Genomic DNA, 72089 nt, shown 5'->3' with positions numbered 1-72089 from the left:
AAATTGTCTAAGGATAAAAGAGGTAAAAAAAATTTAATGAAGGAAAGAACTCCTTAAAAGCAGCATTGGTTGAATGGAAAAAGAGTTACAACCCACTGAGGAGAATAATTACTTAAAAATTAGAAGTGGCAAATAGAAGTTAATGACACCTTGAGACATCATAAAAAAGGCAAAAGAATGAAATGCAAAATATTTCATAGGAAAATCAACTGACCTAGAAAAATAGCTCAAGGACCAAAACTTAAAGAATTATTGAGATACCTGAAAGAATCTACTGATCACTTCCTAAAAGAGATATAAAAATGAAAACACCCAGGAATATTATAGCCAAATTCCAGAGCTCCTAGGTCAGGGAGAATATATTACAAGCAAGAATAAAAAGCCCAGGAAAAACTAAGTATAATCCTTCAGGTTAAAAATCACTGTTTAATGAAATAGAGTAGTTTTAACCATTCCTGATGAAAATATCAGAGCTGAATAAAAAAATCTGATATTTGAACACAAGACTCAAGAGAAGCAAAAAAAGGTAAGCATGAAAGAATAATCATAATGGATGCAATAGAGTTAAACTGTTTACATTCTTATGTAGGAAGATGATACTTTTAACGCCTAAGAATTTTATCATTATTAAGAGCATTAAAAGAAGTATATAGAAGAAGAGACAAAGGACACACAGGTCTTTGTTTCTGGGAGAAACTTAAAGTTTCTCAAAGAACTGTACAATTTCTCAAAGGTGATCTATTTCACTCTCTTCTGTTTAATCCCAGACCCAGTTTTCTACTTGGGAGAACCTTTCCAACATGTTTGTGATAAGTAATGTAAGTTGTTCATCCAAATATGTTTGATAACCTGGATAACAGGCATTCTTATTAATTTTTTAGTGTTTTCTTATGTTTACTCAAAACATACTTTTAAAGAGTATATGTCTCTTTGTTTTCTAACTTGTTTTATGGTAAGAATCAGAAGGTCACTGAACAAAATCATGTCTGTTGCTATATCCTTCAAGAAATCTTGCAGAATTTGGACATGCAAATACAAGACATCTTTTTTTTAAAGAAGGCCTTTCATGTGACATTTAAAAAATCAGTGCACATATTGAGATCTCAGGTATATGCTGGAAAATGTTTAACAACTGGCTCTCTTAAAAAATGTATTCAAGACAACTTTATGTTTAATCCACATTTTGAGCATTTTATCCACCTGTTCCTCACGTATAACCAAGCAACAAAATAATAAATCAAGCCCTGACTTGTAGCATTTGCCAATTTATGAAGTGTATATATATTCACACTAAACATTATCAGTTCTTGGAGCGGCTAGTTGGCACAGTAGATAGAGCACCAGCCCTGGAGTCAGGAGTAGCTGAGTTCAAATCCGGCCTCAGACACTTAATAATTACCTAGCTGTGTGGCTTTGGGCAAGCCACTTAACCCCATTGCCTAGCAAAAACTAAAAAATAAACAATTAGTTCTCTCTGCAAACTTTCTGTAATTTTTTTTCTCATTACTTCTCCATCTGTAATTCTGAGATATTACTAATAATCTACTAACATCTTTCACTGTTAGGTTTTACAAATGTTTCCTTCAAATCAAACTTTTTTATCTCATAAACTCATATTTTGTTCAAAAATGTCATATTTCTTACAATTTATAAGTAAGCAAGCTCTACAACACATATTTAACAAAAAAAGCATGAATAGCAAAGTAAATTTTCTTGGTCAGTTCCACACAATTCTTTCCATAGTTGAGGGAAATAAGCTTAAGATTTAGTGATCCAGCTCCCTTGACATGCTGGGAATTTGCTGCACCTAACTACCTCCCAGTAGTTATAATAGGAGTTACCACCCTGAGCACCCCATGCATCAATTGGCAAACAAACCCCTTACAGTTGCTAAGGCACAGTTACCTGCTGTTTCCAATTACTTCTGGCTTGATAAATGCAATGGAAGCAACTTGTTTAGTTCCAATAAGCTCCATGAAAGTGCAGGAAGGAACCTTCAGAACTCTTTCCCTACTGTGGAGAGACTCTCAAAGACATCTGTCATGGCTGGAGGGGGAGAGATCTTGGAGAATTTTGGATGTTAATAAAGACATTGTACAAAGGGACTTGCATTTTGGAGTCTCTGGGTTCCCTCAGAGTGGTTTCTATTTTTATCTCTCATGTTATTTGTAAGAAATCTGAACATAAATATCATGGAATCCCTGACTAGGGATATTCATCTTTCCCAGAACTTCCATACCCTTCAGGGAAGGTATTTTTTTTTTTATGGTCTATTAGAACTGTTTGCAGTGTTTTTTTCAGTCTCATGACTCTTAAGTAGTCTAATAAAACATTTGTATTGCCCCACCTGAGAATGGATTGTCAAGTGGATGCAAATAATCAAAAGAAACAGAATTAGATATAAAAGCATATCAGATAATCTCAAAGAAATATATTTTTCTACAAAATATTGTGCTATTCTCTAAGATAGCAAAATAATTCACAAAATTATAAAAAGTAATTCAGATCAAAGCAAAATTTAAATGGAAAATAAGATCTTAGATTTATAAACCTCTTTCTACTAAGAAAGAAACATTGTGGGTTTGTTCTAAACAAGTTAAAGGAGGCAATTATTCTTTCTCTTCTACTACCAAGAGGATGTTATAATATGAACTGAATAATTGAGGAGGGAGGAAAAAAATAAACGTGCTCAAAATACACATGCAAATACACATTTTTGTATAGAATGGGGATTGGCTAAGATAAATAAGAAAGCATTTATTTAGCACTAGGTATGTGCAAAGTCATGTAGATTAAGTGCTAGTGAGATAATTATAAAAACAAGATGGTCCCTTCACTCAAGGAACTCACATTTTAATAAGGGGAAGTTTTCAGTTGGAGGTCAAATGGAAAGGCTTTTTGGTCCTTAGGGTTCATGCATATGCATAATACATCTTCTCTAATATCATTTCCACTATCAAAAGCATATTTTTCCTGATATTGAACCATTTGACAATGCCAAAATCTTGGTGGTAAATAAATGTTCTTTTCTGGTTCTCCTCCACCTCTCACTTGCCTTAGACTCTACTGTCTAATTAAGTGAGATACCACTATTTAATGGCCTAGAATCAGGCCACTAAACTGTTTAACTCCAGATCCACATTTCCATCTCTGGTTCCCTAATATGGGTTGTCTTCAATTAGAAAAATTAGTTGTCTAAGGGCAGGAAATTGCTTTTTTGTTTCTATTCTTAGTACTTATCACAGTGTTCAGTACCTTCTAAGTGTTTAATATATACTATTTTTCTTCATTTGGTGGCTCCCTAGACAATGGACGTGGTACAACTTGGAAGCAAAGGAGATGATCTGGGATCAGGACAATATATTCTTGGAGTGGAGTAGCAGGTCAGTGATTGGTGATAATGGTAAGGATGCTTGACTCTTTTTCTTTAAGGGGTTCCATATTCCTTCCATGATTACTTTTGGGACAAGACTGATCATTTGTAAATTATGTTATTCTTGGAGTTTGAACACAGGAAATCAGAGAGGAGGTGGGGTTTGAGGGACTGGTGTTTCAATACTTGTATTCTGTGTCTTTTTCACAAAACCTTGCTGCTTCATTAAGCTGGCTAACCTGCTCCATTGATAGAAGTTGATCTGGTGATTTTGGATGTTCAATTGAACCACTAATTATTAAATAGCTGACATTCATGCAGTATTTTTTAATATATTATCTCAGTGACACAGATGAGAGGTAGGTACTGTAGTCTTCATACCTATTTTACAGATTAGGAAGCTGGATCTTAGAAAGATTTAAGTGATCTGCCCACATTCACATAGTTAATAAAGGAGGAATTTGAATCCAGGACCTTTGACTTAGGTCCTAAGACTTTTGCTCTCTTTGCTCTACCATTTCTGGGGATGCATTTCAAAGGACCAACATCTTTTACTGCATGACTGCTCTGGAGGAATTCTAGAAAAATAAGTCTTTTTAAAGAATGAATGAACATCCCCTTAAGTACTTGTCTGAAGATCTCATGAAAGCTTATCCATCATTTGACATTCTGCTGTTCATTAATTTGTTGTAGTTCATGTTACTACCCCTGGAAATGTTGCCACTCTTCTTCTATCCAATGCTTTGGACTCACACTATGAGAATTCCACTCATTCATGAAAAACTGGGGAAAAGTCAGAGGGAATTCTCTATGGCTTGCTATACTCTTTTAATCTGTCTTTCTTCCTCTCTCTTCCCTGTATCTTTCCTTCTCCTGTCTCTGTCTTTTCTCTTTTCTTTCTTCTTTCTCTCTGTCCTCTTTTATTTCTCTCTGTTGCTCTCTTTCTCTCCCTCAAGCATACACATAAATAAGCATAAGACAAACTAAAACATAAGAACAAAAATTCTCCCAGGCAAAAAAGCATCATCACCACCTCCACGATATAGTATTTTTAATGAGTTCTACTCTTGACTTCTTTGGTGGACGGAAGGTCTGCTGTTGATTCTATATTCCTTTGTGTTCCTTAGATATTTCTAGAAAACAAAACTAGGAACAACTTCCAACTTGTTTATCTAGTACTAGTAATAAATCTTTCTTCTTTCATGCAAACTTTTTCAAATTGCAACTAATCTATAAGAGGAACTGAAATGCTTTGTTCAATTGAAATCTGAATGGGAACTCCTACAAGATAAATCTAATTTAAGTTATTCTGTGCTATTTTTTTTTTGTTTAGTTTTTGCTTCTGGTAACTGGTACTCAAGACCTCATAATTCTGGACTTGAGGTTTCTTAACTTCTGTTGAAAAATATTGATACTCTCTCATTTAGCTGAGTATTTATGATATCTGGATAGACTGGAAGATATTTCTCATTGTATTTGACATATCAGCATTTGAGTAATATTCAAATCAAAAAGCAGGAAAGAAATACATTTTATTAAGGGCCTACTATGTGCTAAGCTCTTTATAAATATATTTGTTAGTCCTTATAACAAACCTTGGAGGTAAACCACATTGTGCAAACGAGAAAAGTGAGACAGACAGGTTAAGTGACTTTCTCAGCCACATAACTTCTAAGTGTGAGTCTAGATTTGAACTCAAGTCTTTCCCACTCTAGACCCAACACTCCATACAATGGACCACCTAGCTACCTCTAGAATTATTGACTCTGAGAGTAAGAAGGAATCTAAAGGTGTTTTAGGTGAAATTTATCATTTTGTAGAAGAGAAATTGAGTCAGAAAAAAAAGTAGCCTTCTCAGAGTCACCTGTATAGTTAGTGGTAGGTTTGGTAGGTTTGGAACTAAAACCCCATTCAGACAATTAATCCCTGTCCTGTTAGTTGCTCTAGTACTTGCTGGCCAACCACTGAAAAACATATGAATTCCTGAATTAAATACATAGAAATAAACCTAGTTTATTTTCATAAAGATCTCACCATGGAATCAGCAAAACAACCATAGTTATTAAACAGTAATTATGTTTAAGGAACTATACTCAGCCATATAAAATAAAATGAAGTAGTCCTTGTCCTCAAGAAGCTTTTATTGATGTATTGTTATGACCTTGTAAAGAATATATATGAAATGAATACAAGGTAGGTTTGAAAGGAGGATAACCATGAGAGAGTTCAGTCAAAGGTTTTAGTCGATCCATTGAAGAAAACAGATTCCAAAATACAGAGGTGAGGAGGGAGTTTGGGTTAGGGAGATGTTATAGAAATTTGACATCTGATTAGATATATAGGGAAAGTGAGATAACATCATCAAAGAGGCAAACTTGGATGACTGGAAGGATGGTGGGATGGTGCATTTTCAACATGTTATTTAAGCCCGAGATGGGTTTTTAGACTTGGAATATGGGAACAGAACTAAGCTGCTAATCAAATCCTCTTGCCTTCCCCAGAGATTGAGGTCAGAAAAAAACGAGAGAGGTAATCTCTCTTACATATTGCGGGGAGTCTATTTGTATATTTGTGATGATAATTTTTAAAACAATTATTTTATAAAAGGCTATATTACACCCTATAATATAGAAGTTTGAAATAGAGGTAGGTTTGAAAAGAAAGTTCTGTTTTTGGATATGTACTTTGAGATGCTTACTCTAAGTCCAGTTTGAAATGTCTATTAGGCATTTTGTAATGCAGGAATGGATCTCAGGAGAAATATTTGCAGTGGATAAATGGATCTGGGAGTCATTTGCATAGAGATGATAGCTGAACTCATGGGAACTGATAAGGACACCCCAAGAGAGTATAAAACGGAATGGAAAGAGATATTTCCTCTGTTATAAATGACTACAGCCTTTCTGAGAATTTGTGGGCTCTCTGGGTGAATAGAAGACAATGATAGCAAGGATTACTTCTACCAACTGTCCTGATCTGAAAAAAATTTCTCCTTTCTTCTGGACCTTTATTTTTTTTAAGAATTAGTAATGGTTCATCTCAGAGTAGATGATTTGAGGAAGCCTGAACTGCTTTACCAGAATGGTAATACTTTCTTTTGATTTAGACCCATGACTTCATAGGCATATGGAACTCCCAGTATAAACACCCCTTCCTCCAATAAAGATCAGATTGAAAGACAGGACATCAAGAATTTATGTAAATTTTTCACAGCAGATAATACTAGTTTTCCTGATATCAAATCCATTCCTCTACAACAAACTGCCTTTCTCAGAATATGCAATTATCTTACTTTTGAAAGATTCATCAGAAACAACTATCATTACTTCATTCCACTGAAAAGGAAACTATAAAATTGAGAGACTGAACTGATTAAAAACATGTCAGAGCTATTACTAGAGCTAGAATTTCTATTTAACTGTACCATACTTTAAAAATAAATAAAATAGGCACAGAAATGTTTTTATTCACTTAAAACTGAATAAAAATAATCTTTCCCTACCATCTAGATTTTAGGAGAGAATAGAAAAAGGAAGCTAACTTAAAGTCATGCATAAGAGATGCAAAAGGTGAGAGCAGTTAAGAGCACATTTCCAAGAGATATTTCATTCCAACAGGGGAGTTTACATTTTTCCTGTTTTTTTTCCCTTGATTATTTTCTTCACAAGATTAAAAATGAGCAATTGAAAAGGAAGTTGGAATTAGCATATTGAAGACCCTTTATTATTTATGAGATGGAAATTCAGGTTTCTGGATAACCAAACTCATTAGGACACAGGCAAAGCTATTCCCATCATATTCCTCAGAAGGCAATGCTCCTGCCACAAGTAATCTGTCTAATGATGAATGCTCGGCCTTGTCCCACAGTGTGATGAACTCTCTGTTATCCAACAATGTATTAAGTAGAACTCTATTATTCAACATTTCTAATAGTTAGAATTTGATAAAAAATTATGCCAACAACAACAATAACCCCAAGAGACACATCTAGATGAAATGATGATGGGTTGGTCTTAGAGTATGGTAGGCCAAGTCCTGTCTCATACATATACAGAATATGTGACAAATAGGAAATCACAAATCCTTTTTGTCCAGATAATTCTCTAACACTGTAAATTCCAGACGAGTTGCCTCTTTTGATTACAATTTCCCTACACTAAAGTAATTGTTAGTCTGAATGAATCAACCAACAAATACTAAAGATTCCACTTTCTGAATCACTAGGAAAGATTTAATTAATTTCTACAGTTTCAGTTGTGTAAATTTAATTATGTAATATGACCCCTAATAATAAGCAGCTTATTTCAGTCCTAGATAGTAATATAATGACCCCCCTCAAGTACTAGTAGTTCCCCCTCTATGCTGCTTTAGGTTATTTATGTTAAAAGTTAGAAATGCAATTACAATCACTTCTGAGCCTCTAGTGACAAAATTTAAAAAATTAGGCAGATCTCTCTCTCTCTCTCTCTCTCTCTCTCTCTCTCTCTCTCTCTCTCTCTCTCTTAATTTGTATTTATATTTGTCTCTGGTTAATGTGAATGCCTTAACAAAGAACCAGGAGTTGTATTTCTTGAAAGTGTGGGGAAAAAAGAAAGATAACTCAAGATTAGAACTGTAGAACGGCATTTCTTTTGGTACAGAAGTTTTGAGGACTCTGAGAAAAAGAAACAAGACAAGAAAGAAAGAAGTAGCAAGACCCTACAAAACACAGAGCAGTGGTCCAACCAGGGTAGCCAGTGGCAACAACATCAGCAGTTTTCTTCTTTAATTCCAGCTCTCCAAGGGAGAGGTGCCCTCTTAAAAGACAAGAGAAGAGATGGAACTTATTTTTTTTAATTGAAGGAACTAGCTCTGGGAACTGGAGTACTGAGAGAAAAAGATCAGGACAAAATGGCAGCCCTTATTGTCCCTTGCCTTACTTCTACTGGTATCCATTTCAAAACAGTCTTTTTTATTTTTTTTATTCCATCAAAGACTTCATTTGATGGATTTAATCTTATTTCTCATAAACACTTGATGTTAACTTTGCCCTTATTTTTTGTGATGTGTCTGTTGGCACTTAAAGACTTAAGGACAGTTCTAGGAACTCCAAAGGAAAGGGTTTTATAGCCCCAAATCCCTTCTTAGAGAGTTTTTCTCTCTAGGGCAGAATTGTTTCAATTTCAGACCAATTTTATAATTTGCTTCATGGGCATGAACTTAATAATGACCAAGTTTTATGCTAATTTTTGGCCTCTGTGTTTGACAAAAAATTCAGATTTTCAGAAATGTGTGGATAAAGAAGCAGCAGAATGTGTTAATACACAGATGTCCAATATACAAGTTGGAAAAAGAGCAGACTTTTTCTTGGAACTTCCTTCAGTCTTTGATGGTAGGTATAACAGGGGCACCAACCTGATTCTTCTTTTCTAATGTATGTTGAGCGATAATAACCCTCACTGATCTCTCCTTCTCTGCCACAGTCCAATATTACATTCACTTTCTACTTTCACAATGTTCCTGTGCAGTCAATGGCTCAGACCTTGATGTCCTCATTATTTCTACTCTGTGCATATCTTGCAATCTCCTGATTCTGAGATAATTCTTTATTTTAGACAAGTTCCTCAGGCTGAAACAATGTACCTCATCCACTTGGGAACAGCTCTCCTGTAAATACAGTTCATCCGATTGTTCTCAAGGACTTTTCATATTTAGTTTGAAATTTATGATTGAATTATTTCTTGATTGATAGATTGAGACATGTACTCCTCTGATAAATATTTGAGGGATAAAGGAGGTGGGTTGATCATTTGACCATGACCTTAGCCTTTAAATAGTTTTTTTTTTAAATTGGTGTTTTGTGTTTGTGTGTGTGTGTGTGTGTGTATGTGTGTGTGCATGTATATACACAGTGAATAATTAGAATACGTTCCATAGTTATGTTATATAACAGTCTTTTTGTCTCTTTTTTCAATTATTTCTGAAGAAATTAAAATAAATCTGTATTATCTGTCTCTATGAGGATTCTAAGCAAAAATATATTAATAATATTAGTGGTGGTATAGTAGAGGGAAGGAATTGAAGAAAATAGTATCTCTACATTGTTACATCTGTATAAAGGGGTTTCTGATGCCATTCCATCTATGCTACAAGTAGCTTTTATATAAGACCAAACTAAAAAGAAGTCACTTTCCCTGAATGGATTCCCCCAATGCCCCCAAAAGCTGATGGATTCACTTTTTTTTAGATAAGGCTCAATTCCTGAAAAGTATGTATAAATCACATTTTAGTTAACTGATGTAGATATGCTGTGGACCTTAAATATTTAGGAAAAAATTGTGAATATTTGTTGAATAATTTTTTCTAATAAATTATTTATGCATCTCTTCTAAAATATGTAGATTTATCAGACTACTTTGAGGAGGTGGGAGCAAAAGCAGTATACTGGAACTCTTAAAAATATAAATTGGCAAAAAAGTTATCTCCCAGTCTCACTTTATTGTAGTAAAAAGAAGCTAGAGAGGAAATTCCTTTCTAAAGCAGTTTGGCCTCTTCTTTACAAATTAGTCTTATCAAGAGATGTCTGAGGCATGAGAGGTTAAATGATTTTTCAGGGCCTTGTCATTAGGATATTAGAAGTAGAATCTGAACCCATTTCATCTTGACTGAGGCTAGCTCTGGCCAAAGATTTTCCTTGACTGAAAAACAATTGGTGCATGGAATTTGAAGGTAATCAATATTGGATCCAGGGTATGACATCTGTGATCTCTTCTAACTCAAATGTTTTGTTTTATATGGGAAAGGGAAATGACATACTTCCTTAGGAATCTGTTCCCTACTCTTACTTGCTATTAATATTTGATTTTTTATGTCTAAATTAAAGCCCGTCCTTTGCAATTTTAACATTCTTCTTTGGTCTTAGCTCAGAGATGAGAAGTACCTGGCCACTTCTTCTATTAAAATAACTTTCTATATTTGAAGAGTTATAGAGTATCTTCTGATCCTTCTTTGCATTTAATTATCATATGCAACTGACCATTTCTCTTCTCAATGAGTGTTCCAGGTGATGTACCCATTATTGTTCTACAATATACAAAATTAGAATTATAGAATCTTAGAACTGGAAGGTATATTATACTGATAAAATACCTAAACAGGATTGCTATTTCTTGAATAATCTATCTGTTAAGTGATCATATCATTTTTGATTTGAAGATTGTCTCCGAGAGGAAATGCACTAACCTTCACTCTCTACCCCAAAGCAACTCTTTTCACAGAGAAATTGGCCTAATTAATATGAAGTTCTGTGAATCAACTTTCTCTCTGAGCTGAGTTCTGCCCTTTCAGATGAAGAAGGAAAAAAATCTTATCTCTCTTCCTCATGACAATCTTTCAAATAATAAAAAAGAGCGATCTTGTTCTCCCCAGTGTTTTCTTCTTTGGCCTAAACAACCTCATCTCTCCAACTTATCTTTGTAGGTCATGATCTCAATCAATGCCTTTCAACATCCTGGATACTTCACTTTGCACTCTCACCAGCTTTTCCCTGTGATTTCTAAATGTGGTGTCCAAAATTCAATACAATATCTCAGATGTGACCTAAAAAGGATAGAGTACAGTGGAAATAATACTAACTTCCCTCTGCTATCTAGTCAAATTTTCCCCATTTTTCTTTTGACATTGATTGTTTTAACTAAAGTGTAAGAATTTTCATTTATGGTTATTGTGTTACTTTTTTAAAAAATTATTTTTAACATTCTTCCCCACTCCGTCACCCTTGAGGAAGGCATGCAATATAGCTATCATATATATGAAATCATGCAAAACTTACTGTATTATTAACTATGTCACAAAATATAAAAGCAAGAAAAACAAAGTGAGAAAATTATACTTCAAATTACACAGAGTTCATCTCTCTAGACGTAATTAACATTTTTCATCATAGATCCTTGGAACTATCTTATATTACTGTTAATAGAATAGTTGACTCTTTCTTAGTTGATAATCATTACATTATTACTTTTAATATGCATAATGTTGTCCTAGTACTGGTCATTTTACGCTGCATCACTTCAAATAGGTATTCCCAAATTTTTCTGAAGCCAGCTTCCTTGTGATTTCTGATAGCATAACAGCATTCCATTACTATCATATATAAGATATACAACATCATATACAATGACTTGTTCAGTCATTATCCAATTGTTTGTTTTATAAATTTCTAATTCTTTGCCACCAAAAAATAGCTGCTATAAATATATAATATATAAATAAATATAAAAATAGAAATATAAATATAAATATATTTCTACATGTAAATCCTTTTTCCTTTTTCTTTGGAATAGACATATAAAAATATAGCTCAAAAATATAGGTCAAAGGATAGATAGATAGATAGATAGATAGATAGATAGATAGATAGATAGATAGAGATGTATATAGATATATACAGTTTTATAGCCCTTTGGGCATATTTGATTTCTAGAATGGTTGGACCAGTTCACAATTCCACTAAAAATTCTTAGTATACTTATCTTCCCATATTCTCTCCAGAATGTATCATTTTCTTTTTTTGCCATGTCAGTCAATCTGAGATTTCTTCTGAAAAATGCCTATTTGAATCCTTTGATATCAATTGGGAAATGTCTCTTATTTTTTTAAATTTTAATTTCCCTATATATTTGAAAATGGGACCTTTATCAATGAAATTTGCTGTAAATTTTTTATATTACTTCATTGTTTATGAAATCTTTTTTAACATATTGTTTTCTAGATTGTCTCTTTTTAATTATGTCTATTTTTACATTTTCTCTGTCTAAGATCATGATTGCTATCCTTGTCTTTTTTACTTCAGCTGAAGCATGATAGAATCTGCTCTAACTCCTTATTTTAACTATGTCTTTCTGTTTCAACTGTGTTGTTTATTGTAATCAATATATTGTTGGATTATGGTGTATAATTCATTCTGTTATCCACTCCACAATTATATAGTTAATTGCATATTTCTCTTTACCCTTCTCTTACTATTTTTATTCTGTCTCTCCTCAAACACCTGTTTTGACTCCAACCATGACCTCCCTTAATGTCCTCCCCTTTTATATCACCCTTCCCTTTCTCTTATTCCCAATGTCCTCCCCTTTTATATCACCCTTCCCTTTCTCTTATTCCCATCTCAGTCAATTTTCTTGTTGGGTAAGATTGCTTTCTGTACCCACCTGAGTGTCTTTGTATATTCTTCCTCTTTGAACCAATTAGGATGAGTATGAGATTCATGCTCTGTCCACAATCTCTTATCCTACTCCCCCCGCCATTGCAAAAGTTCTTTGAGGACCTGTTATATGCGATAATTTTCCCTATTCTTCTTTCCCCCTCTTTCTCATTCCTTCCTCTTCCTCACTCTAACTTTTTTTGGAAGAGCATTACAACATAATCAACTCACACCTCGTTTACTAACCCTAACCTTTCCTAGATGCCAAAATAATAACTGAATTCTTAGCAGTTATATGGATCATCTTCCTTTGTAGGAATGAAAACAATTTAATATTAAATTCCCTTTGATTTCCTTAATTTTACTTTTTTTGATTCTCTTGAGTCTTGCATCTGAATGTCAGATTTTCTATCTAGTTCTTGTCTTTTCATTAGGAATGCTTGAAAGCTTTCCATTTTATTAAATAGCTATTTTTCCTTGAAGCATTATATTAAATTTTTTCAGGTAGGTTATTCTTGGTTATAATCCTAATTCATATGCCTCCTTTGGAATACCATAAATGCAAGTCCTTTACTCCTTTAATGTGGAAGTTGCTAAATCTTGTATGATCCTAAATGTGGCTCTATGAGATTTGAATTGTTTCTTTCTGGATGCTTATAATATATTCTCCTTGACCTGGGAGCTCTGGAATATGACTGTAATATTTCTGGGAATTTTCTTTTTAAGTTCTCTTTTAGGATCTGATCAGTGGATCCTTTCCATTTCTATTTTACTCTCTGGTTCTAAGATGTCAGGACAGTTTTCCTTTGTAATTTATTGGAATATGATGTCTAGGTTCTTTTTTGTTTTGATAATGATTTTCAGGTAGTCCAGTAATTTTCATATTATAATCTATCCTTGATAAATTTTTAAGGTCATTTGTTTTTCTCATATGACATTTCTATGCTAATTTTTTTCATTCCATTGCCTTTATTTTGTTATATCCTAATGTCTTGTGGAGTCATTAACTTCCACTTGCCCAATTCTAATTTTTTAAATAATTATTTTCCTCAGTAATCCTTTGTACCTCTTAGGTCTATTTGGTCAAATCTGCTTATTAAGGAGTTTTTGTATTTTTTAAAAATTCTTTGGCCAATTTTAGGGTATTATTTTATTCGGCATTATTTTTTGTGCCTCTCTTACCAAGATTTTTTTTTCACAATTTTCTTGTCTAACTCTTAATTCTTTTTATAATTTTTCCTCTTTCACTCTCATCTGTTTCTTTAATTTTCCCAGAAATTCTTATTGAGTGTGTTTTTTTTTTAATTTTTAATTTTTATTTAAGGCAATGGGGTTCAGTGACTTGCCTAAGGTCACACAGCTTGGCAAATTATTAAGTGTCTGAGGCCAAATTTGAACTCAGGTACTACTGACTCCAGGGCCAGTGCTCTATTCACTGTGCCACCTGGCTGCCCTTAAGTGTGTTTTCAATTCACATTATTGACATCTTTTGAGTTTGTTTCTTGATCTTCCCTGCCAACATAGTAGATTTTTATGACTAGGTTATTTTTGTTGTTGTTGTTGTTGTTTACTCACCTTTCTGGTCTATTTCTTGACTTTGAACTTTATGTTAATGTTCTGCTCTGCTCACCTGAGTTTGGGGAGGCACTATCCCAATATTCAGTTTCTTTTACACTGTTATTTTCAAATCTAGTTCTATAAGTCAGCAAGTTTTCAGTGATTTGGTAATGTTATGCTGGGAGAGGTGTGGTCAATGTTCTCCTGTTCACACTATGATCTTTACCCAGAAAGGAGCCCCCTCCACCACAGAACAAGTACTAACACTCTTCTTGGTTCTAGAATTATGACCAGGTCCCTTTCTCCCCTGTACTAGTGATCCTCTCTTCCTTGAAACTGCATCTAGAGCCCCTGATTCTTTATGACTGACCACAAGCAGTCCTTTCCACCCTGGAACTATGACCCAAAAATACCTTTGGGCAGTGAATTTGTCAGACAGTGCCCAATTCTGCACCCAGTGTCAGCTTAGAGTTCCCTGTAATCTTTATGACCAATTGCAAAATACATTTACTGTCTCTGCCTGGGAGCTCTTGAAGTTGCTGTTGCTGCAGTTGCAGCTGGCTCCAAAGTCCAAGACTGGTGTTGCCAGTGCACATACTCCAGGCTGGTTCCAATCCCAGTGTCACAAACCTTTCCAGCTAATCTCCTAACTCATCTTGGACTGGAAAAATATCTCACCTGGATCTTTTGTTGACTATGCTGCTCCAGAATTCTATTTGACTTGCTATTTTAAAATTTTTTTGAGGGTGAAGTTGGTAGAGTTTTGCTAGATTGTTCCCTCTCCTCTGCCGTCATCACTGTACCCTATTACATTTAATTTTCTTAGATTACCTCCAGCATTCTAGCCTACTGAAATCTGACATGCAATGCATCACTTCCATTTAGAGATGGAGGCATATACAACTGAAAAAAATTGTTTTTATCTTTTTTTTTGTTATGTTGTCATATAAATTACTGATACAAATACTAAACAGGATAGGGCCAAGGAGAGATCCTTGGCATATGTAAAGGAACTTCTTTGGTCTCTATTGGAGTCACTAATGCTGTCTCTAGATGACACAGAACCATTAATGATGATTGTTTGAGGCTGATCATCTAAGCAGTTCTGATTTCACCTAATCGTAGGTGAAAACTGTAGGTGGGCAGTATGGTCCATGGGTCATAAAGAGTTGAATTTGACTGAATTGGTTGAAACAACAAATTATGCCACTCTAAAAAAAAGCTACTTTAACTTTTTTTAGGATTCTAGGATTTAGGATTTTAGGATTCTAAGATTCTAAGATTTTATAAACTTTTTGCTTACTTATCTGTTTACTTACATAGTACATTCTATCATTCTTACATAGTATCTTCTATTATTTACTTACATAGTATATTCTATTTTTCTAAATCCAGATTGTGGAGAACTAGCTTTGGAAAAAAGAATATTCTTAGATATTGACTCATAAATGGAAGGGATCTTAATCCCTTCCATCCAATCCAACCTCTTCAATGAGCAAAGTGTTTTGCAATAGAGTAAAAGGCCTTATTGGAAAAACAAAAAATAGACAAGGATGTTTTTTCTCCTCTCTAGTGTTTAACTAGAACTAAAGCCTAGGAGGAGAAAGAATTGTACTGTTTTTCCTTGTTAAACAAAACTCCTTGTTAAAACAAAAACAAAAGTCAGCATTTGTATTCTCAGAAAGCATCCTAAGGTCAAGATTTGACCTTTGACAAAACTGGAGAAAGTCAGCAATCTGTAATCATATACATATCACTTTACTCAAGCAAGAAAAGATACTGTAATTTGAAGAGATGTCATGATTTTCACACTTGGAGAACAGTTGATTGAACCCAAGATTTGAAATCAGGAAGGCCTAAGTTCAAATCCAATCTCAAATACTTACTAGCTGTGTGACCTGAGGGAAGTCATTTAACCTCTGTTTGTTTCAGTTTCCTCATCTATAAAATGGGGGTGATAATAGCTTAGAAAGAAAAGCAGCATTGTTCTGCTTGTTATTTTGCCAGGGGAATGAGTCTAAAGTTCTCTGGAACAGATGGGGAAGTCCTACCATTGGGGCATGGATTCAGATCCCCACTCTGATATTTTGTGATGAAGCTTGGGAAATAGAGACAACTATTAATCTTAGTTTTGATCAATAGCTAATATTTCTAAGGAGGAAAATGGGAGATAGAGTATCACAAGATATAGCACTGAATAATATTTGAGGTACTAGAGAAAATGTGAACAAGCAAGCTGAGATGCAAGATAAGAACAAGCAATATGAAATGCAAAAACTAGGGAGGATGGAAAAAAGATCAGGTTAGTTGAGGTTCTAGATAGAGTGATACCCCTAAATAGTAAAACCCATTGGGTTTTATATGGTTCTTATCTAGGTCAAGTAGATCCAAGCATTGAGAAGAAAGTAGGGAGCCTGGTTGTGATGGACAGACCAAAGTGAATATTTGAAGAGTGGAGTTACTGTGAAAAACTTGAGGAATTGGTGGCTAGTTGATATTCAGACTTTCAGACTGAAGGAAAAGGGGCTTGGGCTTTTTCTGTTGCTTTGACCTAAGATATGAACCTCTCCTGGCAGTGGCTTTTTCATTTAAAAAGCAGAAAGGCTAATGAAATACCTACTCATGGGTGTTCCCATGGGTACAAACCACAAGTTGCCTAAGAATCTTAAATGTAGCAGCTGTTCAAAAGCCATAGAATAACTTGGGACAAGAATAGAATCCTTTTATAATTTCAAATTTCAGGAAACAATAGGAGAGATGGCATTTTTTTATTTTAGAAAGCTCAAAGTCATATTAGAGGTCATTTGCTTATAATTTTACATATTGCCAGTTCTGCAAGGGAGTTTGGACTCAGACAACCCCTTCATCTCACAGATGAGAACACTAAGTCCCAAGAAGGTTAAGGGCACCTAGTTCAAGGAAGAACTGGGAAGAGAACCCAGGTTCCTGCCTAACCGGTTTTCCATATTCTCCAACTGCCTCCTGTCAAAGACATTACTGGAGTTGGAATGCTACCAAAACAAAGGGGGTCACTTTGCAAATTCTGTGCTATCCCTTGTGATCATAAATAACCTCCACATTAGATTTAGGTTTAATTTCCAAGACATACTTCTGGCAAGAAAGTACTTCTAAAATGGCCTAAATCCAGGGAAAACTCGAAATCATTAACTTCCTGCTGGGTATCCATTGCACTTATAGAACCTACATTTGTATTCTTAGAAAGCATCCTAAGGTCAAGATCCAGCTTCAAGAGTACTAAACTTTTAAAGCCCTTCATAACCTAGCCCCTTCTTAACTTTACTATTTTCCTAACACTTCACTAAAATGCACACATTCTACAACCTGGTTATGTTGTCACCCAGGACAATCCATCTTTTTCATTCTAGGCTATTCTACTGGTTGTTTCCCCTCATCCAAAATTCTCTCCCTCCTCATCTCTAACACTTAACTTTTCTAGGTTTCTCCAAATCTTACCTTCTTTAGGAACTTTTCTCCCTAAATCTATCCCCCCTGCCTCCCACCCAGCTCCTAATGCCTTACCCTTTGGGATTGTGTTGATGTCTTTTGTTTCAGTAGTGTCAGATTCTTCATGATCCTATTTGGCCTTTTCTTGGCAAAGGCAATGGAGCAACTTGCCATTTCCTTTTCCAGCTCATTTTATAGATGAGGCCACTGAGGCAAACATGGTGAAGTAACTTGCCCAGGATCACACAGCTAGTAAGGGTCTGGAACCAGATTTGAACTCAGGAATACAAGTCTTTCTGATTTTAGGATTGGTTCTCTGGTCTTTGGGATTATTTTCCAATTACTACATGTATATATTTTAGATAAACATATTTCCCACTTAGAATGTGAACTTCTTGAGGACAGACTGGCTTTACTTTTGTATGTATGTTTCCAGTAATAAGTACAATGACTGGCACCCAGGAAGTCTTTAATAAATGCTTCTTGACTTACGATTGAAAATGATGATACATAAGCAGATTTGACTCACTTTCCATTGTTTAAAAAGAGGAGCAATTTTCCTCATTACACTCCTCTCATTGTAGATAATGTTGAACTCCCTATTTTTTATTCTTAAAACTAATTTAGTTTGATAACCACCTAGAAGTTTAACACCAAGTGCTGCTATCTGAAGGATCTGGAGAACAAAGGGAAATCGGATAGCATTTTATAAGTTCAAGGAGAATTATTGGAATAAAGAATGACTTTGAAGAGTAATAAACACATAGGCAAATGTTATCTGTCCTTTGAATTATTATAATTGTGTGTAAAATTCTTCGATTATAAGGAGTGAGGTTAATACAGTAGATAGAGCACTGACCTTAGAGTCTGAAGGACCTCAATTCAAGTCTGGCCTCAGATACTTGTGACCCTGGATAAACGATTTAATCTCTCTAAGTCTCAGGGTTGATTTGAAGATCAAATGAAGTAATATCCACAGTGCCCTTAGCAAACCTTAAAGTTCCATATAAATGTTAGTGTAATCTTCACAGGCAACTAGTTGGTTCCATGGATAGAGCATTGGACTTGGAGTCAGGAAGACCTAAGTTCAAATATGGCCTCAGATGTTTGCTAATTGTGTGATCTCAGACAAATAATTTAACCTCTGGTTACCTTCAATCACTGGAAAAGGAATTGGCAACAACTCCAGAATTTTTGCCAAGAAAATCCCTGGGGTCACAAAGAGACATGACTAAACAAATGTTATTTTCAGAATTGGAAAGGGTGGTACATACTCACATGTACACACATACATATATGTGTGTGGATATACATATATATACAAATATATATATGTATATATATTTATTAAACCTGACACATAAATATAATGATAATTATGGTTTAAAAAGTTAAGTAGTCAATAGTTGTTGATGAAATTATTGACCTAAGTCAACCATTTCCTTTTCCAGTTTCTTCAACCAGTGTTCCTTAAAATCTTAAAATTTGGCTTTACTCCCTATTAATTTTCACTCCTGCTCAAACACTCTCTTAAAGATCATAAGTAAACTTTTAATTGCTAAATCAAAAGGTCTTTTCTCACTTTTCTCACTTTCTTGAACTCTCTTCAGCATCCACCATTAATAACAACATTCATTATTATCATTTATTTTTATTTATTTCATTAGATATTTCCCAATCCCATCTAATTTTTTTAAACAATTATCTTACAAAATTTTGAGTTGCAAATTCTCATCCTCCCTTCTACTCTCCCCCCCATCCTTGGGAAGACAATTTGATTTTGATTATACATGTGAGGTCATGCAAAACATTTCCATATTAGCCAAGAAAACACAAACAAAATAAAACAATAAAAATAAATAAATTAATGAAATAACATCAGTTCTCTTTCTGGAGGTGGCTATCATCTTTTTTCATGGGTCCTTTGAAATTATCTTGTATCAATGCTTGATCATAGTAGCTAAGTCTTTCAAAGTTCATTAATCTTTAGAATAATACCAATACTGTGAATAATGTTCTCCTGATTCTCTTGAGTTCATACGAGTGTTCCCAGGTTTTCTGGGGGTACTTTTTTTGTTTCATCTAACTAAAATTATCCATTTTACTATCTGTAATCCCCTCTGTCATGTATTTGTTCATGAACTCTTCCCTTAACCATAGATCTGACAGATATACTTTCCTATGTTCCACTAATTTACTTATGATATCACCCCTTATGCCTAAATCACTTATTCATTTTGACTTTATCTTGCATGGTATGAGATGTTGGTCTATGCCTTATTTCTACCAAATTGATTTTCAGTTTTTTCAGCAATTTTTGTCAAATATTAAGTTTTTATTCCCCAAATACTTGTTGAGGGATAAACATTAGATTAGTGTGATCATTTATATTTAATCAATTCCACTGATCAACCACTGTATTTCTTAGCCAGTTTCAGATTGTTTTGATGATTAATGCTTTGTAATATAGTCTGAAATCTGAAACTCCTAAGGTTGTCTTTCTTAACATTTTTTCATTAGTTCCTTTATATTCTTAATCTTTCATTCTTCCAAATGATTTTTGTTATTATTTTCAGTTCTATAAACAATTCTTTGATAGTTTGATCAGTATGGCACAAATAAGTAAGTTAACTTAGCTAGAATTATCATTTTTATTATATTGACTTAGCTAGGGAGTGTATTGAGGAGACTGGAGCAGAAAGTAGTGATGCGACTTGAATAAATTATACTGACTCCATCTTGTCACTCAATAGCTGCTGCCATTTCAGTTCCATTTCTATTCAATTATGGGTTTAGTACAATTTCTGTCTTGTGAGAAAGCTGTGAGAATTGAGAGAAAACCTTATTATGTTGTTTGAACCTAGCCCTGTAAGGTTGGGAAGCCATATCACTTCTATGTAGTCTTTAGTGACCCTTAACAAAGGACCTAGATTATGCTGACAAGAAACTTAGTGGAAAAAGACAGCTTAGTAACCAGTTAACACACCAGATTACATCTGACATCATAAGTAATATCCAATATCCATTATCTTCCACTACTGCAAAGAAAGGGTGGGGGTGATACATTATCACAGAATTTGAGAGTTGAAAAGATCTCTGTCAGGGTAACCCAGGACTTTGTCCTTGGTCCTGTGCCAATTAATGTTTTCTTCAGTGATATTTTTTTTCAAGTGTTATAGTTGTCAAATTTTCTGATGACATAGAACTAAGACAGATGGCTAATATGTGAGATGACAAAATCAGGATCTAAAGAAAGCTTGTCAGTCCAGAATATTTGGTCAAATCTAATAGTGTGAAATGTACCATTGATAAAAGAGTTCTTTATGAGTTCAATCATTATGTTCCCAAGACAAGGTAGAACTAATAAATCAATTACATTTAAAAAATCTGGTGGTTTCAGTGATTTGAAAATGTGTAAGGTTCATAATGGAATACAAATAAGTTAATGCAATCTTTGGCTGAAATAAGGGAGGTACAGCAGCCAAAGAATGTCCTGCTATACTCTGCACTAGTATTTTGAACAGGTTTAGGATTCACTTTTTAGAAAAGGCACTGATAGGGGCTGCTAGGTGGAGTCAGGAGTACTTGAGTTCAAATCCAGCCTCAGACACTCAATAATTATCTAGCTGTGTGGCCTTGGGCAAGCCACTTAACCCCATTGCCTTGCAAAACCCTAGAAAGAAAGAAAGAAAGAAAGAAAGAAAGAAAGAAAGAAAGAAAGAAAGAAAGAAAGAAAGAAAGAAAGAAAGAAAGAAAGAAAGAAAGAAAGGAAGGAAGAAAGAAAGAAAGGAAGGAAGAAAGGAAGAAAGAAAGAAAGAAAGAAAGAAAGAAAGAAAGAAAGAAAGAAAGAAAGAAAGGAAGGAAGGAAGGAAGAAAGGAAGAAAGAAAGAAAGAAAGAAAGAAAGAAAGAAAGAAAGAAAAAGAAAGAAAAGAAAGGGCACTGATAAACTAGAGAGCAGATGGACTTGGATAGTGAGAGATAGCTAAATAAATATCTGTTGAAAAATTAGGAATGTTCAGGGTGGAGAAGAGAAGACAAAAGGGGAGAGGTCATCTGAGGCTTTGAGAGCTATTTTCAAATATTTGAAATTATATGAAAGAGGGATATGACTTGTTAAAAAGTTCCCATTTCTTTTCTCCTCTAATAGGAGTTATAAGATAGAGTAGTCAGTTGCCATCAGGACATTGCTTGGCATAAGAGGTAAAGCTAGGAACAAATGGTAGAAGTCACAGAAAATGTGAAGGGTTGCCTCAAAAGAGTTGTGGGTTCTCATTTACTAGTCATTTAAAGCAAAGGATGAATGACAATTTCTTAGGGTTGTTGTGGAGATACTTATTGCTATTCCCTGCCATCTTCCTGTCAATGCCCTCATGCTTTACCCTTGGATCAGAAGATATGCTGGGAGGATTTAATTGTTTCAGTTTTTGAACTTGTGTTCATAGGCTCTGAGTCCTGATTTGGTATCTCGCATGAGTTGCTATATCTAAGCAACTCTCAAATCATTTTCTAAAATTTCCTGCCATTTTCTTTCCATAGATTATGGAGAAATCAGAAGTTCCAAGGGGTTACAAAATTGGCAGGAAAAAATTGCTTTTCTGGTATCTTTTTAAAAAGAAAAGCTAGCATTTCAAAAGAGAAAATTTGTTCTGATACTGCACATACATGGTGATAACAGCACAAGTTGGTAAATAAAGCAGTTAGGCTTTTTTGGTCTACAAAATGCCAAATAATCAAATCTGGACAATTTTCTCCTGATTTAAATAATCTGTTCTTTTGATGCTTAGCTACCACCAGGGGTTGTTGGTTAAGTGCTAATATGTTTTAATATAATTAGTCTGAAAATCAAAAAATATGTTACTATCACATACTACTTAAAAAAACAAGAAGAAGAATTAGGTTGACAATCTTTCTTGACCTAAGGCATAGAATTTCCCAAGTATAAAAATATAAAGGACCTAATGACTTAGGTCAAAAGTCCTAAACAAACTACCTTCTTTAAGGTTCTGGGTAGAGGCTACATGTGCCTAGAATTTTATAAAATTTCAAGGGATTTTTAGCCTTTAGCCTAAGTCAGCTATGAAAATAAATAAAACAAAAACTATCCAAACACTGAATCTTGAAAGACGTAGATTTGGTTGATTCTGAATAAATATTTGTTATTTTGCAATGAATATTAGTTCATTCAATTAATATTTAGTGAATGAGCATCCACACTGTAGAAAATAGGCATGCATAAGCACACATATATGAATATAGATAGACTTTTTTACATATAGGTGAATATATAATCTTACCATTGTTGTATGCTACTTCAAGCAGATTCAAATGATTTTTTAGGCTCTTTAGCTCTTCAGGCTTTAAAACATATCTGTGAAATAGAGTGCTGGTATTATTCTCATTTTTGTGTCCAAAGAAGCAAAAATTCAAAAAAGGTTAATTGTCACAGGACAAAGTAAAAAAAAAATTAGGGGAGGCAGGATGATGATAAATGTCCCTGGATTCTAAAGCAGGGTCCTATCTGCCTGACAATGTATATAAAGAAACAACACTTTTAGAGATTTTCTTTCCCTAGAGAATTTTCTCTCTTGGGGTTCTTCTGGTAAAACACATATACCTAATTTTACTTCTAAAAAAGAGAAAAATATTCTAAAGGGAAGTAAATTTTTTTTACAAGTTACTTTATATTTCTATATGAAAAAAATGTCTTTTAGGAGCCCTCACAGGGCTTAAGTCAAGAAAACATGTCCTTTATAGTGCTAGACTTCTTGAAGTGGAGGACATAGGTTTTGTTGTTTAAAAGGCTTTATAATTTATAATCCTTGAGAAAATACTCTCCTGATGAAGATGATAAATCTGAATAAAAACTAGGAACTGTGTAGGGAATAGAATACTGCAGATTAGCTGGCCTATCTTAGTAGTCAGAGGAAAACTAAAAAAGATTCCTTTGGTTTCTTTTAAATTGTGGTCTTCTAAGAACTATTATTATTAATGCTAATGTACATTCTAAGAGATTGGTGCTGACCTCATTCTAAATAAGACTGTTGTCAACTTGAGTAATTGCACTAACTGGAAATACTGCCCCTGCTCAGCAGAAGATAATACTGAAAAGAAACAGGAGCTTAAAATAAAGGAGGTGACAAATGAATTTCCAAAACACAAACTTTTCTTAAAACTCCCAAGTTTTGTAAACATTTTGAATTCAAATATATTATAGAATTTGTCTTTTGAAATTCTGGATTCTTATGCTTCTAAAGTTTATGCTCTCCACTGTTAGTTCCCTTCCCCTTTCTCAAATATATAAATTTTATATAGTTAAGTTATTGGGCTTTTGGAAAAAAATTTGATGAAATTTGGTAAGTATATATAGGTATAATATTATGTGAATACAATATTATGTAATATATGTTTATATATGTGGTTATATATGCAGTTATAATATAACCTGTTGTTGAATTCTCATAAAGGTGACTGATAGAGGCAAACAACAAAGGAAAATATACTGGTTTCTTTACCCTTACATAATAAATATATAACTAAATAAAGGAATTAAGCTTTTTCTTAAATAAAAATTCAGCTTTTTTTCTTCTCTGATGCAAATGCACTAAACGGATAATTGTTCAGTGATTGGCCATAAGGTGACCCTATGGATATGATCAGTTCCTACATATATATATCATATATATATATATATATATATATATATATCTGTACATATATATGTTCAGTTATATATATATATATGATATATATATGATCAGTTCCTACATACATACACACACACACACACACACACACACACATATATATATATATATATATATATATATATATATATATATATATGTATATACATAGCTAAAGTGGTTTTCCTCTGTATCAATTGTTGAGTCATTCCAGTTATATCCAAGTCTTTCAGACCTCATTTGGGGTTTTCTTTGCAAAGATATTGGAATGGTTTGCCATTTCCTTCTCTAGCTCATTTTACACATGAGGAAAATGAGGCAAACGAGATTAAATGACTTGCTCACTTATGAGGTGTCTGAGGTCAGATTTGAACTTAAGACTTCCTGTCTCTATCTACTGCATCATCTAGCTGTGCTATCTCTACCTGATCACTTTGTTTTCCTCTTCCTGATATAGCTTCCCCTTCTTTCATCAGGTCTTTCCTGACCTTCTATGATACCAACTAGAAATCATCTGTCTCTCTCTCTCCAATCTGCTTCTCTTTGTGTATGAACTGTTTTTCCTATGAACTGTTCTCTTTTCCTATGAGCTGTTCACATTTTAAACTTGTTTTATTGTTATTTGTATTTATGTCTTAATTCCCTATTAGTCAATGATACTCTTTTAGAACAGGAATTGCTTTTTTTCCCCATCTTTGAATATCCCAAATCTAAAAGACATCATTTAGGATATAGATATGACTAAATGAAGTGAGGTGGTCATATAAAGGGAATGAGGAATGGCCAATGGACAGTTTGAGTTCTGTATTAGCAGGAGAAGGGTTGGAACTGGAACTGTGATTTTAACTGATATAGGGCACTCCCACTTTGGGGAACTTCCTCAGTCACTGAAGGTTGACCCTTTTCTAAAACCTATAGCTTTAGAGATTTGTCCAGAGAAATGAAAGATAGAGTCCAGGGTCACACAACAAGTATTAGAAGTGGGAATGGAATTCCAAGGCTAGATTAAGTGCTATGGGTTCTATGAAATATTAAAGAAAGAGAAAGGATAGAGAAAGGATAATAATGATGATAATGATGATGATGATGATTACTAGCATTTATTTTATGTGCAAAGTACTGTGCTAAATGATTTACAATTATTATTTCATATAATCCTTACCACAACCCTGGGAGGTAGATGCCATCATTATACTCATTTTACAGTTGAAGAAACTGAGGCAAATAGAAGTTTGAAATGATTTGCCTAAGGATACATAGCTGCTAAGTGTTTGAAACCATAGCTGAACTCAAACACTGTATTTTTAAGATGCTTCAGTGGATAAAGCACTGAACTTAGAATCAAGAGACAGGAGTTCAAATCCAGCCTCTGATGCTATGAGACCTTGGGTAAATCACTTAACCTGAATTGCCTGGCGTATAAGGCCATCTCCAGTTATCCTAATTCATATCTGCCTGGAAGAGAAAGTGAGGCACCCCCTCACTTAAATACAATTCATGTGCCTGTCAAGGCATCAGCTCCCTGGCATGGTTTTCTTCAAGAATGAAGGACAAAAAAAAAAAGACCCAAATTATTTGAACTCATTTTCCTGACATTAGGTCAGGACTGAGCATTTCCCATTTCACCATCTCACTGCTCTAGCATGCTACAGTATTTGGTATTGGTGTTTTATGGATTTATGAGAAAACATGAGTGAGATTTAAACAGAATAAGAGTGTGGGTAGGCTACTATCTACACTGGATTTTCCAGGGTCCTCTAATATACCACTTGCTTACACATCTAGTTCCTAGAGAACCCTGGAATACAATGACACCAACTCCTGTTTATCATTGCATCTAAGCTCATGGACACCTCCTCCAACTTCACTTTAGCTTCCATCCCTCCAAGACACAAGACTTGTCTCTTGACCAAGTTCCCAGAGATTATAATTAATTAATTGATTGATTAATTACTTAATTGATTAATTAATTAAGGTTTTTGGTAAGGCAATGAGGTTAAGTGACTTGTCCAAGGTTGCACTGCTAGGTAATTAGTGTCTGAGACTGGATTTGAACTCAGGTCTCCAGAGCCAGTGTTCTATCCACTGTACCACCTAGCTACCACCCCAGATACTATAATAATAATAATAATATTCCACAAATTTCTGTTCATACTTGCCCCTAAGTCAGTCTACTAGTCCTACCTAAGTCAGGACTTAATATCTTCTGCATCCTTATTTTGCTCCCAGAGGCCCCATGACCTGGAGTGTCTGGTAGGCTGGAAACTTCTAGAGCCACCAAAATACCATTGGGTCCAGAATTTTTCCTTATCAATTGATTTCCTGTCTTGATTTATTGAACAATAGTTAACATAACTCTGTTCTCTCATTCTTCCCATCCTAGTAATACTGAACACTATTCCTCCCTATTCAAACCAGCTGCTTCCTTATTTCAAATCCATCTCAATCCACTCCCATGCCCCAACAATGTTATATTCTAAATCAGCTCACTTATTCCACCATGCCCTCTGGAACTCCCAAATTTTCTTACCTGACTCCTCCAGGTGAAATTGTATCTTAAATATCCTTTCCAGGACTGGTTGTACCTTCTTTCAAACCCTCAGTTCCCCAAATGATTCTTGCTGGTGGTAAGAGACAGAATATTTCCCATTTCCCATTAACCCTTCCACACTCTTCCTCTACTGCCATCACTTAACTTCTCTTCCTTTGAGGTTCACTCTATCTCAATTTAGATCCTAATGTCTATCTAATGTCTCCAAGACATCATTATTTTTTCTAAACTTGTTCATTGTCTGGATCATAGTGTACTTCTCCATTCCAAACGTTGTTCTTATACTAGAGGACTTCAACATTGATGTCCTCAAATACTCTAATTTCCAAGTTCCACCATCTACTCATCTTCTCATGACCTACTCCTCTGCCCCAGCTCAATTGCATCCTAGAGATGGTCATACTGCTGATCTTATCATTACTTACAATTGTTCCATTTCCATGGCTAAGAACTATAAAAATTCTTTATCTGATCAAATCTTTTTAAAAAAATAATTCTATTTCTCTCTGTTACTCAGAAGCCTATTCTCTATTCTAATCATCACCTCTGCTTTGGCTACACTCTCATTCTTCCCAATCCTCCATGAACTACTTCCACCCTACACCATCATCTCCTCTTGAATCCCTTGTTCCCTTAAAAATTCTAACCCTGAAACACTTCCACCATCCTCCTTCTTGGTTCTTACTCAGGTGTGGTCAAGTTTAGCTGGAAAGTCTTGCTCTTAGAGGCATGTTCACTAAGCTTACATTGCAATTGTTTGCCAAATCTTGCTATTTGTGTCCCCACAGCATCTCTCCTATACTTCTATTTCTCTCCACACATGGCTTTGCATCAATCACCCATTACTTCTTACTATTACAATAGCCTCCAAATTGGTCTCCTTGACTAAAGTCTATCTCCACTACAATTTATTTGAAGTGATTTTCCAAAAACTTGGATTTCACCAAGTCACTCTATTAATCAACTAATTAATAAACTTTTATTAAGCACCTGTTATGTGCCAGCCATGATGCAAGTGCTAGGAATAGAGTCAAAAGACAATCCCTGCCCTCAAGGACTTTAGAATCTAATGAGGGAAGACAACATGTAAACAGATATATGTGTGTGTGTGTGTGTGTGTGTATAGAGAGAGATAGATAGATAGATGTGTGTGTGTATGGCAAATTATATACAGGGATAAATAGGAGATAGTTAACAAAGAATTAAGAATTAAGAGGATTTAGGGAAGTCTTCGAGTAGAATATTAACTCCAGTGACTTATTTTTAGGCTCAAATACACTCATCTGTTGTTATTTAAAGTTCTTTACTTTTCAATATTTCCTGTATTCCTAAACCTTACTGTTCTTCACATATCTTCTAGTCTAGTCATCATCTCATCATCTCAAGTCTAGTCTACTTGTCTTCTCTAACATAGTACTTCACTCCCATCCCTCTCTGTGCTTTCTGACTGTGCCAAAACTGAATTCTCTCTCTCTCTCTCTCTCTGTCTGTCTCTCCCTTGCTCGCTCACTCTTGCTCTCGCTCTAGCTCTATCTCATAGCATCTCTGGATTTCTTCAAGACTCACCTTCTGCAGAATGATTTTTTCAGTTCCCCAGAGTGTTTTCCTCTTTAAGGTTACTTTATATGTATCTTTTTTTGTACCTATTTAGATTGTAGGCTCCTTAAAGCCAGGAATTATGTTTTCTTTGCATTTCCCAGTGCTTAGTATAATGCCTAGTATGAAGTAAATAAATAATATTGTTTGACTGATTGTACCAGTGAAAGAAGTTGAAGAAATACATCAAAATCTATACCCCCAAACATTTTATTAGAGTACTAATCACACTAAAATCAGAGCATTGCACAGGACAATAAATATCAAAGTCAATTGAGGATACAATATTATTGGTTAAAAGCCACTTTAGAAACCTAATATACAGACTTAGGAATCTCAGTTTGCCATGACCTTGGAGGTCATTTGGTAAAAGCCATACTGAAAAAAATACCCTATCTTAACATCTATAGGAAGAATTTCCAAACTGAGAAATTACTACAACCTTAGGTTTTCATTCCCCTCCTTTGGATAATTATTACCAAATTTTTTCTCATATCCTGCCTCTACAAATTCTACCCATTGCTTTTATTTTGTTTTCTGCAATCAAGGAGTACAAATCTAAACTTTCAAAATTGGCAACCAATTTGTGGTAACAGTAATTAATTAAGAGTCTAACTAATTTTCCTGAAACTTAATGCATAGACTAGACTATTTTTTTCATGTAAAGGCATAGAAATTGTCTATGAGACTTGATTGATCTAGAGACCCCAAACTCAAACAGTTGATGTAGCTTTCCAATCACCTAGGGCATAAGAGAGTCAGCTCCCTTCACTGATGATGAATTTTCCACTGCCATGAGAATCATTATACTTTTCTGACCAGAAGCATTTCTATATGGAGACAAAGGAGCAAATGGCTATCATGAACTAGTTACAGCTAACTAAACCTCATTTGGTTAAGTATAAGATGATCTATGAATTTCTCATTTTTTTATCTCAATACTGAACCTGAACCACAAGACTATCATGCTCCCCCTGAAATTTCTTTTTTTATGGCAAAATAGCTCCAATTCTTTCATCTGATTTTTAATATATTGCTTAGTTGTGACTAGACTCTAAAAATTGAAAAGAAACAAATATAGGACTAAGATAAAATAGAAAAAAAAACCCTACAGGTTTGTCTGTTGGGTTTTTTTTTTTTATAGGAAGCTTCCTAATTGTTGTAATTTGAAAAATCAACGAAGGACAAATTTCAGTAAATAAGTGTCCTTATACTTGAAATTTTCCCATTTTCTCCCATCCTTTGTGTTAAGATTTTCAAATAAGGGGGCGGCTAGGTTTCACAGTGGATAAGGGGGTGGCTAGGTGGCGCAGTAGATAAAGTATCGGCCCTGGAGTTCAAATCCGGTCTCAAACACTTAATAATTACCCAGCTGTGTGGCCTTGGGCAAGCCACTTAACCCCATTGCCTTGAAAAAAACCTAAAAAAAATTTGTAAATAGTATTCCAATGTAAATATTACCTGGAAAAAGCTAACATAATATTATCTAGCATCTTAATAATAATATCTTAGCAAATGAGTTAACAGATTAGCTAGCCCTGGATTTAATAATCAGATAATTAATAAGCAAGTTTTTAATTAAGCACTTACGAATCAGGAACTTTATTACACACTAGGGATTCAGATTAAAATCAGTCCTTGTCTTCAAGGAGCTTTCATTCTATTGAGTATTATTATATAACAATATGTAGATTCAAAATACATAGGAAGAAAATATGTCATTCTTTGGTTGGGGTGGGGTCACTAGTAGCTAAGGAGATCAGGAGAGGTCTCATAATACTACATGAAGATCTGAGCTTTGCTTTGGAGGAAGCAACAAATTCTAAGATTTGGAGCAGAGAAGGGAGTCTATTTAAGGCATGAGGAACAGACTCTAAACACGTGAACATAGGAGATGGACTATTGCTTGTGAAGAACAGCAAGAATTACAGTTTGGCCAGTGGTAGCTTTGGGGAGAGGAGATGTGTAATGTCTGGAAAAGTAAGTTTTTTATCATAATTCTTATTTGTGATTTTTGTGTATCATCTTCATTTTTAAAATATATTCTTCCCTTTGTCCTTGTACAATAAACAATCCCTTCTAACAAAGAATTTGGGGTGGGGTGGGGGTGGGGAAAGCTGTTCAGCAAAACCAACCAGTACAAGAACTGAGTGAGAAAATCTATGCAGGCTAAACCAAATAGATGCCAGCCACCTTTGCAAGAAAGGAAGGGAGGTACATTTTCTTATCTGTTCTGAGGCAAAAATCTAAGGCAGTATAAACACAAAATATTTAGTTATTTTTGTTCTTCCCCTATACATTGCCGTGCTCCATATTATTTTCCTGGATAAATTTATTTCATTCTGCATTAGTTAATATAAGTGTGAAAAAAATTTAAATATCAGAGGAATTTGCATTTGATCCTGGGGGTGATAATGAGTAATATGATTTATTCAGGAAGACATAGTCAGACCTGTGCAGAAGGAATTCCACTTTGGTTGGATAGGGAATGAATTGTGGAGAAGAGACATTGAAGCACAGAGAACAAATAGGAAGCTTCTGTAGTAGCCTAGTTAAGAGGTGATGAGGATCTGAACTAGGTTGGGGGTGACTGTGAGAAGGCGACACATTGAAGAAATGTTGTGGAGATAGAAATGACAGGATTAGATATTGATCAGAAATGAAGGATGATAGAATAATTAGGAGTTGAAGATGAATTCTCAAAGTTGGTTGGCAGAAAAGGTAAGCTGTAATATGGGAATAAGGGAGAAAGATGGAAAACATGTTTATACGAGAAGGAACCAGGAAATTCCACTCTTGGGATGTGATAAGTATGGAAAGAATGAGAGGAAAGGAATAATAAATGGGTAATCAAGAGCCTAAGGTTGATGCCTAGGGAAAGCTCCGAATAATCACCTGTCTATGTGACTCCTGAGCAAAGTTTTTGGAGTATGATGAAAAACTAACACATTGAAAATATGATTCCTCTGCTTCATTGGAAAATGGTGTAGAGCATAATCACCCTTGAAAATGTTCTCAGGGTCTGCCATTGCTTAATTCTTCATTTTTCCAATCTTTGCTGCCTAGCATGTCCAATCATGCTGGCTCTGTATTTGAGTCTATGCCCTCGGGTCCCACAGAAACAAAGGATGAGGATAGACATTTAGAGGAGAAGGGGAAAATATTTTAGGAAAATCTAAGGGAAATTTCTAAGCTGGGTTGAATTACAGTTTAATTCAAAAGTTGTTCTCATTAAGGAACAATAATAAAAGAAATCACAAGGCTTATACTTGTGTGGCATTATTTACAGAAACTGTTGTAATGCCAATAGGGATCCAGCATCTCCTGCTGTCTGACTAGTATTGAACAGTCTTCAGAGAATGTTCACATCTAATGCAAAGAAACACAGCATATTATAAAACTGGAGGGAGTAGAAAGAATGGAAATTTATCCCATTTCCTTTAATCTACCTACCCAAGGTCCTAGATTTAGTCAACCATAAACATCAGAATCTAAGGGAAATTGGACTCAGTAGGGTCTCTGTGAAAAGGTTTGCAGCCCAAACAAGATTTTCCTAGGTTTCTATAAATATTAAGGTTTTTTGTTGGTTTTTAAAAGAAATTTTAAGAATGGATGCCTCTGAGCTCCTTTTCTTTCTATTCCATTCATAATTTAATGTGTACTAGGCTCTTCAAAGTCTACTCTATACCACTGGTGTAAAATTCAAATAGAAATGAGGGCTCTTAAATGACAACAAAGGATCCCTGTGAACCACATGTTGATTTAAAAAAAACACTTATTAATATTATCTTAATTTTATTTCATTTTTATTTATTTTGTTAAATATTTTTCAATTATATTTTAACCTGGTTTGAGTGGCATTTGGAAGTTGTGAGTCTCATATGTGATTGACACCTCTGTTTTATATAGAAATGAATGCTATATAATGCTAGGCTCCACATTATTTATCATTTATGACAATCTATTCAATATTTTTTGCTAAAGTATACAAAGCATGGAAATCTAAAGCAAAAAGATATTTCTTAGAATTTGAAATCTAAAATAAAATGACATGCATGTTTTAAAAAACAAATAATTTCAAGCTTTGAAAATGATATTTAAGTGAACATTTCAATACATAAGTAGTTAAAAACAAGTTAATAATCTATAAGACCAAAATGATGCTTCTTTAAAATTAGCACACATGGATTATGGAAGCAAAAGTAAAAAGATAGGATGATATGAATGGATAGAAAGTGTTTTTTGTGATGCTGTGGCTCTTCTTCACCCTAAGTGGCTATTATTTAAGGATGGAGCAAGACTACAAGAGCAGTGGAATGAACTTGACCCCTGAAGAACTAGGAAGCAATACAAGTTAATTGTAATGATATTTAAAAACATACTGAATTTAGCTGTCTAGAGGAAATGTAGATTCTAAAATCCAAATGAGCAGATATTTCATAAAACTAAAACAAAGAATTTTGTTTCACCATCCAGATTTCAAAAGATAATTCCTACACCAATAATGAAAATAGCAGCTGGCTATGTCTTGGAACAGGCTAAGCAGATTATAAGAATTGTCTATTTAAAATAAGACCCATTTAAAGTCTAATTACATTAAATGAGGCCTGTTTTAAATTAGTAATTAGAGCTATTCAAATTAGTTCTGGCCTACAGGCCTGGGAACTAAAAAATACAAAAAGTTTGGTTCCACAAATGAAAATAATTCATACTAAAGACAAATAATAAATTAAAAATTGAAGTTACAATTAACTTCTTTGAAAGCAATTAGATGGCTGATGCTCATTTACATTGATTATGTCTTGTTTATAATGATATATACATTTCTAAATTATTATAAACATAACTATTAGTATTTATTTAGAGTCCTAGATGGCCATTAACACTATATTAAGAATATGGAGAAATATATACACCCTGCCATCTAAAAAGTTAGAAACACTCGGGACATAGCTAAACCTACAAATTACTAATAAAAGAATCAAGAAACCTATGTTAATAATGATATGCGTATAGTTGGGAATTACATTTCTTAATTCCAAATAAATACATAGGCTAAGGTGAGTGCATTATTTTATAGTTAGTAATATCTATGTGGTGATAATGTTATATGAGATCAACTGCTTTAGCTAAGATAAAAAAAATCAAATCAAACTTGGTCAGGAAAATATATTAACTGAACTCACATAAATCCTCAGCATTCTAACAAGATACAGTAGCAAGAGATAGAGAAATTGCATTTAAAATAACATCAGACAATATAAAATACTTGGGAATCTACCTGCAAAGGCAGACTCAGAAACTTTATGAAAACAACCATAAAACACTTTTTACACAAATAAAATCAGATTTAAATAACTGGGAAAATGTCAATTGTTCATGGGTAGGCCAAGCCAATACAATAAAAATGACAATTCTATCTAAATTAAAGTACTTATTTAATGCCATAGCAATCAAACATCAAAAAATTACTTTAGTGAGTAAGAAAAAGTAGTAACTAAATTCATATGGTGGGACATAAGGTCAAGAATATCAAATGAATTATTGAAAAAATGCAAAGAAGGTAGCCTAGCCATACCAGATCTAAAATTATATTATGAGGCACAATTCATCAAAACTGTTTGGTATTGTGTAAGAAACAGAGTGGTAGATCAGTGGAATAGATTAGGAGCAAAAGAGATGGCAGTAAATGACTATAGTAATCTACTGTTTGATAAACCCAAAGATTCCAGTTTGGGGGATTAAAAACTCATTCTTCAATTAAAACCTCCCAGGAAAGAAACTAGGCATAGACCAACATCTCATATCCTATATCAAGATAAATTCAATGTGTAGGATTTAGACATAAAAGACATATAATACAATTAGGAGAACAAGGAATACTAAATCTTTCAGATCTATAGAAAAGGGAGCAGTTTATGATAAAGAAAATTATAAAATGCAAAATGAATAACATTAAATTGCAAAGTTTTGCACAAAAATAATCACTGCAACCAAGATGAAAAGGAATGTATTAAGTTGGGAAACAATTTTTAAAACTAGTATTCCTGAAAAAGGACTCATTTCTAAAATATATAGAGAACTGAGTCAAATTTATTTTTTTTTAAAAAACCCATCATTCCCAATTGATAAATGGGCAAAGGATATGGAGAGGCTATTTTCAGATGAAGAAATCAAAACTATCTATAGTCATATGAAAATTGCTCTAAATCATTATTGATTAGAGAAATGCAAACTAAAGCATCTCTGAGATATCACCTCTCAGATTAGCCAAGATAATCAGAAAGGAAAATGGGGATGTGGGAAATCTGGGACACTAAAGCATTGTTGGTGGAACTATGAACTAATTCAATCATTCTGGAGAACAATTTGGAGTTATACCCAAAGGGCAATAAAAATGTGCATACCCATTGACCTAGCAACCACTGGATACCACTACTGGGTCCATATCCTGAAGAGATCATGAAAAAGGGTAAAACCATCACTTGTACAAAAATATCCATATCAGCTGTGGAGTTTAAATGAAGATCAAAATTTATTATCTTCAAATTTTAAAAGCTGTCTGATGTATTATCTCTTCCCCCCCTCTAATGTTTCCTTTCTTCTATTTGGATCTGATTCTTCTCTCACATGTTCAATATCTATCTATGTTTAGTATGATTATAAATATAGAGCTTACATCAGATTGCTTTCTCTCAGGGGATGGGGGGAGGGAAGGTAGAGGGGGAGAAAAATTGTAAAACTCAAAACCTTGTGAAAATGATTGGTTAAAAACTACTATTACATGTTTAATGGAAAAACAAATAGAATTTTAAAAATATATTAACTGGAAAAAGAATTGTAATTCTTGCAAATGCATGTGATAGATTTGAAGAATAGCAACCACCTCAGAATTGCTGACATCTCAGAAAATTCAAAAAGTAAATAATTTAAGAATGATATTCTAGGAAATCAATCAATAAAATGTTACAGAATTATCAAAAGCAAGTGATGATTTAGGGAAAGCTTAAAATTCAACTCCCCAGGCACATTATTCTAAAATATCAGTAATATAATAATTAAAAAATATTGCAAGTTACAAGACAGATATGGCATACCATAGCAGCAGTACATTCATGATACCAGCACCATAAGCAATAATATACTTAAGTGGCAAAATAAAACAGGCAAAACTTAGAAAACACTAATTAACACATGCATCACTAAACATATATCTACATGAAAGGGACACATTGGAACTGTTAGGTGCTGCAGTGAATTTCTGGAGTTGAGAAGACCTGAGTTCAAATTTGTCCTCAAGTACATACTGACCATATGATCCTGGACAAAGCACTTAACCTCTATTTTGCCTCAGTTTCCTCATTTGTTGAATAGTGATAATAATAGTAGCTATCTCCCAGGGATGTTGTGAGGGTCAAATAAGATAATAATTGTGAAGTGCTTAGGCTAGTGTCTTGTCATTCATACTTGGGAAAATATTAGGATTGTTACCTGGCTAAATATGCAATCACTTGTTCAGTATTACCAATAAATATCAAAAGGTAGTCTGGGCACTGGTCAGATGGATCTGATTCTTATAACTTGAAATTCTTTCTTTCCCTATACCTGAGCTGATTTTTGGTATGGATTAATCATGATCATTATAAAATTTGTAGGTCTATATTCCTAAAAGTATTTTCATTGAGGATCCAGGTTCTATGAATTGTTTTTGTACCCCAGTGGTCTCTTATGCTGAAGTTCTGGGCAGGAAGGGAGCTGGGTTTCAATCCCCTCATGTTCTTTGAACTAGGATTCAGTTAGAGGCAAGGTAATACCCAGGATCTTTTATCACTTTAAATACCACTTTCTGATTAAGACAATCTATGTAAAACTGGTGGCAATCATCACTTGCTTTTTAAATCCTCAAAGAGTCTTAGAAAACAAGCAGATGTGTTCAATTGTCGTTACAGACCCCTCTCCTTCATTGTGGGATCATTTGGTAAGTAGGCAACAACTTTGCATAGAGCAATTTTCTATTGAAGCAACCAACCTGTGTCCCTTGAATGTTAAGGTTTCTCAACAATAATCTGATTCATTGTTAAAGGACTCAGTGATGAATTCGGGACTCATACCTCAGCACATTAATAAATGCAATAAGCCATGAGTCCAAAGAATTGAAAATGAAAACAAGCTACTCACCTCCTGCCAAAAATTTGACAGACATAAAATGAGCATAAGGCATACATTTTTGAACATGGCCAATGTGATAATTTGTTTTGATAGATTATGCATATTTATTATGAAGATTTGTTTTTGTTTAATGGGGTATAGTGGAAGAGAAATAATTATAAAATTAATTAACATTAAAAACATTAAGAAAATAATGGAGCCAAAATTTTGGAGTCAACATGTAACATTCTTATGTACATTCAATCAGGAGTAATGGCTCAGCCTTCACTCTGTATTTGATAAAGGTTGGGTAAGAACTATTGACTTGTACTTTGGAGTCTTGGAAAATGCAGAAGATGAAAGTACCCATAACTGATGCATCTCTTGACTGAAAGAAAGACTGAATGAATCCTATAAATTGCTACAATTTCAGATTTTTCATTGTCTTTCAGTCATGTTTGACTCTCTATTACCCCCATTTGGGGTTTTCTTGGCAGAAAACTGGAGTGGTTTGCCATTTTCTTCTTTAGCTCATTTTACAGAAAAGGAAATTGAAGCTATATACCCAATGACACATAGCTACTAAGTGTCTGAGGCTGGATTTGAACTTAGAAAGATGAGTCTTCCTGACTCCAGGTCTGGTGTTCTATTCACTGTGCCACCTAGCTGCCTAATTTCAGATTATAGAAACAAAAGTTGAAGATAAATCAAGAAGGATTAATGTTGATTAAAAAAAAAAAACCCATTAGATTTGGTAATTGAGATTTCATCGGTGTTTTCATAGAGAACATTTCAGTTAGATAAGGATGAAAGACAGTTTGCAAGGGGTTTAGAAGAAGAGAGAAAGTGGTGGAACCAAATACAACTTTTTCATTTTAGACAAAAATGGGAAGAAAAATATAGAATGATTCAAACTGAACTGGTGAAAAATGAGGGCTTTTTTCAAAGAATGGGGGGGAATTAACATATATATATATATATAGCAAGGAAGTAGCGAGGAGCTATGGAGAGTTTTCTGGGGGGGTTGATAAAAGGAACAACTTGCTGAAGAAGATGGGTTGTGTTCAAATCAAGGGTACATGTAAGAGGTTTGTTTTTTGTCAAGTAAAGCTACATCTTCATCATTGTATTGCTTTACTGTCTACAGAGTAGTATACCTTGAAAAAAATCAACTTTTTCCTGTTTCCCTGTTTGGGCTCCATAACAGTTTGAAACAGCATTCTTTTTCAAAATTCTAATTTCTGTCATCATGTAAAGTCTAAAGTACATTATGGTAAATATTATCTAAATGCTTCAGATTCACTTACTTGGTTCTTAGCTTGTACCATTTTTTTTAAAACTCAAAATAAATAAAATCTTTAATCAAAAAAAAAGAAAAACTGCTTTGGATTAGCTTTGTATGTTGTAGATCAACTCATTCATTTTCCCCTCATTGATGTTTGAAGGGATATGATTTTTCATAAAAAAGGGAACAATTAAATAATAATACCTTTGGTTTATTCGCAAGACAAAGAGGGGGATGAATTTCCTCTGCTCTGCTATAAGGGAAAGTTACTAGTATCTGTGAGGCATTTAAAGCCTGAGAAACAGAACTAGACATATTAAATTACTAGAGTTCATCATTTATCAACCAGGTTGGTATTGTTAGTTTTAAAAAAAAAGAAAGAAAAGAGGATAAAATGTAGAAAGAGAAAACCCATAAACATGTTTTTTTAGAGATGGAAATGTTAAAGGAATGGGGAAAGAGAGATATGTCCTCTCTTGATATTATCAAAACGAAGTCTGTTAGAATGGGCAAAAGAAAAATGTTCTTTTAAAATACTAATTTTTTAACCTGATCAATTCCCCCAGAGGGAGTTTTTTGATCAAATATATTTGCATATATCACATATATATCAGTTGTCCATATTTCAGGATATATGTATATGTGTGTATATGGGTACATATATATACACACATACACATGTATATATTAGTTGAGCATCATTTTTAAGCATGGAGGATTATTTTGGAATATCAATTTACTAAAAACATTAATCTCTCTACTAGACTTTCAATGATTGATAGCAAAAATGCAGGCTATTCCATGGCTCTATTTTCTAGGAAAAGTTATTTGATTTCAGCTTTTAAGTTTAAGTTTTAAGTCGTTTTCCCCATCAAATGATTGCTTAAAAGTGAGCATAAGAAGTAAGAGTAATGGTAAATGCCACAGGCTACAGAAAAACAGTTTCCTAGAGCTGATTCGGTCGGAATCCTTGTAGAACCGAAAACCAAGGTAGGAAATTTACAAGTTGATTGGGAAAGAGATGATGGGAAAAGTCCATGTGGTGACTTTCAATATGGGGGCCATCACTGACAGTCCAATTAAAGCCAGGCAGTGGTGTAAGGCCACTCATTGCACATGGCAGGATGAGAGACAGACATCATACAGTAGCCTCCCCGGGAATAATCTTCTCGAAGGCTCCAAAACTTAGAGCATTGAAATAAGGAAATTGCCAGGAGTAGAGGGTTCCACCCAGTAGTAATCCTCCAGCATCAAGGCTACAGTCCAGCCCATGACTGGTGGGATGCCTCCAACAAGGGCTCCCACCCACGTATTGGCAATACTAATCCTTTTCAGAGGTGTATAACAGCAGGTGTATAGGAAAATGTTGAAAGCACCTAGAACTCCTGTGAGTGGATTTACCCCCCAAGTTAGTAGTGCAATTCCTGGAACAGCACAGCATGTAGCAAAAGATACAGCTAGCAGAGGACTGATCTGTCCTCAAACAACAGGTCTGTTCTTTGTTCTATTCATATTTGAGTCAAATGGAACCTCAAAGAACTGATTAATGGAGTTAGCTGCACAAGATGCCAGGCCTGTTCCAACAGAAGCAAGCAGGAAACAGTTTAAGTCAAAAGGTACTGGAGCCAATGCAAATCCAGCTGAAGCTGTACTTACGACTAAAGCTGTAAGTTTGATTTTGGACGGCTGGGCCAAAATTCCTGGTAAGTCATCCAACTGTAGTTTCATCTCTTTCCACTGCTTTTCATCTTTGGACTCTGTCCCCATTCCTCCTAGGTTTTCAACTGTTGATGCAGTTTCTAATTCTTTCAATTCCTTCTGATTTGAAATTTTAGACAAAGGTAGATTGGGAAGTGAAATTGATCTGATCTCATGAACAACTCTTTTGGTTTGACTTGAAGATGTTTTTTCAAGGAACAGAGGTGACCTTGGCTCTGGCTTGGGTTTTATTTGCTGGGTGAGGTTTCTGTTCAACATGTGCTTGAGGAAATTTAGATCTGAAATATAATCCATTGTTTATTAACATTCTTTAACTGGTGCATAAATCTTTGCGGTGTCTGTTGCATGGTTCTTCTTTTCAGGGGATAGATACATGCTCCTACCTGGCCTGTCAAGACTAGTGAGGAACGTGCGTGAGGGCCGGTGGTCATAATGCGAAAAACTGAGGACTACTTGCCAGGGTCACCAGACTTCCTCATCCCTGACTTCTGGGCGCCCTTGTACCATTTTTTAAGACCTTCATCTGCTCTTTCCAAAGTCCTCCAAAGACAATAAAAGCAAAAAACAAAAAAATTGGTTCAAGGAACCAAAGTCCACCTCTGCTTCTGGCATGCTCCCAATTTTCTTGATATACTTTGACTTAGTTGTGACCTAGTTCCTTGAGCATCACATAAAGTCATCACTCTGTTTTAGTTTCGCCATAACTTTGATGTCATGTGGCTTCTGGAAAAGATAATCTGTGTCTTTTCTGGATGGTAGTGTAGGCTGATTTCATGGTTGCTTCTAATTAGCAGCCCACTTTATTTTATTTTTAATATTTTATTTATTTATTTTTCCAATTACATGCAACAGTAATTTTCAAGTCATTTTTTTGCAAGGTTTTGAGTTTCACATTTTTCTCCCTTCTTCTCTTCCCTCTCTCCTCCCCAAGTCAGAAAGTAATCTAATATATACTATGCGTATTAACTATGCTAAACATGAATCCATATTAATCATGTTGTAAAAAAATCAAATCAAAATGGGGAAATTAGAAAAAAACATAATACCTAAAACAATTTCTGAAAACTGAAGATTGTTGACGTTTGGTTTCCATAGTTCTTTCTCTAGATATGAAAAGTATTTTCCCTTTGCAAGTCTTTTAGAATTGTGGGTTCTTCTAACTTGGGTTCCTCTGGTCAACACCATTAAGATAATGTTTGCTGATGATTTTAGATAGATATTACTTATCATTTTAAGATAAGCTCCATTTACTCCTTATACTCTTTAGTGTTTTTAATAGGAGTGTTCTATTTTTTCAAAAGTTCTGTCTGCATTTTTGAGATAATCATATGATTTCTGATGGTTTTGGTCTTGTTATGGTTAATTATGTTAGTTTTGCTAATATTGAGCCATCCCTGCATTCCTGGTATAAATTCCATGTATGATCCTTGTGATATATTGCTATAATCTCTTTGCTAGTATTTTATTTAAATTTTTGCATCAATACTCATTAGGGAAATTGGTCTATAATTTTCTTTCTCTGTTTTGACTTTTCCTAGTTTAGGTATTAGCACCTCTTTTTTCCAAATAGTTTATATAGTACTGCAATTGTTTTTCAAATGTTTGGTAGAATTTGTTTGTGAATCCATCTAGTAGAAAGGATTTTTTTTTTGCAAGGCTATGGGGTAAAGTGGCTTGCCCAAGGCCACACAGCTGGGTAATTAAGTGTCTGAGGTTGGATTTGAACTCAGGTACTCCTGACTCCAGGACCAGTGCTCTATCCACTGCACCACCTAGCCACCCTACAAACAATTTTTTAAAGTAAGTTTATTAATGGTGTATTCAATTTCTGTTTCTAAGATTCAGTTATTAAAGTATTTCATTCTTCTACTAATCTGAGTAATTTTTATTTTTGTAGGTATTAGTCCATTTCATTTAGATTGCCAAATTTATTGGCATATAATTGGGCAAAATAGTTACTTACAATTCTCTTAATTTCCTCTTTATTGGTAGTGAATTCACTCATTTCATTTTTGATACTAGTAATCTGGTAGTCTTTCCTCTTTTAAAAATCAGATTAACCAGTGGTTTAGTTATTTTACTGTTTTTTTTCCCCATAAAACCAGCTTCTGGTTTTATTTATTAATTCGATGATTTTTTTTTTACTTTGAATTTTGTTCATCTTTTGATTTTTCAAGATTTCCAATTTTCTGTTTTATTGGGGATTTTTAATTTGTTCTTATTTTGAACTCTTAAAGTGGAACATTAATTTATTTTGGTTCTCTTGTTCAAAATCTGGTAGTACACCAATTTGTATCTTCCCATTCATTCATAACATCATTCTAAATGATGCATATGAACTGGTGGACTCTGTAATGAAGCCCTACACTAATAGTTCTTTAGTTGCTTTCTGAGGTTTTATATAGTAGTCTTTTCTAGCTCAAATACCAGTCAATTCTGTGATGACTCCATCACATGGCTAAAATGGTTGTTCCCCTGGGCTATGGTTTCTTTCAGAGATCTCTAGCTTGGACCAATATTAACTTTTTAAAGGAGTTAATAGTGGTTTAACCTCAGCCTTATCTGGAGGTAGCATTTCTTTTTTGGGATTTTAGTATGCCTTACATTTTCTCTTTGAGCAATGTTTTCTGCACCTGACAAATTCTAGATTTTTAAGCAGCATCTCTTTCTTAGAGAAAGGCTTGAAAATTAATTTACAGTTACACTCTTCAATTGTCATCTTAACAGGAAATTTTGAATTATAAAAGGGATCAAGTTATTCACAGAAAACTTCCTGAGTAATCTCTCCTGGACCAGACTTGCTATGAATTACTTTATAATCCCTCAATTGTTTTATTGCTCTCTTCAATGAACTCACAATGTACTTAACTTTACACTATGGAACTATTCTTAATATCAGAAGGTCTTTATGGAGTTTTACATTCATGATGCAACAATTCATTTAAGTCATGTCAGTACCCATTTTTCTTTTTTCCTAATTATTTTCAGTTAACAAAAATTATTCATCTCCCTCCTTTATCCCATTAGGGTAGGGAAGCAAAACCCTTTAACAAATATGCAGAGTCAAAACAAATTCCAACTTCGGTTATGTACCAAAAACATGCCTCACTGCACCCTGTCAGGAAGTGTGATGCTTCATCATCAATATTCAGGATTCATGGTTGCTCAATGAATTGATAGGAGTTCTTAAGTATTCCTGTTTTTACAGTGTTGCTATTGCATAAACATTTCTTGTTGTGCTCTCCTTACTCTGTATCCTTTCATACAAGTCTTCTCAATTTGATTGAAACAGTTCCTTTTATCAATTCTTATGGAGCAATATATTCTATTACAATCAGATACTATAATTTGTTGATCTATTCTTCATTTGATGGGCACCCCTTCCTTTTCTGCATCTGAAAAATGAGTCAAAAAAAGGAAAATTATTCTAAAAGAAAAAATAGAAAACTTAGATTAAAATTCTGTTTAAAAACAGGAAAAAAAATATTCACAGAGAATGTGTGTGTGTGAAGTGTCTCATGACCAGAATTGGATTTCTGATAGCTTCCTGTGATGTTACTGGTCCTTTTCAAAAGCAAAGGACCATGAGCCCCACCAAGAACAAACACCACTTTTGTTTCAGATATTCAGACCTCCTCAAAATAAAATGTAAAACTAAGAAAATTTTTTTAAATTTTAAAATCTTAGAAAAGATTTTTAAAATGAAGAAATTTTTAAAGTAAAAAATTTGTATGCAATTCTCATGTCTTGGGGTGGTAGGAAGTCTGAGTAGAAATCTTCTAATACAAAAAATAAAAATGATTTGAGCAAGCTTTTCTGCCCCTGACAATTTCTAGACTTTTTAAGTAGCATCCCTTTCTTAGAGAGAAGGTTTGAAAATTAATTTCCAGTTGCTATCTCTAATGGTCATTTTAACAGGAAATTTTGAATTATGAAAAGAAATCCTCTAATACCAAAAAAAAAAAAGGATTGGCTAGTCAAAGTTTGTTAAAATTAAAAAATACACTATTACTATACCTCCCTCACCAAGGCAGGTCATCTAACTCTACAGTCATAATGCAGAGCTGGCAGTCCCTCAAAGTGCCCTCAGGCAAAAGAAGCAACTGCTTGTCCCACAGCATGGCTTTTGGTTCATTCATTTTTCTCACACCAGGTTCTAGAGGAAATAAGCTTGGCTATGATCTGTAGACATATGAACTCTGGAAAGTTATGAAAATAGTAGGAGCACCTATTCCCTAATTGGCTAGCCCCTACCTAAAGGGTAACAATCAAAATATTTTTTCATTGGGTTTTAGTTTCCCCACTCTCAATAATGCTTTGCATATTCAATAATCAAACAAACTGAGGCTGATAGTCATGTAGTTATTGCTATTTTTAAAAATTAAATTTAAATAATATAAATTGAAAGTCAGGAAATAAAATTCAAAATGTATATTTTGACTGGCAAATAGGAATGTTTTCCTTTTTTGTAGGAATAAGAGCAAAGGGTAGAATATATGCTGCAGACTGAGCTGAGTTTGGTAGTCACCACTTCAACCTCTTTCAAATGGTGCCTTTTCTCTATATTTGTCTCTCCCCCTCCCCCCCAACCTGCTTTCCCAACCGACCATTAGCTCATGTTGGGACACAGTCTTACCCTATTAGACTTGGGATCTTGAGCAATTCAGGTCAAATGTCTTCCTCAGGCTAAAGATGAAACCATTCCTCCTTCCTGGAAAAGACTTAAGACAGTCTACTTTATTACTTTTTCTGTCCTTCATACTCTAATTCATCGCTGGTGATGTAAATGTAGAGATGTGAACTTAGTACAAGCTTAATAAATGTCTGTTGAATGATCAAACTAATTTATTACTTTCATGTCTTAGAATTAGTGAAGGTTGTTCACAATGGCACTGTGTCAGGATTTGAGAATATCTTCTGGAAAAAGTTGTTTGCCCTACAGAAACTGATTTTCTCAAATCAAAATCAAAAGATATATGGAATCACTTAGAGAAAGGTAAAAAAATCAACAAAGTAAGAATATATATGCTAGGTTTTTTTTTGTTTGTTTTTGTTTTTGTTAGGTTTTTGCAAGGCAAATGGGGTTAAGTGGCTTGCCCAAGGTCACAGGGCTAGGTAATTATTAAATGTCTGAGGTCAGATTTGAATCCAGGTACTCCTGACTCCTAGGCTGGTGCTCTATTCACTGCGCCATCTAGCCACCCTAGTTATTTTTTTTTTTTTTGAGAAAGGTGATGGATCCTCTCAATCTGACTTATTTATTGCCCAAAGATAGGTGTATTATCCACCTATATCTATAATTGATAATATTTATCTATAATTGATTCATAAATACTTATTACCTGAAAGTAAAGGTAATTGGCCTTTACTTAATATCTGAGTTTGAATTTCATTACCTATTGTATTTTAATCAACAGAATAAACAAACATGTGAAAGCACTTTATTCTTGTATTTTTATCTATAGTAAAATACCATAACAATCATGGCGGATTAGCTTGGCCAAGAAGTATATGTATATATGTGTATTACCTAAAATTTTTATGAGAGGCACCATAAAATGTAGTTTTTAAAACTTTTAAAAATACTTGATACTTATTGTAGAAAGCTTTCCAAAAATAAACACATTCAACCAAAAGACTATCTTACTTATTCCTTCAACAAATAATTCTGGTTTATATAATTTTGCATTCACAAATTGATTTTCTTGTTAAGCAACTATTATATGCTCAGGGAGCTTATATTATCCTGAAGAAAAGAGTGAGCATGTGTATATAAATAAGTCTATTACAAAGTAATTTGAGAAGGGAAAGAGCTCTAAATATATGGGGGGGATTAAGAACTTTTCTTATTTTGTGTCTTTACTATTTTCAAGAATGATATTATGCAAAACTATGGAAGATAGTTTAACTATTGTTTAACTAAAGTGGAGTCTTTCTAATGAGATATTGTTTCTCATTGTTTAACTAAAGAGGAGTCTTTCTAATGAGATATTAAGTTTCTCAAAGCCAGAGGATTATAGATTACAGATTCAGTGCAGGCCTGGGATCAGAAGCGACTTGTCTAAGTGACTTGTCTAAACCAGCTTTAAGCATTTGAGCAGGTTGAGATACTACCTACCCCCAAGCTTTGGTAACAGCATCCTTTTACATACAAAGAACAGTATCCTACAGTGGGAAAAGAAACTGTATTTGGAATCTGGAGATCTGGACTTGAACTTTAACCTACTGCTTACTACCCAAGATGTGGAGCAGGAGCTTTGTCTCTGGGACTATCACAATCTGAAAAAACAAGGGCATCTTGCATCTCCATCTGGGTGGCACAGTGGAGAGAATGCAGGCCAGGAAGTCAGAAAGACTCAAGTTCAAATCTTGCCTCTTGCATTTACTAAACCCTGCGACCTGTACAAAGTACACATTGGCAATTTTAACATGTTTCCTCATTCCTAGAAGGAGGATAAGAAAACCTATCTCGTGGTGGGTTTTTGAGGATGTGAAGGTGCTTACATTTGTAAAAAAGCATTTTTTTAAACTTCATGATTTTATGAAGACGATGGAAATAACTATAACATCCTTTTCCCAAGAGGCCCTCAACAGTAGCTTTTAGTAAATATAACGTGCTGTAGATCCAGAAAAAGTCTTAAAAGGTTTTTAATTTTTAAAAAATTGTCTTTCTTAGTCACTCCAAACTGTTGGGGGGGGGGGTCAGGCTCCTCCTCTTAGCACTGCAGTAGTTGGGGGGAGGATGGAAGGCGTACTGCAGGGACACAGACACCCCCCCACCCCCCACCCCTCCCCCACGCACTGACAGACAGACAACATCTCGATTACAGACACACACACCCCAACCCCCACCCCTCCCCCACGCACTAACAGACAGACACAGTATCTCGATTACAGGCGCCCCCTCATTTTCCAGGTGAGGACGCTGAGAGGTAGAAGTGAGACACGCGGGCCCTGGCTCGGGCTTTGGGGGCCCAGCTGCGTCACATCCCGCCTAAACAAAGGAGAAAGGACCCATCAGTGGCCGAGCTTTCAAAAGGAGAACCATCTCCCCGCCAGCCCCAGCCACATTCGGAGAATCTCGCGAGAAGTGAAGAAGAGCACCCCCCCCCCCGCCGGCCCACACCGATTGTTTTTTTTTCTCACGCGATCTTCTCCGTTTTCCCGTACGTGTCACGCGCGTTCTACGTCGTCTTCCTATACTCTCGCGAGATCTTTTCAATCCGGGTTCCTCTTCGCCTCCGGCGGCGGGGCCTCTCGGTCTCTCGGGGCAACGCGATGGCGTCTGGGAGCGGGGCTGCGGCGGCTGCGGAGCGGCTCTTCTCCCTGGAGCTGCTGGTGGATTGGGTGAGCCTGCACGCGCGTCTTCTGCCCCCGGAGGAAGAGGAGGAGGAGGAGGAGGAGGAGGAGGAGGAGGCCGGGTCGCCCTCCCCGGCCGGCCGCCTCCGCCTGGCCGTGGCCTTCCGCCTGCTGGACTTCCCCACTCTGCTGGTGTATCCTCCGGGAGGCCCCGCCGCACCCTCCCGCCGGCGCCGGGCCGGCGCCTTCCCCTTCGGCCGCGGCAAGGCCTGCCTCTTCCGCTTGGACGCGGCCGCCCTGCGGCGGCTGCTGGGCCTCTGCCCTCTGTACGCGCTGCTCCTGACGGTGCCCGCCGGCAGCCCGACCCCGGCCCCGAAGCTCGTGGGCAGCTGTGGCATCTCCCTGGCCGACGCTGCCCGGGGGCTCACCGGAGAGGGGAAGGGGCTCCCCGCCGCCGGGGCCTCCCGGGGCAGCCGAGGCCTTTACGTCCTGAGAGACCTGATGGGGGCGGAAGTCGGGCAGATTTATCTGGGCTACCGCCTGACGGATTTGGGGAGCCCCCTGTTGGGCCACATCCCCCCAAAGCCTCCCGGGGGCTCCCAGGGGGAGGAGGAGGGCCCTCCTGGAGCCGGGGTTAGTAGAATGCAGGAAATGAGGCCCAGAGAGAGTAGCCCTTCGCCGCTCACCCCACTACTCAAAAGCTGTTCTCAAGGGGGGCCGGAGGCTTTGGAAGATTTGGATGAACCCAAGCAGCTGGAAGGTGTCATTGAGATCGTTACCTGCGATAAGACGAGGCCGAAGCAACAGGAATATGTGGTGAAGATCGTAAAGACTCCCAGCAAATGCAGCACGAGTGACAGAGAGTTCACAGACTCCTCCCAGGCAGAGACCAGGGCAAACAATCAGGAAGACACAGAGTTAGAACTAGAAACAAACATCATTTGCCCGCCACCTCTCTATTATTCTCACCTGGAGCCAAAAAAGGTACCACCAGCTAAGGGAAAAGTCATAACTGTACCTCAAGTTAGTGTGTCTAGGGAATGGGACGAAATGGTTCCGAAAGAAAAGCTCCCGTGTCCCTTGGTAAAGAACCATGGTGTCCCATCAGATCAGAGTCAAGATGCAATGACCCAATCTCCGCCTGACCCAGATAGACTTTTTGACCAAGATAAACTTGACAAAATAAGGCAGCTACCTCTATTAAATGCCTTATTGGTTGAATTATCTTTATTATATAACCAGCCCCTTGCAGCTGCTACTAATATTCACCCTCACTTAGCCTGGTTATACAGGCCTGAGGATGGGAAGGCTCCAGAGCCCCCCACTAACAATGCCACTTGTAAAACTGAAGAAGTGGAAGACAAGTTTTTACCAAGTAAAATAGAAGAGGTCCAAAGTCCTCCAGTAATAAGGAACCAGACTGGACACAACCTCAGAAGAAGTGTATGTTTTGAAAAAAACAGGAGTATCCAAAAAAAGGTGGTTGCAAAAAGAAAGCTGTTTTATGGCCTTACAAATACACTCAAACTCCGTTTAAAACGGACAAACCCAGATATGTTAATACTACATGAAGAAAGAGAACAGTATAGAAAAATGCAAAGAGAAATGCCCAAAATAGAAAAGCTTAAAACTGTATCATCTAAAGGTAAACATTCTATAGAAGAGTATGGGAAGCCACACACACTTCCCATTAATCTGTGTTCTGCTAAAGATGTTCTTGCTGAAAACATTAAACCTTTAAAGCCAGATGGAGTGGCATCTGAAGACTCAACAAAAGAAACTCATGTTTCAGGAACTGGAACTGAGAAGGAGATAAAGGTTGAAATAAAAGCAAACAGGGACTCATTTATAAAAACTGTCAATGTGACTAACCCCATTTTACCAGAAAAGATCACTCCTACAAATGTTTCAGAAACATTTAAGAAGGAAGTAAAAGTCCATCTTTTAGATGTTGACTCAGAGAATACTAGAATAGACAGTATTAGCATAGGTTTTAGTCATGGAACAAATGAAACTGTGAATAGTGATTTTCATACTCCTAATTCAAAAGATATTAAATCAGGTAAAAATAGCCTTTCTGAAAGCATACCAGAACTGAAGTATTCTGATGACTTTACTAGTCCTTGCTATTCTGAAGATTTTTTCAGTTCTGATGATAATTTTGGAAGTTCTAGAGTTCATTCTTATTTAGATACTGATTGTAAGTCTAATGAATCTAGAATGTCTAGAAAAAGCCATAAAAGTGAAATGAATTCTATTCTTACCCCACCTTTTTCAGCTAGCTCACCAGTGCATTCATATAAAAAATCTCATCTTTCAAAGTCTCAGGGCAAAAGTCTAGTGGATGCAAATAGTATCTCTAGCAATGACCTTTCCTCACAGTGGAGTGAAGGGAAGAAAAAACAAAATGACCAAAATAATACTCATAATTCTAAAAGGAGGACTACAGGCACCCCTGATAAACTGAACCCAAGAACTGGCCAAAAATATTTAGAAAAAAGTCAGTCACTTAGGACATCTCAAGTGAGTTCTTATTTGCCATCTAATATATCAGAACTAGAGCTGGATAGCATCACTTCAGATCAGTTTGAAGAAAATGATCAACTGGGCTCACTAGATATTGGCAAACAGTACAAAGACATTTGTGAGTTAGTAATAAATAAGCTTCCTGGGTATACAGTGTAAGATTGGGTTTTTTTCCATATTTAACGTTTTAAAAATCTTGTATATTTGGTTAACTAAATTTTTTAACATTGCTTATTTTTATACATAAATTATGTGAATGCATTCATTCTGGAAATGCAAAATAAAATTTTGTTCATGCACCATGTTTTTTACTGTTCAAATTGGTATTCCTCTAGAAGCAATTTGAAATGAGTCATGCAATAATTATAAACCTTATAAAGCTTTCTGTTTTATGTTTTGTTCTGATAAAGATACAAATTCTTTAGAAATTGATTCTGATGAACAAGCTTAACTAAAGCAGTTTATATCCAAAGGGGAAAAAGCAAAGCTTATACTAGGGAGTGGGTGGTGGGGGCCATTTTAAATTGCTAGAGAAGTTATTCATTAGGGGACACCTTTTGTATTTAAGTTGCTGTTTTAATTACTATGAATGATATAAAGACAAAATGCCATTAATTCCAAAGAGTTTACATACCAATTAAGTTGATGCTACCATAATTTATGTAAGAAAACAAGTCAGGAAGTTAGGAATAAGATATTACACCTCCAAATGAAAGACAAAGCCACTAAGAAGAAAAAGCAACAAGTGTTTGTGCTACTAATATAAAAATGTACAAATGAGTTTAATTTTTAAAATTTGTTTTATTGGTAGAGAGCAAGAAAGCAAGGAGCATCTATCAATGAGTTGCCAATTGGAAGAGAGTGAGGATAAGACATGTCTGGATTGTGAAGGAAGTTTTAGGTTTGGGGGGGGGGGGACTATAACAATTAACCACAACCCAGATATACGAGAGTGTGGATCTGAATCAAAGAAATATTATAAAAATTAAGGATTTCTAAAACTGAAGGAAAAGGATTAATGATCAAATTTTAAAAACTAATAAAATCTTGAATTGTAATTTTATAACTAAATTTTGTGCCACACCTGTATATAGACAAAAATGAACATTCAAGGTTTTGATGAAGAATTAGTTCTATTATTGATACTATTCAGAAGCTCCGGGGACAAGCCCTAGCTAGTCTTAATTCCTGCAAGACTATGGCTAAATCTTAGGATCAGAGATTTAGAGCTAGAAGTGGAACTTTGGTCATGAGGAAATGAAGACTGAGAGGTTGAGTAATTTGCCAGATAAGTGAATATTGGTGAAAAAGATTTGAGATTGGAATTTAGGACTAGTGACTTCAACATTTTTTTCCAGTTCTCCCCTGTTATGTTCTCAAGGCAATCTCTGTGGACTTCAGGTTCCTCTAAAAATGAGGAAGTTGGATTTTAGATCACATCTAATGCTTTATGTGGCTATAAATCCTAAAACATAATGATTATATGTTCTCAGTGAAAGGGAGAACACTTGACTTGAAATACTGAGTTTTGAATTGTTAGAAATTTGCCCCAATTACTGATAAAATATAACTAAAAACAATCTCATTAGTATTGACTTTAAAGTCTTAAAAGTGACAAAACTATTGTCATAAGTGCCCTTGCCTGGATAGGTCTGAAATGGAAGCAAGAGTATCAGCATTTAGTCATATCTCTTTTCTTAGGAAAAGGAAGTATTCACAACTCCCAATTTTAGTCCTGCCCCTAATAATTTCCTTTCTGTTAATCTTAATTATGTTTGCAAGTTTTTACAATATAACTTTGGAGTTGGAATATTTCTTTTTGAATCCAGGTTCTATTGTTTACTTAGGTGGCCTTGGACGAATCATAACCTCTGTGGGTCCATGAAGCAGTTACACTAGATGATTTCTGACGTCCTATAAAGATACTCTTAACTTAACCTTCCCATTTTACATGGAAGATAACTATCAAGGGCTGTTGTCTCCAAATAACTAAATTTACAAGAAAAGAAAAACTAAAACAATTACTGAATAATTCAAATGTAATTAAATAGTAGTGTGTATAGGACACATTCTGTGTATAGGATACAAGCAGTAGTTTGTCAAAACTGGAAGTAAGGAAAGAAATAGGGAGGAGTGGAATGCCTTTAAAATGGGTAGGATTTACACTGATTTTGGAGAGAAGGAAGAAATCCTTGGAGAAAGATCAGTTGGAACTTAGGCATGGGAATGTGAATGATCCAAGCGTATATGTGTGATGGGAGAGTAGAAGTAAGTTCCAGCTGGAAAATAATAGGAAATAAATGGTAATATACATCAACTGCGTGGGTTTTTTTAATAGGCACTGTGAGAAGTTAGGGAAAGAATAGACCTTTCCTCCAAACTTCTTACAGCTGGGTATAGCTGGTAACAATAGTTTTGAGCCTTCTGCCCAGATATGCCTGTAGGGCTAATGTGTTTCCTTGAACCCTCTGCTCTTTGTCACAGTGTCTTCCTACCAATTGCTACTATTATGCAAGTTCTTTTTGACTCAGTTTTTGTGGGTCACCATTCTACTCTCTGTTACTAGGAACCTCAGTTCTCAATTCTAATTTAGCTTACTTGTTTTAGGTTAGCACAAAAAGTTATGACCAAATCCCTCAACCAATCTGAACAAAATACATTTTATATGTAGGGAAGTATCCAGGCGTTGTTCATATCAAGTTCATTCAATTTTATTCAAAAATGATATGTTCTCACTTCCCATCTTATCTATACCACTGCCCTTGGTTAGCTTTTGCCTTCTTTTGCCAGATTTTTAAGGCCACTTCCAAATCTAAAAAGATTATGTCTTCCCTACTCATACCCTACCCCCCTACTTCCAGCTCACCTTAATGTGTTGATTTATCCTATTAGGATGTAAAAGGTCCCCTTCTCTCCCTCCAGGGCAATTCACTCCTCTAGTTCAATTCAGAACCCATCCAGACTGCTTAAATTTAGACTTGGGTGAGATAGAAATCATCAACTCTCCCCTTTCATATGAGGAACACCATCAGGCCTTAGTATCTGCCTTGACTGTTCTTCAGATGCTTGATGCTGTCATCAGACCCACTAATATAACCTAATGATTTCTAGGCCTTGCCAGGCACTCTACCATGACCCCCATTTAACTTCCAGAACTTTCCATTCACTTTGCAGCTGTCTTTTTTTTTAATGTTTTCTTCTTTGAATACGTGTGAGCTCTAGGAAAAAAAGACTTTTCTAACCTCAGTGCTTAACATGGTTGTTGGCACTTGATGAGTGCTTAGTAAATGATTTTTCTTTGATTTATTGATCCTTGTATATATGCTAATTTTTGTCTAAGAATAAAGAAAAGGCAGCTATTAAAATCTGAAATAAAAGGGGAAAATAAACCTGCAGTGAATGATGGATGATCTTTTACTAATATGCCTTTCCACACTTAGCAAGACTTCTCTTTGGACAACTTAGAAAAGGTATCACTAAGGGGGCGGCTAGGTGGCGCAGTGGATAAAGCACTGGCCCTGGAGTCAGGAGTACCTGGGTTCAAATTCAGTCTCAGACACTTAATAATTACCTAGCTGTGTAGCCTTGAGCAAGCCATTTAACCCCATTGCCTAGCAAAAACCTAAACAAACAAACAAACAAAAAAAAAGGTATCACTAGACCTTCATCTGAAAACTTTTTGATATGGTAAGACCTGTCAGAATCCTTAGCAGCCTTAAGTAACCCAGGTCCATTGCCTGAGTTGATGAGTCTTCATGTCTCAGTGGATTATACTCTATCTGCTTTCCAAATATTAAATTTCCTAGTCATAACCAATATGACCCCATCTGATTACCAGTCCTACCTTGAACCATACTTTTAGAATTCTATCACCAAGAATTAGAGATAGGAGAATCATAGAAAATAGATTAAAAATTGAATTAGGACTAGTCTTATTGAGAGAACTTTAAATTTTTCTTGACACCTAATAAGCATGATTTGATTTCCTATATAGCTCATGGTCAAATATTTCTAGATTCAATTTGTTTCTTTGAAGTGATCTCTGCTTATGCTAAAGTATATCTGAAGAATTTTTTAAGACCCTATTTACCATGTGCTTTTAGAATATTAATCATCCTTTTCCTTTTTTGTCAAGGAAGTATTAATCTTTAACTACCTTAGGGTGATGGACTTTGAATTTCATTAATATTGCATGGATTTCAATTTGAATATTTTCCAATTTTTATGGTCTATTTTTAGTTCTGAAAATATACATAAAGTGGGTATTGCACAGATATTAATTGCTTTTACTATATTCTTTCTATTCAACTTTGCCAGTAAATCTCCTAAGAAATTCAGCTACAGGGGCGGCTAGGTGGCGCAGTGGATAGAGCACCGGCCCTGGAGTCAGGAGGACCTGAGTTCAAATCCCACCTCAGACACTTAATAATTACCTAGCTGTGTGGCCTTGGGCAAGCCACTTAACCCCATTGCCTAGCAAAAAAAACCCTAAAAAAAATTAAAAAAAATTCAGCTACACTTATGTCTTCCCAGTAGGAGACCAAGGTATTTTTAAATATTGCCTTCATCTAATGGTTCATTTTCATCTCTAAATTGATTTACATTAATACATTTTTATTTCTTAAATTCAAAAAAACATTTTATATCTTTAAAAGACTTGTTGAGATGAAGGAGTTTATTAATTTTTGGTTATTTTAAAGCTATTTGATATTTAGAATATATATGTACATATATGTACACATTCACACAGATACATTTTAAAATCTGTTGTTTCATCATTGTGAGTATTCTTTTCAGTAATGTAGAGTACAACCCCATTCAGATCTTAGCAGATGATCTCAGTTGACAGGTCAGGGGAGAGGGATAGAGAGAAAGTAAAATAAGCATTTGATCCTCACAGCAGCCCTCATTTTACAGTTGAAGAATATGAGGCAGGCAGATGTTTAATGTTTTACCTACAGCTAGTTAGTGTCTGAGTCTGGATTTGAACTCAAGTCTTCCGACTCCTTGCCAACCTAGCTACTCTGCCACCTAGCTGCATGGAAATGACCTGTTATCAGTGGGGTCATCAGCTGCATTTTCAGGTGGTTTTGTTATAAAAAAAATGATCAGAAACAATGTAACCTTCTGCAGATGAGCCTTTCTGAATTTAATTCGGTTGGTCCTACATGAAATCTTTTGTTGAGACTATACCAACCATAATTATCTCAATAAGTCCATTTATCTTTTATTTTCTATTGGTATAATCTTCAAGAACCCATCATCACATCTATATGATTTTGTGTGTGTATTTGCATGCACATATATAAACATATCTCACATAGGAATATAATATTTAAGAGAAATATAGGAACTTTGTTACCTAGCTATGTGGCCTTGGGCAAGCCACTTAGCCCCATTGCCTTGAAAAATCTAAAAAATAAAAAGAAATATAGGAACTCTATCTGGATTTTATCCATTTGGGACCTTCTCTGCAACCTACAATCTTAGAGATTATCCAGAGCACTAAGAGGTTAAACATCTAGCTTGGGCTCACATACTTACTATTGATTAGTGGATAGTGTGCTAGCCTGGAGTTAGGAAGACCTGTATTCAAAATTTCCCTGATCCTAGGCAAGTCACTAAATCTTTCTTTCTCTCATATTTCTTTAGCTGTGAATTTGAGATTATAAAAGGAACCTCATAGTATTATTGTGAGGATCAAAAATACATAATGATGTGATATAATAAAATCATGTTATAATGATATGTTAATTATATTACATATATAAAATACAATATAATAGTTACAGTATTTTAAATCAGGGGCGGCTAGGTGGCGTAGTGGATAAAGCACCTACCCTGGAGTCAGGAGTACCTGAGTTCAAATCTGGTCTCAGACACTTAATAATTACCTAGCTGTGTGGCCTTGGGCAAGCCACTTAACCACGTTTGCCTTCAAAAACCTAAAAATAATAAAAATAATAATTATTTTAAATCAATTAGCACAGAGCATGGTAGCTAGGTGGTGTAGTGGATAGTGTTGGAGTCAGGAAGATCTCAAGAGTTCAAATATACCCTAAGACACAAGTTGTGGGATCTTAACCAAGTCACTAACCTATTTGCCTCCATTTCCTCATTGGTAAAATGAGCTAGAAAAGAAAATGGCATAGTAGTTCAATATCTTTGCCAAGAAAACCTAAATGGGGTCGTAAAGCATCAGACACAACCAAAATGACTGAACAACAATGCTTGTTCCCTTCCCCTTTTGTTCCTGGTTTGGAGACCAGTTCTTTATCCAATATGATATCTAGAAGAATAAAAATGTATAGGCATATATAAAGGAATCGTGTATAATTCTAGTGGAGATGATATTGCAGATGAGCCTTTTAATTTAATATATGTATATATTTACTTATACCTCTATAGGGACTCCTTCATTTGTACTATGCTGAACATCCTTCATGATACTGATTAACATTTTTTAATGAGCACTTAATGTGTAGTATATCCCTATTTCATTCCTAGTTTGATGATAAAAGAGAGTCATTAAATAATAGGTCAACTGGCATCTGTACCACTATGACTTTAAATTAATCTAATGTGATTTCATGGACAGCAGCTTGTTAGAGAGTTTTCAAGGCAACATTTTGTTCACAAAAAGTTTTTTATAATAAACAACAAATTCCCAGCAGATTTTTCCAACTTAAAATGTGGTCGAAAAATATGTCTACCATCTACTTGAAAAATTGGACTTAAAAAAATAGTAACCATTAGAATTAAAAAAATATAAATTCCAAAGGTAATTAACAATGAGAATTTCAAGGATTTGGTAGGTCATAACTCAGCACAAAATGTGAGTATGGCATGTATATGAGGTCATATGTGCAATGTAGATATGTTCCTAAAAATACAGTTAAATTTATTTAAGATCAAGATAATTAGTACTACTGCTGGAGTAAAATTGACTTTCCTATCTCACCCGGCAATGGGTGTTCTTTAATTTTTTTTTATCTAGTGGTGAATGACCATATTAAAATGTATTTACTAAATCAAGTGCTATTTTCCTGTATTAGTCACATTAAATTCAAATAAAAATATACGGTGGGAGAAGTAGAAAAGAATTTAAATTATATTATCTTGGCAAGGAAGATTTATGCATCTATCAGCAAAACTGTCTATAGGACTGTATTTCCTAGCTGTTGCAGTTTCCGTGTGTCAATCTAGTATTGCTAACCTTTGAACAAGTAAGAAACTAAAATGTATACCCCCAGAACCCAATTAATTCCTTTACAATCAGAAAGGTCTATTGGCAGATGCTGTAATGTCTGAAATTTACTGGCATTCTTAATTTTAAATTTCAGAAAACTCAGAAACTTCTAGACAGAATATTTGGAGTTAAGGAGAAAGAAGTGGTCTGTCTTCTGGGAAAGCCCAGAAAGGTATCTACACCCATTATGCTATATTATCTGAATCCTCTGCTAATTGGGTGAGGGAGAATTTCCTCCCTCCATTGCCTTTTGAGTTATTACATGATGTTATAATGCACAGTCTCCAAGGAATTCAATTTTCAAATAATCCAAACAACTAAACTTGTGTAAATGGGCTTGAGAATATTTCCACTGATGTTTTATATGTTCAATGTATCTTCCTATTGAGAAAAATCAATTGGGGGGGGGGCATACGTAACTTTTCCAGAAGCTATTCTCAATTCCTGATATAGTACCATTGTTGAAAGACTTTCACTAATTCTAGACCATGAAAGTAATAAATTAGTTTAGTCATTCAACAGGCATTTATTAAGCCTGTACTAAGTCCTGGATAGTCTGTTTTTTTAACTATTATGAGGAAAAGAGAAAATCTTGAGTTTCTGAAAGACAAGAATTTCTTTTATTAGTAATCATTTGACTAGCATTGGTAGTAGGCATGTATTCTAAAGATGTTGGTCTGTGTAGAAAAGGTACCAGGACAAAGTAGAGTACAAGAGATGGGGTGGTGGTGTTGATAGATGGCGCAGTTTGATAGAGCACCGGCCCTGGAGTCAGGAGTACCTGAGTTCAAATCTGGTCTTAGACCTGAGTTCAAATTCGAAATTCAAATAAATTCAAAATAAATAAAATCTTTCTAAAAAAAAGTGCTCAGCACAGTGACTGGTAAATAGAAGGTGTTAATTGAACTCTTATTCCTTTCCCCCTTTCATCTTTTTTTAAATTTTTATTTTTTTTATTTTTTAGGTTTTTGCAAGGCAATAGAGTTAAGTGGCTTGCCCAAGGCCACACAGCTAGGTGTCTGAGACTGGATTTGAATTTGGGTCTTCCTGCCTCTAGACCTAGTGCTACCTCACTTCCTGGAAGTGAGCTGTTGACAGTGGGATACCAAGTTCATTATTTGAACCATAAGGAATTATGCAGTTGCTTTATTTTCCACTTTCTTTGAAGATGTTGCAAATTTTTCTTGGGTCCCATACTGATGTATTTGCTTATTGTCATCTGGCTTCCTGTAACAATTTTCACAAGTTGTACTGCCTCTGTCTATTTAATATTGCTTTACTGCCAACACTACAGTATAGGTTGTGAGCAAAAGAAAGAACCTTAAAAACCAGAGTTAGATAAGAGGCTGAGGTTTGATGGGGGGGGTGAGCATAGAGTTGTGATAGCAGAGCTCTGTGTCAGGCAGACACTTAAGAACTTGATGGAAGAAGTGTAACAGTGGAATCTAATGATCAGATTTACCATTAGCTCTCTCCAAATGGCCGTTAGCTGATGATGGGATATAATAGTTTAATAACCAAAGACAATTTGAGACTAAACCAAAACCCAAAATGAAATGGGATAAAGAAGATTTTCTTCAGGATCGATTATGTGATCAAAGAAGATGAATAACCAATTTGCAAGTGAAAAAATGCAAACAAAAACAATTAACAATCATTTGAAAGACTGCTCCAATTCAATAATAATAAGAGAAGAATAATGTACAAAAGACTTAAGGAAATTTTACCTCATGTAACAGATTGGCCAAGAAGACCCCAAAAATGGTCAATTTTTCATTGTGGCATACACAATGCACTGTGGCTAGAGTCGCAGGTTTTCATAGCATTGTATTTGGTCATTCCCAGTTTGAAAAAATATATATAATAATTTTAAAAATTAGTAGAAATTTGTGCTGTATTTGGATATGACTAACATTCTTATAACTAGCCTTCCCCAGGACTCCACAAAGGGATCCTAGCATGTTTAAATGAATGCTGTATTTTTTAACTTAGTTTGAATGTTCTCAGGGTGTCTATTTGACACCAAATAGAAAATTTCAGTATTTTTGCCAGGCCTTTTGCTAAGCACTTTATAAATATCATCTTAATTGATCCTCAAGATAGTCCTGTGAGGTAGGTGTTAGATAAAGCTTATTCCAAAATATGAACAGCTGAATTATGATGAAGTCATATTTTGATTTTGATCTTAAGCTGCCTGAATTATACCAGTTTGGCTCACTTGACCTTTTCAGTCCCAAGGGTCACATCCCAATTGATAGACACTAGGGAATGGGGAATGACATTACCCATCAAACCAAACTTCTGTTAATATTTTATATGGTTGTAAATAATTTAATCTGTACATTTTAGAGATGCTTTTTCACTCTGACTCTTCCCAATGACTTTGTTTAGTTCTGAATAATCTTCCTGAATTTCCCAATTTCAAAGGTGCCAGGAATATTTTTCTAATGCTCCTTTCCAAGAAAGTTCAATAGCCTTTACCTCTTCTAGACTGAAAGTTCCTTGAGGGTAGGGACTGAATTTATTGTCTTTTGTATATTCCCTAGCCACTTTGGAAGTTCTTTAAGCAAAAAGTAAACACTTAATACTTGATGAACTAAATTTGATTCTAAATTTATGACAACTTTTAGGAATGAATCATATTTACCAGTCAGGCTTTATGAGATGGGTTCCATAAATAGTACTAATTGATTTTTGATGTTTTGACTATTAGGGTCTTTTAAATTGTTTGTTAACTATGAAAGCCCTAATGTTCAATGTTTAGCAAAAAAGAAATCTAACAAATAAAACAATAACTTACCATTTAAAAAACTTTTGAATTATTTTAGAATCAAAACTCTGAATTTTAGATAATCATGAAATTTTCTGCTCAATTTTGTGAATTCAAGGTTTCTGTGATTCGCTGGGTTGTTTGGAGAGCTTTACAAGTTATGGGTTTTTTGTGACTAAAATAACACACCAAGTATTTTGTTGGGTATCTGCATTTTAAAGGTAGCATAATATTCTATTTTTTGCTATATAAAAATACTTGAGTCTTAGATGATGTCAGACTAAAAAGCTTAACTATACATAAGGAGATCAAAATGTGTAATGTTTCTCTCCTAAATAAGTGGAAATGTAGATGATGCAATAAATTATTTTTAAAATTATTTTTCCAGTAACATGAATGACAGTGAGAATTTAATCAATTAATTGGCCAATAAGCATTTATTCATGCTTATATGAGACAGGTTACACAGTGTTAGACTGGACTTGGAGTTAGGAAAACCTCAATTCTAAATCTAGCCTCAGATACTTACTAGCAATGTGAATCCCAAAACTCACTTAACCTTGGTCATCTTCAATGTCCTAGCTCACAGGGTTGTTGTGAGGATCAAATGAAGTCCTATTTGTAAAGTGCTTAACCTAGAAGGGTGACACAAAATAGCATTTAACAGTGTGTCTCTTTCCCTTTCCCTTTTCCTCTATGTGATATGCTTGTCACTATGCTAACTCCAGGGGAATCTGCCTTCAAGGAATTATATTCTGTTTGGGGGATTTGGCATGTTCCCGGATAAGGAAGTGCAAGATACATAAACCACAAAAAAATAATTAGGGGAAGGGTCACTAAAAACGAAGGATAAGGAAAGGCCCCTGGATGAAGGCAGAACTTGACCAAGATCTTGAAGTGAACTAGTGACTCCAGCGTCTGGAAGTGAGGAGAGGCAAGCATTCCAGATAAGTGAAAAGGCAGGAATGTTTAACTAGAGCTTAGCTGGCTGAAGAAGAGTAATGTCGGGGTGGCTAGGTGGTGCAGTGGATAGAGCACTGACCCTGAAATCAGGAGTACCTGAATTCAAATCCGGACTCAGACACTTCATAATTATCTAGCTGTGTGGCCTTGGGCAAGCCACTTAACCCCATTTGCCTTGCAAAATCCTTAAAAAAAAAAAGAAGAGTAATGTCAAAGCAACCTGTTCCCTAAACCAGTGAAATGATGAGTTTGGACCAAGACTATGCTGGAACCAGTTCAAACTGACCAGTAGATTTTCAGAAAATCAGTAAAGGTTAAAAATCAGGGCTTGATTTATTGTTTGGTTTGTTATCTGTTTTTAAGAAAGTGATGTGGAAAGTATTAATTATGCAGATTAATCTTTAAAATGTTTCATGATTGATTTTTTCCTAGAGATTTGATTCTTAGATAATTACCAGTACACTACTGTTCTGGACCCACACATAGATACAGTAGGCACTCTCATCTTACCTCAGATATTGAGCAATATCAGATAGTCTTTTCAAAATTAGAGAGGCAACATGATACAATGAAGAGAGCCTCAGATATGGGGATCAGTGAACCTGCATTTTATTTATTATGTTTATTAGCTATGTGTAACCATGGAGAAAGATCTTAACTTCTCTGGTATACAGTTTATTCAACTACAAAATGAGAATATTTGAGCTGTTTATTTAAAATGTATATCAGGGTGGCTAGTAGGTGCAGTGGATAGAGCACCAATCCTGGGGTCAGGACTACCTGGGTTCAAATCCGACCTCAGACACTTAATAATTACCTAGCTGTGTGGCTTTGGGCAAGCCACTTAACCCCACTGCCTTGAAAAAAAAAACCCCAAAATCAAGCAAGCAAACAAATAAAATGTATCACAAAGAAAATGCTTTATACAGTTCACAGTACTTAAATAGGATCTATTTATTTTTTTAGTGAGGCTCCTGAAAAAAAGTACATTTAGTCTTAATGAAGGGAAATTTCTATGGAAAATGATACAGCACTTGGGAATTATAATACACAGCATGAAGATGCATTCTATTATGTATGTACAGAGAAAAAAATAAATTGAAAACACAGTGAGATAGTACATCAAAGGTGAATCAAATAATTATCCTCATTACAGTCATTGGAGGATTAAAACCTTAAGTCTTTGGGCAAAAGCCTTAGTAATGTGTTACAAAAACAAGAATTCAATATGGTCAGTCTTTGACAAGGTTTTGAAATATTTAAAACCATCCTGCTATGTTAGAGCTAGGCTGTGATGAATCTTTCTTTACTGCAGCTTTTTAATCTACAGTGATCATTTAACCCATTCTCCCATTTCCCTGGCAAACCCTGCTTGTCTGAACCTTTCTTTTGGCTTTTTTTTTTTAGTTTTTTGCAAGACAATGGGGTTAAGTGACTTTGCCCAAGGCCACACAGCTAGGTAATTATTAAGTGTCTGAGGCTGAATTTGAACTCAGGTACTTCTGACTCCAGGGCCTGTGCTCTATCCACTGTGCCATTTGGCCTCCCCTTTCTTTTGGCTTTTGTAACATATGGCCTTGTGTTGCTGTTGATGTTCAGTCTTTCAGTCATGTCTGACTCTTTGTGATCCTATGGACGGTAATGGCACACCAATACTGGCTGTGGGTTTTCTTGGCAAAGATACTGGGGTGGTTTGCCTTGTGTTATTAGTTTTTATTTCTCTGTCTCATTTGCCTAATTAGAATAAAAATACTTTGAGGTCAAAGATGAATTTTATACTTATTTTTTTAACCACTTCCCTGGACCATCTGCAAGGCCTGCTAATATGAGGTACTATGGGATTTTAAATTTCTTTTTTTATCAGCATCTTTTTCATTAGCATACCCTAACAGATATGAATGTTTCTGTTAAATTGAGAAATAATTTGTTGTCATGACATACTAACATATATTATACTATAGCATGTTATCATTATTTCTTTTAGTTGATTCTTCTAAAACCTCAAATTCCAAAATTTTATAGGTACCTAAAATTCTCTTCACCTTTATTCCTCAGAAAATTTTATCTGAATTCAGAAAAAAATTCTTATTGATTGTTGTATTAAATAAGTAGGTACATTCATATATTGCAAAACCACTATAAAATAGAAATATCTCAGAAAGTATACTATTTCTATTAGACCCAACTACCATACTGAAAATAGGGCAAGGCAATTTAATTACTATCTTGTATGTTGTTACATAAGAACTAAATAACAAGGCAAAATTTCCTTAAACCAATATTCTTCAAATAGAACAAATCCCATCTTTTGCTCTATACCAAAAATTTACTTTTCACAAAAACGTTCAGGGAATCTTTTGTATTAAGTTGTGTCCTTCATAATCTTATTTTGTCTACCAGTGACTTAAAATCGCAAAAGTACAACCATATCCCTATTAATCAGCCATATCGTTTTTCTGTCCCTTTGGTTTTAAATTCTAGCTCATCAAAGTGCTAAATTGCTAACTCAGTTTTTGCTTAGGTTTACTAAAATCAATCTGATGCCTTTGGCTTTCTCTCTGTATGCTTTAGAAGCTAGAATTACTTAGAGATATAACATTTCCCTTTGGATCCACCTTATTCATCTTTCTGAGGCTCTGACAGTATTTTGTCTGGAGGATCAAATCCAATGTACTGCCATTCCAACTCTCATGAACTTTCCTTTTGACTGAATATATATATATATATATATATATATATATATATATATATATATACATATATATATGTTATATAAATATATATATCCTATGTAAATGATCTATCATTCTTCAGCTAAATGTTTCTAGAAAAGAAGGTGTTTATGCCACCATACTTTGGAGAATAATATAAAATAGGATGATCAAATCTGGAAAAAATAAAGATTTGTATTATGTTGTTGCTAATAAGTGATAAAATCTTTTTTCCATATCACATAAAATATCTAAAACAAAATCCATCCAATCTGATGCAAACAATATTTACTAAGTATCTATTAGGTGTAAGGATTAGATGTAAGGGAATAGTTTGGTGATTTCTTTGGTGTAAGGAATTCTAAGTGAGGTAATTCTGTCTATTAATATTATAGATTAATAATTTCTTTGTGACTTAAACTCTTAGAGATCACTGAGAGATTAAGTAATTTATCCAAAGTCATATAATCAGTAAGGGGCTGATGTGAGGCATGAAACCAGGTCTTTCTGACTCTGAGCTATACATTCTCTATTCCATATTGCCTCTCATTTTAATAAAGCCTGGATGGATCTATGGGAAGATATGTAATCAGCATGGGCAACAAAACACATCACTTATCCCCCTACACTCATATACATATATATCACATAATATACATTGGAATGAAAACAAATACACATATATCAGAGAAGAACACTTGAGGAACTTTATTCCAGAGAAATTTGATTGAGCTTGGTAAAAGACACATACACATATGATGAAATGCAAAAAACCCCTCTACCATTGGCACTAAAGCTATCTTGGTAATAACCAAAAAGAAAGATCAAAGTGTGGTGGAAAGGGAATTTGTGGTCAGAAAATTCATGTTGAAGTCTTGGCTTTGTCACTTACCACTTACATGACCTTGAACAATCCATTTCTCAGTTTCCTTATCTGTTAATTGATTAGAGTGATTTCTCTACCTACCTCACAGAGTTGTTCTGAGAAAGGTGTTTAATCAACCACAGCTTGGAGAATAATATAAAATCAGATAAACAAGTCTGTGAAAAGAAATAAAGATTTGTATTATGTTGGTGCTAATGAGTGATAAAATCTTTAAAAATGGGAGATTTTCATCTGAGATCTAGGGGGAAAAAAAACCAATGTAATAGAATAAAAGGACTTCATTCAGAGTTCTTATATGAAATGTGTTTTTTAATCTCTTCCATTTTTCAGTCATGGTGGCTAAATTCTAATCTTTTAGTTTAGCCAGGGAACTTGGATAATACCTGGCCTCTTCCTCTCTCAGAATTATTTTAAGATTATATTAGGATGTATGATATCAACTTGAACAGATGAGAATGGGTATTGAGAGTTGATTCCAACATTGAACAATACTGGAGAAAAGACTGGATTGCCTTTGAAATAATGTATAGGCTTTATTCAGGTTTGGGGAAGGAACAAGGCCTGGATAGCCTAATTCTCTCTGTTCACAGATGAGGCACTAAGACAGAGAGTTTAAGTGACTTGTCCAATATCATATAAGTAATAAGTAACCAAGAAGAGATTTAAGCTCATGTTCTTTCATTCCAAATCCATCACATATCCCACTATCCAAAGCTTCCTTCTTCAAATCCAGATGTACTGTGCTCTCCTATTTATTTAATCATTTTCCTTTGAATTCAAAAAAAAAGATAGATATTTCTGAATTTTAACTTCTGATTGAAAAAAGTAGATAGAAAAGTTTGAAGAAATTAGCTTTGGCACTTTATATTGTTGAATTGATAACATGAACAAAACATCTTTTGTTTCCCTCAATTTCATCTTTTCATTTTGGCCTCAGTTAATGCAAAAATCAAAAACTTAGAAATAAAAACTGAGGGAAAAGTGCCTATAAATTCTGTTTGAATTTCATGAGACACCTACAGGGTGAAATTGGAAGTCATTCACACATTATCTCCTTAAAACCATTTCTGGAAATAGAGTCTTCCCTGAAAGCTAGAACAAAGTCAATGGACCTTTGTTGGGTTTCTTTTGCTTCAGAGATAAGTTATTTTTTTTTTTTACAAAAAACTTGAGCAGAACAAAGTGAATTGTAGGGCACAGAGGGTCATCAAGACCTTCTGTATTGCTTAAATAGTTTGGAAATCCATTATTAGAGGTCTTGAAGCAAAATTACCTACCTCAAAGAGGCGTTTTAGAATTTCAACTATATTTTCATACTCTGGCAACTTTTTCAATGTCTCTGAATTCTATTTTTCTAAAGGTAAATAATTCCTTTTAATGCAAAATTGTCTGATACCCTTTTCCCCAAATCATTTAGCCATTTACTTATTAATAACTAAGTTAATCCATGATATTATAAACTCACTAAACTGCAGTTTTGTCTAATGTCACATTTTTATTATTTTCAGGTTTAATACTAATTCTCACTTAAACTTTTAAGATCCTTGCACTGAATTTTGTTCATTCTTGATTTAGCTCCCTTGGGCACCATCAAGTATTTGGCATACTATTCAAAACAGCTAAGAATTTATCTGAACTTAGAGATAGCAAATCAGAGACAAATACTGCTGGTTCATAAACAAATAGAGCACAGTGCCCTGCAATAATATCAAACTTAAATAGAAATATATTAAATAGAAGCAATATCAAATGATATCAATTGGAAATAGTATCAAACTCAAATGGAAAAGGGGCCATTAACAGTATATAAAGATCTCTTGTCACATATTGACTTTGAAAAACATCTATTAGTCATATTATCTATATTCCATTATATTTGTATTATGTTAAGTATTTCCTAATTATGTTTTAATTTGATTGGGCTGCATTCAGGATTTGCTGCTGCCAGTAGACTATGTTTGAATAGGTAAAAGGCTGGTCTAGTAATTATCAAGACCTGCTTCTGACCTTTGCTGGTCTTCAGTAGTCCTGGCAGTTTTCTAAGATCATAAGTTTCTAGAATAGTTACTGAAGTGTACCAGAGAGAGTAGTTTACACACTGGTGAACTCAGTTTGAGATCCCACAAAAATCATATCTAAATGTTGAGTAAAATGAAAAAGATCTCTCGTAGTTGCTTATTAGCATTATTTATGAGTCTCCATGAACTATATCCTAAATTATTTATTTTTATTATTTTCTTTTAAAAACATTTGGAACGTAGCAACCTCAACTATTAATTCAAATCAGAGACTTTTAAGAGTCATAGTTGTAAAGTCTTGAGCTTATCGGTCATGGATATTTGCTCATTGACACCCTGTCATGAATGTAGCCTGTCACCTAATTTGACAGCACTGTGACAGTTTTCACTGTCATCAGTTACACCAGCTATTTCTTTCTAATTCTTTTTAACCTAGTTAAAGTTTCATTAGTTTAGCTGTATTGGAACTATTCTTTTCAATTAAAAATCAACTTTCTGCCCCAGAGGTATCCACATCCTAAGGCTCCTGAATTTTCCTTAGACTCATATTAAACTGCCATCCCCTCTACAGCCCAAGTCAGAAATATGCATTATGTTAACTACTGTAAGGGTGCACTTTCCATAATTAAGATTTGCTTAGCTGATCTAGGGATAATCTTTCTCTCACAAAATGGTATTCTTTTAAAAACCTCATACTCCATTTACTGTACCGTAAAGTTTTTTTCTTCCGATAAATGCATTAAAAAGTTGTATGCATGCAAAACAAAAACAAAAAAAAGGTTATATGTATAAGAAGACCCTATATGAACTGATGTAAAGTGAAGTAGTCAAAACTGGGGAATGGGAAAGAAATCTTTGTAATGATTATAGCAATGTAAATAGAAACAACATCAGCAACCAAAAGGACTGTTGGGTGACCAAATTTGGCACCAAAGGAGAAACAGGAGAATGTACCTCCTTCCCTGGATTTTAAGGTGGGGTGGAAACTATGGACATGATACGGTATATTTGATTATCTAATTATTGGTGATTGGTTAGTTTTGCTATACTATTTTTCCTGTTTATTCTTTGTTAAAAGAGATGATCTTTGAGAGGGAAAGATTATATTGGCAAATATGTGACATGAAGGCAAAATATGTAAATATTGTTTAAAAGTTTTACATATATTTTCCCTATGCATTTCAATACAGTTAAGCATGTATTCAGTTGAACAAGTGATCTTTTGCCTATCGAGCACTGTTTCCCTACAGGATTTAGTCCCAATATAATCTTTGTCCTTATAGAATTTACAGTCTCTTACAGAGACAAAAAACAGACATAACAATATTGTAATTAATATATGGTGAGTGCATTACATATGTTCAAAATGCTTACGTGAAAATCAAAGGGTAAAAAGTCTTTACTCACCAGAGGGAGCAATAAAAGCTAATGGGAGGAGGTGACATTTGAGTTGGCTTTAAAGGATGGATAGAAATTCAACAGATGTGAGAAGGAAGAAGACATTCTAGAAAATGGGAATAGTATAAGAAAGGGAAACAAGATAATTAAAACTGCAGGGCCTATATCAAGAATGTAAAAGTAGTTAGGATTAAATGGAGCATAGACTGAAGGAGGAGAGTATCATGAAACAAGAAAGATAGGTTGGCAATACATATTGTAGAAACCTTGTATGCCAAACTGAGGATTTTGAAATTTGTTCATGAGGAACTACTGAATGGTTTTGAACAAAGGAGTAAAATGTTCTGAAATGTGTGACATTGTTGAAATGATGACACTGGGAAAAAAATTATTGGAAAAGAGGGAAGAGTCTAGAAGTAGGAAGAACCTAGAAGTTAATGCAAATAGTTTAGTGTGCTAAAGCTAAGTTGAACTAGATTGCAAGAGACAATTATTAATGCTTCAGTGTGATAATTTTTACACCTTGGAGATTAGAAGCACTACATATCAGACCTTGTATCATTTTTTCTATGTAGTCATAAAATGTTATACTATACATGAAACTTAAAAGTGTATCACAAATATATATTTTTCCTTTCAGGGAACAATTGTTAAACATTTACCAGTAGGCCCCTGAATTCAGGTACATAATTTTAAAAGAACCTATTCTAATGGTAGCAACAGAGTATATTGTTATATAATGTTTCTTTTTATCCAAATAGGATACAATTTACACAAAATTGGGTTTTCATTACAATGTCCCCATGATTACAATGGGAAGCGTTTATTATAATACTCTAGGTGTCAGCAGGCTGCATTTACCATTGAACCAGGAAATGGAAGAGAATGAGTCTTGAAGTAACTTCTCCTCTGTCCTTTGGCTCATACACTCAAAATGGGCCCTAATTTACTGGAAACAACCAGGTATATTAAGGGTTTTCAAGGTATCATACCTTATCAGGTACTAGAACACTACATTACATCTTGGCATTTTCAAAGATTTCATAGCTAATCAAGTCACAGAAGAAGTAATGCCTATTTGTAATAAAGGAGCTGGCCACATCTGTTTGAGGGATACGAACATATGATGACTTTTAAAATTCAGTAGGGAATAGGACATAGTTAATAAATACTTCTCAGTGATATCCATTTCTCTTTTTCCAAAATTCTATGTGTTCCTTTTCTGTACTCCCATTTAAAAAAGTTGCTATTATGATTACCTTTATTAATTTAGTTGGTACTACACACCCAGTTCATGTAATTCAAACAGAGTTGCTGATAAATTTTTATATGAACTCAGGTAGTCATAATATATAGCAATCACCATATCACTCTGATATTCTGTCTTGGAAGTAAGTGCCAGTGATCATGGCATCACCATGTCAAGACATCATGAATTCAGAAAAGCCAAAAATTTTGGACATGGAAAAGACTTTTGAGATTGTCTATCAATGGATTGTACAAACTAAACACCTCTAATGGCAGGGAGGGGGAAGGAGACAAGAAGGAAGGGGAAAAAAAGACCCAGGTTCCATGCTGAGGATGGGTGAATATTCTCATCTTTGAGTCTAAAAGGACTACTCATTATTATTATTATTAATGAATTTATTCAGGAGATGGCTAAACTTGAACCTCCAGGAACTGTAAAAACTGAAAGTATTCATTAAGTTGAAGTTTCTTAATTCTTATTTTGTGTGCTCCTGTCCTTGTGAGTGCTGCCCCCTTCTTCAAATAATTATGTACATTTTATCGGTTTATGTTCCCTTCCCCTCCCCACCAAGAAGAAGGCAATCTCCTTGAGGACAGGGGTTGTTTGTTTTATTTTTTGTTTGCTTTTATTGTGTTTTTGTACTACAGACTGGTAACATAGTGCCTAGTATATATTGGACCCTTAATTTTTATTTGATTGGATTTGAAAACATATAAGATCATAGTAGTTGAAATATTGAACATGTCTACCTTTGAGTGACATAAAAAGTTGCATTAAGAGACTAGGCTTTGTGTCATAGCCTGAAGTGCTGAAGCCAATTTTCATGTATAAATTTTGCTTCATTTCAGACCCACTCTCCTAATTGCTCAAATTACTGTCTTTGCAGACATACTTTTGCATTTATTTTACTTTCTTTCATTCTTTCTTTGTGGGCTGAATCTGGAATACCTCACTCTGTGTATTACCTTAGTAACAGTGACTAATTAACTATTTTTGTTGTTACTCTTTTTTTTCCCAAAATATTAAATATTCCAGTATTATGTACCATCCAAGGCTACATTTTTCAAACTTTTATTTCAAGGGACTTGGAAAAAAGGGAAGAGGAATCCTATTAAATTTCAGAGCCTTTTCTGAGAAACTTGGTATGAGAAGTCATGCTGATGTTTGTAAAACTGTATTACCAGCTAGATTCTATTAAACCAACCTTACTCTACCAACCCTTTCCCACCAAACATTTATGTCCTTAGTCTTCAGATTAAGAGGACTCACAGCAAACTGAATGAGTTTTACAAATTTTGCATGCAGAAATGCACTTTGAACTTGCTGACTCTTAAAATTAATTTTTAAAATTAAATTTATTTTGATTCCCAAGTATATTTATGCTTCTGGGATAATTTACATCATCTCCAATTGCATACTTGATACCTGTAAGCCCCCATAGATATGACAAAATTCATTCAGTTGGAACCCAATTCAGAATTAGTTCTAGTTCTTTTTGGAATTGGTTAAAATCTATATTCCTTTTACTAATCAGTGTTACAGTGAATAAATGAACATATGAATAAAAAAAGTTCTTGCTATGTGCCAGAGAGGTAGTTGTGGTATATTAGATAGAGAGCTGACTTCAAAACATAAAGGTTTTGACACAAAATTGGCTATGTGTTCCAGGGGAAGGGATGTAAACCCTCAAGGCTGTAGGCAACTCACTAACAAAACAGTGCAACTTTGTGTACTATTAATTTCAAAGAAGTTGCTTACCTTCATTGCTAGAATTAATTTAAGTCATCTGGAAATATCCTACATTAATTAAATCACAGCCCTAATCCATGTCCCTTTCTTTTTACTATGTACTAGTCACTATGCCAAATAATAGGGATATAAATATAGCGAAACATTCATTATTTACTTTATGAAGACTGATGATGTTTGTCCTTCATTCTTGAAAAAGACCATGATGCCATGATATATCCACATGAATTAAATTTGAGTGAGGGTGTGCTATGATAAGTCACTTTAGGAGCCAGATGAATCAGGGCAACTAGAGATGCCTGAATGCAAGGCAATGAGAGTTAAGTGATTTACCCAAGGTCATACAGCTAAAAAATATCAAGTGTGAGGACAGATTTGAACTCAGGTCCTCCTGTCTCCAGGTTTGGTGCTCTACAAAATGTACCAACCAGCTCTTCATGAAGATTACATTCTAATAGGAAGAGAGAACACAAATTAGTTAGCAGAAGGGAGTTTTGATGTAGGGAATCTCCTAAAGAGTACTTTTTTTAAAAGCTTAAAAGTGCACAAAGACTTTGGGGGCATGCTGTGTTTACTGAGCAAATATATTTTATACTTATATTTTATACATTGCTCTCTGTGATAGGGACTTAAATGTAGGGACTGCTTTGATTTTACCCTTGCATTTCTAACATCTAACAATTCTTGGTGTGTGCTAGGCCAAATCAATCTTCTGTTGATTGATTGGTTTATCCTCTATCACTTTCAATCTGACTTAGTCCAAACCTTTTATTTTATAGATCAAGAAACAGACCTGGAGATGTTAAGTAGCTTGTCTAAGTTCATACAAGTAGGAAGTGATTGAGGTGAAATTTGGACCCAGGTCCTCACTTCAAAACCAATGTTTCCCCCCACTCTACCTCTGCTTAAGATACAAACTCCTGCATAATTTAAAACCCTTTAGTCAATCTTTTTCATCTTCCATTTCTCCCCCTCATGTACTTTCTGTTGCAACCAAATTGTCCTAGTTTTGGTTTCCTGGACTCAGTATTTTATTTCTCTCATGCATTTTCACAAGCTGTCTCCTATACTTGAAAAGGTCCTCCTCCTCATGTCTCCTTAGAATTTTTCAGTGTCTCCCAGGGTCAGATCACTTCCTACATGAGGCCTTTCCTGGGCCCTATAGCTGTTAGTGTCTTCTACTAAGAATCACTATGTAATTATTTTGTCTATATTTTGTATTTACATACCTGTGTGCTTGTTGTTTCCTTCCAGTAGAATCGAAGCTCCCTAGGGAGGCAGGAGTTATTTCAATTTGTATTTTTATTCTTGTAGGATATTTGTATATGTGGCAGGCACTTTATGAATACAAGTTGAATTTTGCTCATATTTTTATGGAAGAAAAATATGAAAAAGTCAAGTGAGAAGTTATATACATGGAAATAACTATTATCTTAACAAAAGCAGCAGGCATTTAAGTAGAGTTTTGTTCAAACAGTTATAAAGAGATAATAAGGAAAGATCACCAATTCTCAAGTCACTGCTTAACTGAATCTCAGTGCACCTCAGAAAGAGGTACTATTCTCCTATGGGGATTTCAGGGTCTTTTGGTGTGTGTGTGTGTGTGTGTGTGTGTGTGTGTGTGTGTGTGTGTGTGTGTGTGTTGAGGAGAGAATACCCTGTTTCTGGAAAGATGTTTGATAGAGCAATTTAATAGAATTTAATGC

At 34.9% G+C, this 72089-nt stretch overlaps 1 protein-coding gene and 1 pseudogene across 1 annotated transcript; one reads left to right on the top strand and one right to left on the bottom strand.

Annotated features, from left to right (window-relative positions):
- Positions 1-34360: 34360 nt before the first annotated feature.
- On the bottom strand, positions 34361-46321 carry LOC141513302 (protoheme IX farnesyltransferase, mitochondrial pseudogene; annotated as a pseudogene).
- A 483-nt stretch (positions 46322-46804) lies between these two features.
- On the top strand, positions 46805-49732 carry MAP10 (microtubule associated protein 10). The gene has a single exon (XM_074222999.1). The coding sequence runs from the start codon at positions 46844-46846 to the stop codon at positions 49547-49549; it is 2706 nt and encodes a 901-aa protein (XP_074079100.1). The 5' UTR covers positions 46805-46843; the 3' UTR covers positions 49550-49732.
- Positions 49733-72089: the final 22357 nt, after the last annotated feature.

Source organism: Macrotis lagotis, chromosome 2, assembly GCF_037893015.1.
Source record: "Macrotis lagotis isolate mMagLag1 chromosome 2, bilby.v1.9.chrom.fasta, whole genome shotgun sequence".
Classification (NCBI taxonomy): domain Eukaryota; kingdom Metazoa; phylum Chordata; class Mammalia; order Peramelemorphia; family Peramelidae; genus Macrotis; species Macrotis lagotis.
The sequence above is the reverse complement of the archived record's forward strand: the minus strand, read 5'-3'. Positions and strand labels throughout refer to the sequence as shown.

Bases quoted from the DNA above. Each gene is read 5' to 3' on its own strand.
- MAP10 (XM_074222999.1), top strand. From the start codon at position 46,844: ATGGCGTCTGGGAGCGGGGCTGCGGCGGCTGCGGAGCGGCTCTTCTCC.